Source organism: Diadema setosum, chromosome 12 (genome assembly GCF_964275005.1).
Source record: "Diadema setosum chromosome 12, eeDiaSeto1, whole genome shotgun sequence".
In the NCBI taxonomy this organism is placed as follows: domain Eukaryota; kingdom Metazoa; phylum Echinodermata; class Echinoidea; order Diadematoida; family Diadematidae; genus Diadema; species Diadema setosum.
The window spans coordinates 9,101,415-9,173,503 of NC_092696.1; the positions used below are offsets into that span (position 1 = coordinate 9,101,415).

Below are 72,089 nucleotides of genomic sequence, written 5' to 3' on the forward strand. Positions count from 1 at the left end.
ACGACTCAGAAATAAAATAGGATTATTGGAATATTTGGAATTCCTCAATGTTATTGCTTGCTTAGGCCTGGTAGTGTGGGAGAAGTTGACCCAGTTGAATTGATCCTCATTTGTTACCCATCGGCGTACATTCATAAACCATAACTAGCAAAGGCCTGCTGGAACAGAATAATTGCCAGTCAACAATGTGCACTCAAGTGTGTGCTCATAGCGTACAAAGCTTATCTATAACACAATTCATTTGGGGGATTTTCAGATTTATTCAAGCCTTGCCACTGCATATCCCTGCGTCACTGGGTCTTTAACTCTTTATGTGCCACGTTCGCACGTCCGACTCAATCAACGGCGTGCCAACTTTGCATATTCTGCTCAAACCCACAAACCCGCCCAAACTGATCAATAAATCGACAAAATGCCCCAGTACAATGAAAGCTTTTCTTGCACTTCCATTGGTATCTCATATACAGTTTAGCATGCATTTTATGTGGTGATTGACGATCTCTAATAGATTTGCGTGTAAATTCTAAGTTTCTGCCACTGTTTTGTGTGCAAAAGTCATGCCTTCACAGTAATGTAGCTCCGGTAATTCTGGTGATTACACAGAATATGAATACTACATTGTATTCCCGTTACCATATTGTTTCTAGAGTGGCCTTGAAGCTCTGTGTGCATCAAGTACGTGTAAGTTCTTCTCCAAAGAAATTTGAAGAAAGACACCAATTTAAAAGTACAGTGTAGTATAAAAACACAAACAAACATCTAAACAGTATACATTGTACATGTTTCTTATTGAACTCTTATTATACAATATTCTCTTTCAACGGCAGATTTAGAGCTTATTAGTCATGCCCACTGTGTTTCACTTCTCATGCTATTAAGCAATTGCAGAACTAGCTTCAACATTTTCCAATATTTTCATTTTATAAAAAATAATACATTGTATAATATATAAAACACACCCATGCACACACACACACACACGAGGACAATATACATTATAATTATGGCAGAGGCATTATTACACCAGACAGGGGAGTGATTGCGGAAAGTGAACTGGACCATTTTGCTCTATTGAAGTGCTTTTCAAACTTAAATTACAAACAGCTCCAACTTCATAGTGAACTTGTGATCAAATTCCTGCAATCAAGCCACGAAAACCCATGTGGCACTGCATTTCAAACTTAACTTGCCACTATCTATAGTCTCCTACGCCCACCATCAATCCACAGACATCAAAAGTTTATAATGGGGTAGAGATTTTATAGCAGGTGTGCTTCAAGAGAACTGAGTGTTGGTACAATTTTCATTAATTTTATCTTGCCAGATTTCTTTGAAGACATAGATGAACAACTGCAGTTGACTCTAGCAATTCAATGGAATTCTAATACGCATAGGAATGAAACTGGGATGCTTCTCTACCAAATGAAACTCGGCCATGTGTGCAGAGATCAAATGCAGAGACTCCAACTCTCCTGCTTTCGACGGACCTGTTCTTCTGCTTGAGATTTAATTTCTCCCACCCTGGCTCTGCGTCTCCCGCTTAAAATGATTTCTTACTTAGTGTTATCGTATGTTGACAAATAAGCCTTATATAGCACGAGAGAGCATCTACAACCATAGAGCTTCCAGGGCCCGCTACAGGCCCTGGACCCCAGCCGCAAGGAACTTCGCGCTCGTGATGTGCGCTTCGCGCGGAGTCTCCCGTTTGCTAGTGGTTTCAGGCGGGAGAATCTCCAGATCAGAAGGTGCTTGGGGTTGGAGTCTCTGCAAAAGGCTTCAACAGAAAATTAGTGCAAGCCCACTGTGACTATCTGCATATATGACTGTGACCAGAAAAGAAGTTTTGAAGAATTCTACACAGAATGATGAAAGAGTCGTCCTCCTGCATAAAGACACTTTGGACTGACCAGGAATATCAAAGGACTAATAACAGTGAATATTCTGCGAGGTTGTTTAATATATTTGCGAATTTTGCGAGTCAGGAGCTATTCGTGAATTTAAAGACACACAAAATTATTGACTCTGATCTCAAAATGAATGGGACGTGCTGGCATACACATCTCCATTCTGTACTGTACTCCATGATTGTGAATTTAACCACTCATAAATCTGATAGGAAGTCCTGATTCACAAAATACTAAACTCGCTAAATATATATGGCATATTATACAGTATTCTCAACATGATTTCATCATCCCACAAAAAAATCAATATTGCATCAGATCCACCACCTTCTGGTTCAGTAGACTACGGGTCAGTTTTACTTTACGAGTACTTTCAGCACATCCGATTGTAGATCTGATATGAAGTGCATCAACTCAACCATGTCATCAGCATACTTGCCAATTAGTAAGATTTTATCAGATTCAGTAAGATTTTTTACGTTAAAAATAGCAAAATCAGATTTTCTGTCAGAGAAATCAGATTTTTAAAAAAAGATTTAGATATACCTTTCATGTGTATTTTCTGAAGATTTGACCAAAAGTAAGATTTTTAACTTCAGTTTGCATAGAAAATAAGATTTTTGCAATCCATGAGTAAGATATTTCATCTTGAAATGTTGGCAGGTATGCATCAGTCAAGAATGCAAACGAATGGGTTCTACGTAGGCTGATAAATAATATGGGAAACTATTCCAACACTCCACTAGCACCAGCTAAATTAAGCCAAAATACTTTAAATTCACACTTTACTGTCTGTAAGTTTTGATTTCATATTCATACTTCACGACAACCATTGCAAATTCCTACAAGCAGCATTCAATTCATGAGCTTTCCTCACTCTTTTTTTCCAATTATTTATTTGTTTGTTTGTTTGTTTGTTTTTTGTTTTACAAAGTTTTCACCTATCATTGATACAATCTCTGGTAACCTACATTGTTGGTTTGAGAGAACAGATGGGCCAATATATGAATGCAAATTCACATCTATTACTAGAAAAACATTCAGAGAGTGCAGACCTCTGCCCAGCAGCTCATTTCTACCCATTCACTCATGCTGAAAATTGCCCAATTTCCCAACATAGAAGCCTAGTGTTTTCGTCATCAGCTTCCTGCATGCTGCACGGTGCCTCAAGCAGAACACACACTTTAGTACGCATTTATAAGCAAACCTTAAATACATGTAGCTTGAACTCCAAAGTTCATTGACCCTGTCTGCCAAAATATCAAAAATCCTTCAAAAACTCACAAAAATTTCTGAATCATTACCAAAATGTAATCATTTGTTCTTTGTGTCATTATCATTTTTTCCTATACGTTTCATCTGAATCCGTTCAAAACTTTTAAAATTATTTTGCAAACAGTCAAACCAATGTCGACAAAAACATAACATCCTTCCTTGGCAGAGGTAACAAGGTTGTTGTGAGTGGCGTCAATGATGATGATGATAATAATAATATGATGATGAACAGGGTGATATTACCGTGATGGCAGTATAAACAAAACAAATTTTCACAGATATAATATATTTAATCATATATAAAATATGCTCTTGGACACAATTTTTCAAACTCTCTACATTTTGCAAGCTGCTCTGGACTATATGACAAAACTGGCACATCAAACAGTGACTCCCCACACCACAGCCAACCTATGTAAAACCGGGGAACAGAATGATGCTGCACAAAATGAAATGCAAGTGTAGTGCAGCAGCATCACGGCAGGTTAGTTTGATACAGGGGTTGTGTTACCACAGATATGAGGCTGTATGTAAGGCAAGTGGTTAAAGGGATGGTACAGTTTTGATTGAGATGGGGCCTTATGTTTCCAACTCTTTTGTGAGACGATGAAAACCTCTTTAATATGAAATATGAAAGAGCATATGCAAGAGAGGAATTCAAAGTTTATTTGTGACCCTGCATCACAAAACCAACAAAAAGTTGCGAGACATGAATTTTTAGCCAAGGGCAGATTCTGAAAGAGTAGACCCTAAACTTTAAGATGATGTATAACTCACTTGAAATGGACTCTCCTAACCTATCTAAATATCAGAAAGAAAGCACACACTCTGGAAAAGTGTGAACCGAGAAAAGGGGCTCTGAGGTACACGGTGTATCTGTCTATAATAAGCGCTTAATCTTTACCAAACCGTGCTAGCTCTGCTGAGGATGAATGGGACAAAAAACAGGAAGTCAACCACTGGAGCAACAACAATAAACGGATTATCAGATTAAGTTGAAATTGAGCATGCATTATCAACACATTCTGCCCATGATTAATGCAAACTTTCAAAGCAGTGGTGTTATCCCTTCAAAAGTTATCAGACTTGAAAGTGAAGAGTGTGCAAAGGGTTATCAAGAAGTGAAAAGGGGCCTCTGAGACATACCTGATCTCATTACTCTACAAAAAAAAAATATTGTAGAAAAACTGCTGAAAATGCACTTTCCCATTAATTTTATGATCCCAAACTTACGAATAATGTAGTAGAATGGTAACTCTTTCAGAAAATATGAAAAAAATTAACTTGTTTGAGCCGTTTCACCTTTTTTGAGTCTTCACATAAAATCGGGGGGGGGGGGGGCGACTTTTTGTTCGTTTTGTGATGCACGGTCACATTTGATGAAAATCTCTTTTGAAATGTCCAAAAACAAAGAGGTCCTGATAAAAGGTTGGACCCACCTTTCATCAGGACCACTTTGTTTCACTTTGTTTCGGGATATCTCAGGATTTCAAAATGGAATTTCATCAAATAAACTTTGAATGACTCTTAGAAGTGTATGCTCTTTCATATGTCATAATATGTGGTTTTTTATTATCTAGCAAAAAGTTAGATTTTGAATGCCAAATCTCAACGAAAAAGTTATCCCTTTAACCCTAAAGGGGCCGGGCTTTTTTGGCTATGCTCAGACCGGGGGCCCGGGGGAGGGGAGGGGGGGGGATGGATTCCCTCCCCCCCCCATTGAGAGTCTAATTTTTGATCTGTCAATCTGTTTTAGCATATTCAACAATTGTACATCACAAAAACTTCCAAAACTCATTTCAATTCCTATGCATTTTATTGTTTTCAGAATTTCTTATGTATTTCCTTGTTTTTCAACTTTTGTTTTTTCTTTGTTTTTTCATTGGAAATTGTCACTGACCACTTTTCTACCATAATTAGCACAAAATTAATCAATAAAAGTGATTAATTGTACAAATAATCAGGTTCTTATGACTTTCATGACAGAGCACTGTTTTCCATAGGAAATGTACACAAAATCACAAAATTTTGCCCGTTTTGGGGCAACATTCCGTTACAAAAATGGGCGTGGCTTCGCAAAAGTATGTGCGGACATTGCAAATTTGGTCTCAAAAGTTGCGCGAGACTTGAACGAAGAAAGTCAAGAAGCCTCGCGATGAGGCCTTCTCACGTTACAGAATTATAGCGCGAAACGTCGAGGGGGGAGGGGCGGATTCCGCCCCCCCCCCCCCGGCCCTTTTAGGGTTAACCTGCATGAGACCTATGTTGGTACATCTATCATTCTATAAGTTTGCCTAAATGGCCGATGGACTCGATGTAGAAGTCGGGCACCATCCTCCTCTCCTCTGGACTCTCGCTACCTTGGCAACGGAGGATCTCCTCCTCGTTGGTGATACCGGTCAGTACGGCCAGTGTCTGCAGGCTACAGTTCTTGCCGAGGAGAATGTCCGTGCTCAGACGGTCGCCCACCATGACGGTCCGCGTGGGGTCAACCTTGAACCTGGAACAAGGACAGCAAGGTGTGAAACAGATGTCCAACTGGAGTTAAAAGAGTTTCTAAGTTGAGACTGAGCAGGGTGAACTTCATTTGAATGACGCTTTCTTTGGAAAGATAGTCCCAAAATATTCAGCAATGTACCTCAGCAAATAATCTCCTATACATAACAAGCTGCTGAGTGGCTTGTGACAGACATTTTTATCATTTCTCGAAGATGGTTTGTTTGGATTATAGCTTAGTCTTTCCATGCAGCTACTTCATTTTTTTTTAATAAAAAGCTCTGCCTGAGTACATTGGAATGGCACCATTTCAAATTACTGAAATTGTGTTATAAACCTCATAATTGAGATTCTTATTACTGATTGGTCAAAAGTATATCATGTGACAAGATGCACTTCCGTCTATCATTGCCTCAGGGTTTTCAGGTCAAGTGATAGAAAGCCAAACCCCTTGTAATAGTAAGGCAAAACCCTGGTGATAGAATCTGTAAACCCTCCTCGACTTTTGCACACTTAACAAGTACACATAGACTTCGCGCGCGGTGTCCGCACCCCCTCCAACGATGTCCACTGTAATACGCGCATCCTACATATTTTAACACATGCGCAAATCATCACACACACTAGCTATTAGCGCACAGGCACATTTCGACATGGCATGGTGAGTGCTCCTCAGTGATTTGAAGTGAGTTGAATGCGGAGCCGGAGGATTTGGAGCAGTTATACTCTAGGATTTGTATGAAGCAAAGACATATCTCAACAGACAATGTTGGAAATATCGAATTAAAACACAATCGACAGGAAGTTGGATACTGTAATCTTCAGTCAAGATTTTACGCAGGAGCTCGCAGAAGGCCACGTGAGTAATCCTGGCTAGTCTACGAAATGTACGAAAACGATGCAAGCAAGTGCTGTGGCCTGTTTAGCTCTACGGTAGAACTACCACTAGGCATAGGGCTAGACCAAGAATCTACTTCGTATGTGACTAGCCCAAGATCTTGACATAGCTACATGTATTAACTAGTTAGACCTGCACTGTGTAGTCTTAAACGATGAGGTATATATTTTAAAGACAAATATTAATTGCTCTGTATTGGGATGGTGGTGGATGGTGGCTAACGCCTCAGGGTGATAGAAGGTTCGGTATGAAAAGCACCTTGGGAATGATTATTTCCACCATCGTCCTCATGAGCAGTCAATATTTGTATTCTTGACTAGCTAATGGCAGACTGCAGCACTGAACGATCATTGCTACCTAGGGATGGGATTTGCTCAAGATGAAAGACCAAAGATCTGAGAGACATTCATGACAGTGATGGGCCAGAAATAACACATCACTGCTACATGTAGGTTTCACTGCCTGACAATCTGGTTGAACACTCGAGGAAAACTGAACATTTTATCTTCAGCATGATAGCTTCATTTACTCATAAAAGAAATAATTTGTTCAGTCTAATGCACTGGACTGTTGTTTCTCTCTGTGTTATTCTCCTGTTAGTCCAGTTGGCCAGATTGAATAACTTGTCAAACTATTAAACTCAAACAAGATTTAGCAAAAACAAACATCCCCATTTTTTGTCAATGTTTGAAAGGTATACCATGAGGCAGGCAATTTTTCTTTCATTAAACATCGCTAGCTTTTTACATCTGTCTATATACACAAATCACACTTACTTTTCTTGAATGCATTCAAACATGAACCTCTGTGGCTTTCCCATGACAGTTGCTCTCCGCTTTGATGCAGTTTCAACTGGCACCACTAGTGAGCCTGTTCCTGGTTTTTGGATAAAACACACACATGCAAACAAATTAAGAGAAAAGAAAAGAGAACAAAACATTGTTTCCCTTGCAAAGGCAACTTTCTGTCTGTGAAAAACTCTGACATTGGCTTGTTTGACCTCAAAGATTCAACTTATTCTCTGAATTTAATGTTTATAAAAAAAGGGGGATTCTGCAAGTCATTTTTTGTGACCAAAATCCCTCTTTTTATGTATTGTATATTAAAAAGCACTTCTTGAAACAGATTTTGTTTTCAAATGATAAACCTGGAAATCAAAGGAGTAATTTGAAATAAAGAAAAAAAAAAGACACTTACTAGTTTGACTTTTTACTGAATACAAATAAAAAACAAGAGTAAGCATCACTAATGTTTCAAAAACACTTCTAGCAATATGCATCCTACACTTTTCAGGTGCTTTTTGTTAAAGTCAAAGATTTTTGTTGTTGTTATTATTCTCTTCTTTTTCTAAATGCTATTCATAGTTCTTTGTATGGTGTACATACCGGTATAATGAGAAAATGTCGCTAATGTCACTGGACTAATATTATGCCAGTAAAAATTGTGTTAATTCAAGTCTCATTTGAATATTACAAAACTAGTTTCACGAGGCTTAGGGTTCCCTAGTGCTCATAAACCAATTACACATTGCACAACAACATCATGACTTATTGCTGTAAGAATATGTGTATCTGATTGGTATTCATGGACTTTTTAATGTTACTAAACCTGACTTATTCATTAACAAAGTGCAAAAGCACACTAACATTAGGAAGTACAAAGTCTATGACGTTATACCTGGGTACCAACACATAAATTGAAGCAATCGATTGCTTGAATATGCGTGTGGATGCAACCCTGATGAAAATAACGTTTGGAACTGTTTTTACTCTCACAATGCACATAATGAAAACCAAGCAAACGAAAAATGTCCCCAAATGAGATAGCACCCCTGGGATACACAAGGAACATGAACTACAGAGTAGCTGCATTCATATGCATGTCATTATGAAAGTCTGGTCTTTATAAACTCACTGACACCCACATACATGTATTGCAATTTTCATACAAAGGGTTACTGGATAACATCCCTGTGTCCAGTAAAGCAATTAGTTAAATGGACACTGCTCCCTGTTTTATCCTTGACTATCTTCCCATTACAACTGTGGTGCATGACCTTTAAAGTGCGTTAACCCATTGGAGACTAGTGCAGAGTATACTCACGCAGGTGTCTATGGGAAAATGCATGTTGTAGCAAAATCTGTCCGTCCTCAACTGATTATTACAGCGTTCATGTGGTCAGGCACTCAGCTGCATTTGCCATGATATTTCAATAGCATTCAGTATTGAAAACTCATCCAACTGAAAGTAAAGCCAGTGCACTGAAGTGTAACAATGAGCCTCTGTCTAGTCTATACAGGAATGTCATTGAGACAGGATGGGGATTACCTTGATTCTGGATTAGATGATCTCTACTCATTGGCCATTCGTTTCCACACATCAACAAAGGGTGCACTTCAGCTGATGTGCCAATCAGCTGACAAAGCACAGTATTGTAAAGATTTAAAACCCTTTCAGCAACTACATGTACCTGAGCCCCACCCCTAGTACACCACTCCCCTCACCCTCCCCCCTCCCCCCCCCCCCCCTGCCACCACAACAAAAGAGAACCAATGGTCTTCAAGAACTACCTGGTACAACGACATCTGAGCCTTTGACAGGGAACTGCGGGTCTTCGTTCGTCGCAATGAAGAAGCTGCCAGGCCTGTTGAGGTACGATGCCGCCCTCATGATCTTCATGTAGCTGAAGTGGTGGTCGAAGCCCAGAACGACACCCTTAACCTACTCAGTGGGGGAAAATGATACCGGTAATCATCATTGCAATGGAAGTACCAAGATGCACTTTACTCTCAGACATACCAAAACATCAGTTGGTGCAACTTTCTGTGTTGATGTTTACCAGTAGTCATGGTTACAAAATATTACCTACACACAACATAAAAAAAAAGGATTGTTTATTTGTACAGCCATATAACTGGTGGGACAATTTAAACAAAGGAAACAAATGGTTGTTATGAAATCGTGATAAACTGACTGACGATCAACAAGCAATGAAAACAGCTGACGCACAACAGTAGCAATAAAGGCAAAACAGTGCTTAGTGTGCAGAAAGTGTCTGTGCATGTGTGTGTGTGTTTTTTTTAATCCAGTCAGATATACATTCTTGCAAATGTATATTTAGTTAATTTAACCCTAAAAGGGCTGGGGATTCCGCCCCCCCCCCCCTCGATGTTTCGCGCTATAATTCTGTAACGCGAGAAGGCCTCATCGCGAGGCTTCTTGACTTTGTTTATTCAAGTCTTGCACATTTAACCTTTTGAGACCAAATTTGCAACGTCCACGCATACTTTTGCGAAGCCACGCCCATTTTTGTAGCGGAATGTCACCCCAAAATGGGCATAATTTTGTGATTTTGTGTACATTTCCTATGGGAAACAGTGCTCTGTCATGAAAGTCATAAAAACCTGATTATTTTTACAATTAATCACTTTCATTGATTGATTTTGTGCTAATTATGGTAGAAAAGTAGTCAGAGACAATTTCCCATGAAAAAACAAAGAAAAAACAAAAGTTGAAAAACAGAGAAATACATAAGAAATTCTGAAAACAATAAAATACATAAGAATTGAAATGAGTTTTGGAAGTTTTTGTGATGTACAATTGTTGAATATGCTAAAACAGATTTACAGATCGAAAATTAGACTCTCGATGCTTTTAATTAGACTAAAATATGATCTTGAGCTTAACTTGCATAATTAATTAATTAAAATTAGAAATTGATTGTTTCAAAAAATCTTATGACATAATCTTGTAGATTATGACGCGTGTCTCACGCATGCAAAATTTCATCGCGATCGCACCACCGATGGCCGAGATCTCAGAGGGGGGAGGAATCCATCCCCCCCCCCCACCGTTAACCTACCGTTAGCTGCACATACCAACTCACCTCTGGATCAAGTGTTACTTCCCCTGTGTGCTCCAATACATTGTCTGGTGAATGGTCAGGCTGTTCAAGAAAATTTTAGAGCAGGAAAGGACAGAAAGGAAGCCAAAAATTAATTTGATCCATGGGCTGAATTTTCACACCCTAGAAAATTCATGGAAAGAGTGCATACTCTCAGAAATGTAAAATTTATTGCTTTTGCAGTCTAGAAAATTGGAAAAAATTGCATTCTCAGGGAGAAAGTATGTTCAATTTCTAATTTTGGAGGAAAATATCAGTCAACATGAGACTTGTAGTTCTGTGTATGGGATAAGAGTTTGCCTTCCATAATTCACTGAAAAAAATCACTTCAAAAATTTTGCATGTCACTATGTAATATCAATGTACAAACTGTATGAAGAAACAGACACCACATGGGATGAAGAAATGTTGAAAAATAATCAAAAGTCGTAACAATATGTACATAGATAGATAAATCAAGACATCTAGATGGACATACAAACTATCAAAAAGGAGTGACAACATGACACATGCTATCTTCGGTATTGAACAATAACTAGGAGGCAGGGTCAAAGGTTACCTACTCCTGTGCCTGTGAAATCGATGCCGTGAAGTTTCATCTCCTCTTCCATGCCCTTTGACCCCATCAGGTAGACCTTGCCGGAGAAGTTCATCTTGTACTTGAGGTAGAGGGCTGCAATGTACGCTGTGCCAAATATCTCGTCCTGGTCATCAACCACAGAGAGAGAGAGAGAAATCACTGATTTTGGCAATAAAAAACAGAGTGCTACATGTTTTGCAACAAACAATATGTGGTATGTCATCAGATTTACTCATACAAACTTGAAGATTACTGAAGGAAGAAAAATGCGTCTAAAGTTGACGTTGGAAATAATCTTACAATATACTTCTTTTCTAAGATATTTTTCTTGCAAAAAAGTAGGGCAAATTGTGTATCTATTTAAAGCTGCTTGATAACTGAAGTGTAATAATACAAGTATAATTGATTGAATTCTGAGAACTTTCTTGCAAGAATTTTCTGATTGATTACCTATCATTATCACTTGTAATTGATTAAGTTATGAATATGCGTCATATTACTACTGTAATAGTGACAGAATGATGAGTGATGATATCATGATAATGATCATAATTTGCTGGATCATAGTACTACATCCATTCAATATGTGCAGAAAGAGTTGAAAATCACCTAGTTTCATCATCACGTTATGACAAATAAAAATATTCGAGATAGTCTTTGTTAATTTTTTTTTTTTTTTTTCAGACATAACAGTGAAAATGAGTAATTTTCCAAAATTTCAATGGCATATGCAATATATCAAAGGAACCTATCAAAACAAATGGTTTTATCTTAATTTCATTTTTCAAGAGTACATAATAAGACTAAAAGAGTATTAACAGATCAATGTTGTAGTCATGCACTTGCCCTGATTTAAGTTGTACTCATGATTTATGGGCACACCTTGTATGTAGCTTGGAAAAATGACAATGTTATCAACAATTATTAAACAAACATGATATTATTGTATCCTGCACTAAAGCAGGCACTGGGGCTGACTGGGCACCACAATCACTTTCTGTACTAGAGTATAACAATTAGAAAACTAAACTGTACAATGTTCCAGGAGATCACTACTAAAGTGATATGAGCTTGCAGTTGCTGGCAGATGAGATCATACCTTGGAAACCACAAATCCCATCTTGTTGAACTTCTCCAGGTATTGTGTTCTTGACTTTGTGCTGTTATTGGTGACAAACAGAGGTTGCTTTCCCTGAAGGATAAAAATGAAAACAAACAGAGCAATCAAAGTTAATCAGATCTTTCATAGAAAGTACTGTGCATTGTCTGAAGGATGGTATGCATAGACAGTGCACATAATTTAACCAGGTATTCCTGGAAGAATTTCCGTTAATAGTACTAGTAATATATTATGATGCCTCACCCCATCCCCCCCCCCCAAAAAAAACCCACACAAAACAAAACAAAAACACCAACAACATCAACAATGAACTATTTTCTTCTAGTTTACAGTTACATGACTTAGGTTTACAGGTACGGTAGTTTTCTTTCTTTTTTCTTTCTTTTTTTTGTGAATATGGTACAAGTTAACTTTTTGATATGAAGAATGTATCATGTATATACAAGATAACCTGTTGAATTACTCCTTTCATTCTTGTCAACAGTACACAAATTCTAAAGACTAAATTAGGATTTGAAGAAAAAAAAAAGGAGAAAGCAACAGCATGTTATCTTACTGAACCAATATTACAGTAGCCCCATATAAAATGATATTACCAGTAAGTTGTATTCAGCTAGAAGAGTTGTGTCAACCCTCAAAATGTTTACCACAAGGTCTAAAGAGATTGAGAAATAGAATCCTGACACATGACATACAATGTAGCAATGCAAATATACCGGTATGTCAGTTGTGGGTGAATACACTGGAGTTCAAGGATTTTTAGATACTTCAGGTAAGAGCTTTACAGTGGTCTAAAGCCTGGCTCTCTATATTCAATTGATCTATTTATATAGTATAAAGCAAAGTTATAGGTTTGGATATGGCCAGAGCAGGCACAAAAAACAGACACTTACCATTGATCTAAGTTTGTTAATGGTGTCCACTGCCCCAGGTATTGGTGTGGCAGAGTGCCATAAGACCCCTATGGATGCAAAGAGAGAAAAATAAAATGAATATATTGTCAAAATGCATATGAATGTCCCCAATCCAACAGCTGCTATTGCTTGCTGATGTATACACTTTGTAGACGACTTCAACCTCAAACTCTACTAGCAAGTACAGACCGATTCGGGTTCGTTGAGGCCAGCAGACAATTTGTAGCACTGGGCGCAGCCATGAGCTCAAATTGCGGTGTCTCAGCCGACCCCCCCCCCCCCCCCCCGCTCTCCCCCACCCCACGGGCAACATGTTTATAAATCGCGCACTTGTAACAAAGGTTCGCGCACTAAGCAAGCATTCGCGCACTCAGTACGAGACGCCCGTTGGCTAAAGCAACCATGCATCAGTTTTCTCATTCCGTGCGCGTGCTAATGTAGGGAGAGGGGTGAGGGAGTGGGAGGGGGGGTCGGCTGAATCACCGCAGTAATGGCGCTGCCCATGCCAAAAATACACATAGCGCGTCACAGAATCGGTCTATAGTATTTACACTCGTAGCACTGATAGAAATAGTGAGATTCCTACACGTGTAGCAAGTGTAGGTCTATTTGCTAGGCTAGTGCAAATGACTTTGTACAATACAGGGACTCTATTTTTTAGAGTATTACAGTGGGGGATAGACTTACACTTATTCATTCACTTGGGTTTCTAGTAGTAAGTAACACACAGCTGAACACGTCTTCAGTTCCATATCCAAGAGTGTGACTACGCCATGACCATATACCCAATGTACATGTACAATGGGATGGGATAACTACTGAATCTAGAGATTGATTAATGAGATAGGTATTTGTGTTTACTTTCTAATAGATTGGTGGTGTAAAATCTGTATTGTTGCACAGATTGTCTACTAATATTGTGTAACTTCGTGAATTTATAAAAATCAAGATTACTTCTACAACTTGTACAGTTGTATGTTGTATGAAATATAAGCATGGGACCATCATAGACCTACATTTTGTTGGATAGTTTAGTACATAAAACGTATCTGTAATTTACATTAAAGCCAACACGACCCGAGGAATAAGAGAAATTTAACGTTACATGTTTGTGATAAGAAAATCAAGGACACGACCTACAAGACTCTCAAAATACCAATACTTGACTACTTCTCAAAAGTTTGGGAGCCCCACTCAGGGCACACTCGTAATCAGATATTAGACTTATACAGTAAAAGAGATAGACTGGAAGCTGTAAAAAACAGAGCACCATGATTTATTAAGCGGGACTATAAAGATTCAGTACAAAAGTATCACCACCATGAAATGTGAGCTGGGCTGCGGGAGTGGGAAATGCTGCAGTGACGCATGGAGATTGGTAGGTAGGACTAGGACTAGTAGGAGAGGACTCATCATTACATTCCGTGGAGGTGCTTGCGGCCATGCGGGTTGTCGGCCTATCCATCGGCCATCAGCCATTGGCCATCAGCCAATCTGAAAGGTCCTTCAGAAGTCACCCTCTAGAGACTACAGTCTCAAGTAGTACAGTGTACAAGCTAGTGTCACTAAACTCTCAGATTCTACTTAAAGTAGGTACTAGTCTAGTCTAAATTGCCACAAATACAAACTGCTACTAAGTCAAGTACAAGACTAGTAGAACTAGAATCTACTAGTAGTAGTTGTAGTACTAGTAGTACGAGAATAGATCATATAACCGGACGCTTTTTTTTCGTGGCTCTGAATTCTGTACTCAGAGGATGAAATTTCGGCTAAAAATAACACCACTTATTTACAGACTCCTGGAAATTACAAATTCAGCCAACTTATGTCAATTGTTCGCTCCAGTTTTTAGAAAATATGCTTCAAACATACCCCTGTAAAAAAAGTTGTCTTTTTGCGCGGTGCAAAATCGCATTGTAATTCCGGACACGATTTTCGCAATGGAATAATCAACGTCTTTCGCACCTTGTCCTTGCACCAGAATCACAATTTATCCCACAAATCACTGTACACATTCTCACCAAACGGACGATAAAAAAAAAAAATCTGCAAATGAGGCTCAAATTTTGTATTTTACAGTTAAATGTCTATCTTGAACATTTCGAACAGTTCACACGATAAAACCTTCTGAAAAAAAAACCACCAATCAAATTTTATTACGTGCTCTGTCTATGGGAGCGCGGGTGTTGAGTTGCGGCCTTGCTTTTTGCATCGTTCGTATTTGAGGACGATATCTTCAAATTTTTGGTATCGATCAGGGAACTTGTGGTTCTATTGGAATCTTCAGCATTTTTCCTCTATGTGAGTAGGATTTCATAGAATTCGGCGACGAAATGTGATTTTAACATGCATTAGTGGATATAGTAGCGTTCATCATTCAGCACTAGATGGCGCTCTCGCGCAAGTACATCGTTTTCTACACACGGTGATCACTAGCTGTAGCAGCTATGACAGGGGTGCATTTATATCATTCTTTTCAAAAGCAATACGGCCCTAGATGTCAAACGACATGTTCGAATCACAAACCTGAACTACTTTTGCCTTCCTTGTACATTGGTTTGAGTCTGCTACGAACCGCTAAGGTAGCCCGAGGAGGACGATCTGTGAGCATGCTAAGTCGAAATTTCGCATTTATTTGTTGTGACCTTGGTGTATTTTGTACTTAATCCACATTGCGCAAAATATGGCAGTGTCGAAACTTCACTTTTTTCAAAATTGAAGTGTTTTCTGATTTTTTGAAAGGAAGATTTATCGACCCCAAGTAAGCCCATACAATGTGGTAACGATGGTACACGAAATGGATCTTGCAATGCCTGTTTCAGTGAAATTGGCTGCCCAATCGCGCAGCCCGTGGAGAGCTTCGCGGTTGCTCCCACGGGAGTCGCTATAGGTGTTGTGTGATTTACGACTGCCCGCCGCCGCCGCGCGGCGGCCGCGCGCTGGCTCGGCGCTAGCGAGCTCTCTACTTATTAATAACTTATGAATATGACGATGGGCGAATCAAAGCCAAGGCTACGTGTACGCCAAAAGTTATTAAAATGCGAGATTTTTTCAAAAAAATGAAAAAATCGACTGATTTAAACACTGTTTATGTTTTCTTAGGATGAACGCTACATACCAGTGGTCTATAGTATAATACTATATTAACTATGACGAGGTGCGGGTCATTCAACTAATGAACTATCTCAAAATCTGAGGTAAAATGTAAATTTCTTCGCATTTTTTGCGATTTCAGTCCACACAACGTTCTCTGACTTTGTCTGAGCCAGAGCCTAACGAAATCTCGCGCGATCGCGCATACTGTCATCAATAATACGCAAAAATGTGCGTGTCTGGAATAAATACAATACCAACACCAATTACCATACCTATTACCATGCTGTCCGGTGATACCATAATTTACCTGCGCTGTGCCCTACAGCTGTAGATTTCTAATCTGGACTGTTGTAGTACTCTACTACTAGTCTAGAACTAGGGTTCTAGTAAATTTACCAGTGTAAAAAGTTAGAGTTCTGAGGAGTAGATTCTACCTAAAGTAAATTTATTCTGCTATTCACACAAATTCTAACAAGGATCATTATAATCGTTGATCACTGGCATTAATTAGAGTCAGAGTTAGATGTAGAGGGCGCTTCGTGTGGATGGACTTTTACTGCCTTGTCGCAGGATTTTAACTTTCAAATCTGTTAAAATTTAGTTTTTAGAATTGTCATCGCAGATTTCCATCAAGTGATTTCTGCTTTTTAAAGCTTTTTTAGCATTACTGCGTATTTATTTTCGTTGTTCAACGTGTGATCTGGCTGAATTTTTATCCTCAATTTTTGCTCTGGCCCGCCTGGTCAGTAACACAAATCCCATACGGAGCATCGTGTTGCGCCACCGCTGAGTCGCCGATACTTGCCCATCAAATTTAGCCCAGATTGATGCTCTGTATATACTTTGCCCACGAAGCCAGAAGATCTTCTCAGCGTGAATTATAGCTCTTGCCTTCACTCCATGCCACTTTGTGTGTATTTTTAGCTTATTCACCAGATACCTGTGTCTTTTGCGTTCTACTTTTGATGTATTTTAATGTTCTGGCCCATCATCATCACCATTTTGGATCGTTTTGATTTGTGCTCCGCCATTTTGGATCGCCATTTTGTTAGCGTGTATTTTCCGCCATCTTTGACCACCATTTTGTCAACGTTGGGGTCACACTAACTCCTGTTTCCATTGCGGTACTCCTCAAGCTCATATCGACTCTCCGGGTTATCACCTTGAACCCACCTTTAATGTGTTTTGGCCACTGATTTCCTTATCTCTAACATGGGAAACATGCACAAGTCTGAGTTCCAACAGCACACCAACTTCAACGCAGCTGTCACACTTTTTGTACTTGCCAGAATACTAGGGAGACTGCTGAATACCCATCCTGGGAATGAGGGATTGCAAACTGTAAGTACATGTATCCATTCCTCATACAGGCCTCGAAATAGGATTTTGGAGGGGCAAGGCCATTTAGAAAAGGGCACTTTTTCCAAGAGGCCAGGGCACTTAGTCAGTCAGAGGGGCACCAAGGCCACATTGGAAAGGGCATGTTTGGTGTTTATGAAAAAGAAAGAAGAAAAACAAACCGAGAAAAACAAACAAACACACACACACACACACACACACACACAAAGTGCAACACACAACAAAAACCTCTTCCCTACAGCTGTAACACATTCCCGATCTCCGCGTTTCTATCAGGTGAAACGACATTTTTTAAAACAGGAATAAAACAACAGTAGGTATTGATTGAAACTCGACACCCTTTCAGGCCAGCCAGGCCAGGCTGCCATGAAACTTCAAAGCACATTCCGACAGCTGGCTGGCAAAACCACAAGGCAAAGGAATTTGCGCGCGCATGTAGAATGCATGCTATGATTAGTCTGTGACAGACAGTTCATGACCTCCAAGAATGCGCCAGTACGCGCGGTTTCTTCTGTTGATTGGTCTCTCTCTCTGAGCTCTCTCCACCCCTCCCCATTCCCCAGTCTGGCACACCTTGGCATCGTGGGATTTTTCTTTTTTCTTGGTGAACTTGGAGTTCACTCTTTACTACTCTATCTGACCCGGCGTTCAGACGATCCCCCTCTTCGCGGGGAGCGCGTAGAGCGATTGTATCTTTTTTACGATCGACCGTCCACACGTGTCTTGATATCCCCCGGTGAACGGGGGACAAATCACTGCTAGGCACCGTATGCGCGTACAAAATGGCATTTTGAGCATGCGCACTTAGGAGAAAAACAGCTGCATGAGCTGCGCGCACTGTCCCCCACCAGAATTTGTTGCCGGGCTCGACAAGCTTGCCGGGGGACAGGGGAATGTCCCACCGAGCGTCCACACGATGGGATTGCCGGGGGATGTCCTGGCAAACGGGACATTCCCCTCGCAGCGGGGGATCGTCTGAACGCAGGGTCTATATGCGCTGCCGATGCCTAGCTACTAGTAGTACATACTCGCGGCCGCTGCGCTGCGGAGGCAGTCGGGACGGTAAAAGCCGGTCGGGCGTACATGTACGTACGTACACGTCGTCTCGTATCTCGGAAAGATACTTTGAGATTGAATCAGATATATCGGGACGCGAGCGCGAGTGAACTGAAGGTATGATATTTGAGATCAGGAAAGTTGTTCAAGCTTATTAAAGAGACTTTGAGAAAGGGCATATTATACATCATAAATAATAACTTTCATTCTAAAAGGGCACCACGGCCCCAATAAAAAGGGCACATTTTTTTTGGCCGTAACTTTGATCAAAAAACAAAAGGCATTGCGGCCAACGAGAGGGGCACCGACGGCCATGGCCGTCGGTGGCCGTCGGTTAATTCGAGGCCTGCTCATACTTCCTTTTTGAGAGACAAATCATCGTGCCTGAATGGCTCTGTTGCTGTTGGAGCATACTGCGATCCTACTGATCAATTTCCCAGTACCGGTTCTGTTTTCGTAAACTATGCCCTGTATATACCCAGAGTCGATACAAGCTCTTTGTTTGCAAGGTACATGTATGACCCAATCTGGAATTCGAGGTTGTCTAACAGAAACAAAATCCTGGACAACATTGTAACACTATATCATTCACCCGCAAGAGAGAAAGGACGTACAGGTATCCTACATCACCTCCAACCAAATCGAACCGTTGTAATGGGCCTGATCATGTGTTCAGGTGATGTTGAAATGAATCCTGGCCCTGTTCACAAACCCAGGCGCACTGAACCATGTCCCCTATGTAGCAAATTAGTGTTCAGCAAAAATAAACTCAAATGTGAAGATTGTCAAGGATCTTTTCACCTCAGCTGTGCCGGAAAAACCCTCAAACAGGTCCAAACCTTAGCTGCAAATTCTACACCATGGTATTGTTCTAGCTGCTGTGCACCTTGCAGTGTGTGTGATGGTGACGTCTTGAGAGATCATCATGCAGTTCAATGCGACAGCTGTGATAAGTGGCTACACACAGCATGCTGTAACATTGACTCCGATACGTATTTTTCACTTATGAATAGCTCTTGCAACTGGATTTGTCCTCAATGTGAAAATCTGTCCTTTTCTGGCTCATTTTTCAGCGTAGATCTAAACATCTCGTCTGAAAATCCCTTTGATGTTTTGAACTCCATAGACACTTCTCAGCCGACTTCGCCAAAAGATGTCTCATCTAAAATGCCAAATCGAAATTTCACTAATTCTAAGCGCCCAATAAAAAAGAAGGACGACTTCAAGATACTTCTTACAAATTGCCAAAGTGTCAGATCTAAAGCCGGAGACATTGAGGTGCTCGTAGACTCTGTCAAACCTGATATCCTGTGTGGAACCGAGTCATGGTTAAACCCCAGCATCAACAGTAGTGAGATTTTTCCTGATCATTTCGATGTACACAGGAAAGACAGGACCCCACCAAAAATTGGAGGGGGGGGGGGGGGGGTTTCCAGGCTGTCAAACTGGACCTGGCTACTTCTCATTGCAATGAATATAACTCAGATTGTGAGATTCTCTGGACTGAAACCAAAATTAAAGGCTGTAGGCCACTGCTCGTTGGAGTTTTCTACCGTCCACCCAATGATAAAGGTGAAGCAATTGAGCACCTTGTGGAATCACTCACCAGAATAGGGCATAAAATTAACTCACATAATGTTATACTCACTGGGGACTTCAACTTGCCAAATATCTCATGGTCTGATCACAGTGTTGAGAGTGGCAGTAACACTGGAGTTGCCAGTAAACTGATCTCCCTAGCTGAGGAATTTGGATTGTATCAACATGTTTCAATAGTTCTGCCACGAGAAGATATGGAAAAACTGAGAGTATCAATACTTGATTTGGTCTTCACAAATAATCCTGAAATTGTACAGAAGGTCACATGTAGAGAAGGAATTTCCGACCACGATGCTGTTGTAATCGATGTCAGAATCACTCCCTTCAGAAAACGTCCAACCAAAAGGAAAATATTTCTACGAAACAAGGCTGATGTAGAGAGTATTAAGCAATCACTCCATGAATTTGCTGAGTATTATCGTAACAACTGTCTTGATTATGATGTGAACAGAAAATGGGAAGAGATTAAATCAAACATTCTCTCAACAATGGAACGCCATGTGCCACATAAATTGTCTTCATCCCGCTTCAACCTACCTTGGTTCGACAGAACCCTGCGTCGTATGGTTAAGAAAAAACAACGTTTGTACAATAAAGCTAGAAAATCGGATAAACCAGCCGATTGGGAAATTTTCAGATCTTTTAGGAAATCCACCCACAAACTCATTAGGAAATCGCGGTCTTCCTACATCAGGAACACCTTAGGGTCTGCCCTGCTTGAAGAACCCACACGTTTTTGGTCTTTTATCAAACGCCTTAATCAAGAAAGCTTTGGGGTCGCTGATCTTGATTTTGAGGGAAAGATAGTCAGCGAAGATCACCTAAAAGCCAATATACTTGTAGTGATCAATTTCAAAGTGTTTTCACGGTTGAACCTGACGGTAACGTCCCCTTGCTTGGCGACAGTCCACACAAACAGATTGATCATCTTACTATTACTGAAGATGGAGTACTTAAATTACTCAAAGGTCTGAACTCTAACAAATCTCCTGGCCCAGACGGCATATCGTACCTTCATGGTTCCTGAAAATTGGCGCCCAACAGTTAGCTATGCCACTACAAGACCTCTTCCAGTCATCGATCAACTCCGGCATTGTCCCACAGGGATGGAAGGAGGCCAATATCGCTGCTGTCTTTAAAAAGGGCAACAGAAGATGTCCCGCTAATTACCGTCTCATCTCACTTACATCGGTAGTGTGCAAAGTTATGGAACACATTATCCATAGCCACGTGATGAAACACCTTGAATCCCATAATATCCTCTCGGACGACCAACATGGCTTCAGGGCTAAGAGATCAACTGAAACCCAACTCATCTTAACCATACATGATATCAGCCATGAATTGAATAAAAACAACTTGGTTGATGCGGCACTGTTAGACTTCACCAAAGCCTTTGATAAGGTTCCACACCGCCGACTCATCTCTAAATTGAAATATTATGGACTTGACGGTGAGATATCCACGTGGGTCCGGAATTTTCTCACCAGTCGCACCCAACGAGTTGTCCTGAACGGTCATTCCTCTTCATCTGCGAGCGTCACCTCAGGTGTACCTCAAGGCACAGTCACTGGTCCTCTATGGTTCCTGTATATAAACGACTTACATTTGTACCAAATGCTGTCTCTTCTAAAGCCAGACTATTTGCTGACGATTGTCTGCTTTATTCACCCACCTCAACTTCCCAAGATGTCGGTATTCTTCAGGATGACCTAAAATCACTGGAAAACTGGCAGGACACCTGGCTAATGAACTTCAACCCATCTAAATGCAGGCCTCGAAATAGGATTTTGGAGGGGCAAGGCCATTTTAGAAAAGGGCACTTTTTCCAAGAGGCCAGGGCACTTAAGTCAGTCAGAGGGGCACCAAGGCCACATTGGAAAGGGCATGTTTGGTGTTTATGAAAAAAGAAAAGAAAAACAAACCGAGAAAAACAAACAAACACACAAAGTGCAACACACAACAAAAACCTCTTCCCTACAGCTGTAACACATTCCCGATCTCCGCGTTTCTATCAGGTGAAACGACATTTTTTAAAACAGGAATAAAACAAGAGTAGGTATTGATTGAAACTCGACACCCTTTCAGGCCAGCCAGGCCAGGCTGCCATGAAACTTCAAAGGACATTCCGACAGCTGGCTGGCAAAACCACAAGGCAAAGGAATTTGCGTGCGCGTGTAGATTGCTATGATTAGTCTGTGACAGACAGTTCATGACCTCCAAGAATGCACCAGTATGCGCGGTTTCTTCTGTTGATTGGTCTCTCTCTCTCCACCCCTCCCCATTCCCTAGTCTGGCACACCTTGGCATTGTGGGATTTTTCTTTTTTCTTGGTGAACTTGGTGTTCACTCTTTACTACTCTATCTGAATATGCGCTGCCTAGCTAGTACATACTCGCGGCCGCTGTGCTGCGGAGGCAGTCGGGACGGTAAAAGCCGGTCGGGCGTACATGTACGTACACGTCGTCTCGTACCTCGGAAAGATACTTTGTGTTTGAATCAGATATATCAGGACGCGAGTGAACTGAAGGTATGATATCTGAGATCAGGAAAGTTGTTCAAGCTTATTAAAGAGACTTTGAGAAAGGGCATATCATACATCATAAATAGTAACTTTCATTCTAAAAGGGCACCACGGCCCCAAGAAAAAGGGCACATTTTTTTTGGCCGTAACTTTGATCATTTAAAACAAAAGGCATTGCGGCCAACGAGAGGGGCACGGCCATGGCCGTTGGTGGCCGTCGCTTAATTCGAGGCCTGTAAATGTTGTACTATTACTTTTGGCAAGAGAAATCCTCCCCACAACACATGTGACCCTGCACCTCAAAACAAACAAAAAGTCGCCAGACATGAATTTTTAGTTAAGACCATATTCTGAAAGAGCAGACTTTAAGCTTTAAAATGATGTATAACTCAAATCAAAATGGACTCTCCTAACCTATCTAAATATTGGAAAGAAAGCACCAACTCAGGAAAAGTGTGAACTGAGAAAAGAGGCTCTGAAGTACAGTCTCTATTCAAGCGCTTAATCTTTACCAAACCGTGCTGGCTGTGCGATGAATGGGACAAAAAACAGGAAATAAACCACCAGACTAACAACAATGGAGGGATTATCAGATTAAACTGAAATTAAACTTGCCTCATTAACACATTCTGTCCATAATTAATGCCAACTTTCAAAGCAGTAGCACTATCCTTTCAAAAGTTATTAGAGTTGAAAATGAAGAGTGTGGACAAGGTTTTTCAGAAATGAAAATGGGATTCTAAAGACACACCTAATCACAGTATTCTACCAAAAATGTCTGAGATAAACTGCTAAAAAACACACTTTCCTGCCCGTTTTGTGATACCAAATTTTAGCATAACGTAAAAGAAGACCCGCTCTTTCAGAAAATATGAAAAAGTCAAGTTCGGCTAAGTTGACCCATTTCACTTATTTTCAGTCCTCACGCAAAATCAGTGTGTGCGACTTTATGTTCATTTTGAGGTGCACGGTCACACATATCAATTTTGTAATTCCGAATTGAAGAGTGTTTCGTCCCACCCCTATCTGGGCATCACCTTATCCAACACCTTAAACTGGAACCCCCATGTTCAGCAAGTTCTTAAGAAAGCCCAAAATGTGCAGAATGTCATCCGCAGAAACCTATGGAACTGTGATACGAAAGTGAAATCTGCTACATATCTGGCCCTAGTGAGACCCATACTCGAATACGCATCATCCGTCTGGGACCCTACCACTAAACACTCCATTAATTCTCTCGAGCGAATCCAACGGCAGGCAGCCAGATTCTGCACGAACACCTATACCAGGGAAGAGGGATCTGTTACAAGGGCATTATCCGAGTTGGGCTGGGAATCGCTCCAGATAAGGAGAAAGCATCAGAGGCTTTGCATGTTGTACAAAATGAAAAACGGTTTAGTCAACGTCCCCCTGTTCTTTACGTTCAACCCAACGCACGTGACACCATGCACCAGAGCAAGAGGCAATAATCAAAAATTTATTCAACAACGACACAGAGCTACACTAGTTTTCCGGGATTCCTTCTTCATAACGACTGTTAAAGACTGGAACCAACTCCCCAACGCAGTGGTCCAATGCCCATCATCATGATCATTGTCCCTGTTCAAGCAAAATTTGATGCAATTTCAATGGTTGCGCTCTATCCACACATAAAGTTTAGTGCTTCTCTACAAGTTAGCGTGGATGTGTCTTCCTGGACATTTTGCTGACTAAACCATACAGATACAGATACAGATACAGAGAGTGATTGGCAGTCACACACAGATTTGGAGGTTGTACTTTCAAAATAGCAGCCATTCCTCACTAAATTTACATCATTCAGGCTGTGCCTGCGGGGGCTTTACCTCGCCAACACACGCCTTTTTGAATAAGTGGGACTGTGTGTGACTATTCGTTGGACGAGCGCGAGACCCAGTCAAAACACTTTGAATATCATAATCTATGTTCACTACAATATTCATACTTACCATCGCAGTCAAGTAATATTGTGTCGATGGAATCCAGAAATTCTTTTACTAGTTGCTTCGTTAATTTGCGACAAGTTGCCATAATATTGTAACATGTAAGCGTCAGTTCAGCTCAGTCACAGTACTTAGTCAATCCACACGCGAGAGCCTAGCCACGAGCGTTTGCGCCGCGCGCTTGACGTGAAACGTTATAGTACGAGCGTCGTCGCATGATCGGCCGTATCTTTCCCGAGGAGATCCAGAGAAAGCCGCCGCGGCGAGCTAGCTATCCTACCTAGCTAGCACTCAGTCAGCACGCGTGAGACACGTCATACATTTCACACAGGCGGAACCTGAACAAGCTTTGCCTGGAGCGATCGAAAATAGCTACATGTGGCTGTGCAGCCATAACCAAGATCTACATAGAGCCATTTTTACTGGTGAATATATTTGCATTGACCCGATATACGTGAGGAGAAGACATAACTCTAGATATTATAGGTTTATTTGTAGTGAGATTGTTGTAGAAACTCTATGTCGATCTAGCTAGTGTTGTCAAATATGATCGGTCCCATATATTGATATTTGTGTTATGTGATCCATTATGTTTATGGGTTATTAAACGGATATGTTATAGAAGTAGGCATTCGCTTCAGTTCAAAGTTCTATTAAAGGTAAAGACTATTCTCATGATTTTTTTTTTTTAATAGAGGATCTAGGAGTCAAGAATAAAGTTTTTACATTATGAATTGACATGACGATCAGCTGATGCCTAGTAGGCCAAGGCCAAGGCCAGGGCGCTAACGTTCGTCGTTAGACCTCATCAAAGTTAATTTCGTTTTGCTAGAGGCAGCTAGCGAGGCCAGTTTTGGTTTAGTGTGAATGTGATTAGACCGTCTAAATCAAGTTAAATGTTATTGTTTAATAGTTTGCTAAAAATGTAAAATGAAAGAAACTGTGGTTAAGTAAGCCCACCAACACTTTTACTCATTAGCTTTTTTGAATAGACGCAATGCCATGCAAAGTAGTAAAGGTCTACCGTGACAGGGCTGTGTATACCACTTCTAACTGTTACTACTAGTATTACTCTAGTTAACCTGCACTCTTAGCAGATTTTCCACATGAGACAGAATCTTAAGTGGGTCTGGCGTGTTATGGGGATCGGTCGAGATCGAGGAAGGGACAAACAAACGCTGTACTCCTCAAGTTAGCTGGACTTCAGAAAAATTAAGAGTCAGACTGGATATTGCGCCCGTTGTACAATGTAGGCCAGCAAGCAATTGTTACCATAGTCTACGTACCTATTATGAATTTTATGATCGTGTGCATGGCGCAAGATTTGTTCGTAAATCTTTCTGTAAATCTTTATAACCAGTTTCCCTGTGGAGCTTGGTGTGCTTAGTTGTCTGTGCCATCTTCAAACTTCACATCTACGGCAGACAGGTTTGAGAGGAGAGGGTACAGCACTGTCCAGACATCAGCTTGAACTGATGTACGATGTATGTATTTTTCTTTATCCAGAGATGGTGGAAGCAGAGTGTAGATGCCTGGGTCGGCCCATTTCCCACAAGATTCCGAAATCCCTGGTTCTGTAACAGCAAGCTCCGTACAACAGGATCCTACTCTGCGCTAATTCTCTCGTAGGGTTGCTTTTGACTCTGCAGACTGAAGATGAGGAGGCTGAACAGGAAGCAGACCCTGAAGGTGGTGAAGGAGCTGGATGCATTCCCGAAGGTTCCAGAAGACTATGTCGAGACGACGTCAACGGGCGGGACAGGTGAGTGTGGGAGGATGAGATGGCAGACAAAAATACAACAAAGTACCAATATTTTATGATAATTAGTTCAGTGACACGAAGGTGGATGAAAGGAGACTCCAGATGGGATACTCGGTCTTTACATTTTCTAATTAGAATGGAACAACCAGCATACATTGAGTCATGAATTTTTGTTTTTCTTCATCATGTAAAGAACTTGCAGACAAGTCACAGAAATGCCAGAAGTTCCAGAAATGCCCTAAATGCCAAAAAGGCCTTGTGTAGGTCTAGCCTCCCGATCACTTGACTCACAACTACATAATTGTCTACCCTAGCTTTGAAATTTGTCACCACTGTCATAAGATACTGCATAAAGTTCAATGTCTTAGACACGCATACATTTGTGGACGGATGTTGTCATCATCACCATCATCATCATCTTTCTCTCTCTCTCTCCCTCTGTTGCCCCCACCCTCCCCACCCTCCCCTTAGTGTCCATTCTGACCTCTGTCCTGATTCTGGGACTGGTCATCTCGGAATTTCAGTACTACCTGGACACCAAGATGAGGTATGAGTATGACGTGGACACAGACTTTGACAGCAAGTTGCAGATCAACATTGACATCACAGTTGCCATGAAATGTGACTGTAAGTATTCTTTCAAGCATTCAATATTCATCCTGCACAACTGTGTATCCCCACATGAATATCTGAGCACTGCAGAATTGTAGGTCTTTTTTCGTCACAAAATTATATTCTTGTTATTGGCTCATAATGTCTTAATTTCACTGCATGATATTTGGAAAAAGGTTACAGCTGTACATCAACTCTGTAAATTCATTATTAGTCTGCATGAAATCAGAGATGAATGTAAAAAAAAAATAAATAAATAAATGAATTAACAAATTTGTGAGAGAATGTGGAGCTTTTATTTTCAGAATTTGTTGTAATCAGGTTTGGAAATTTCTACAATCAAAACAAATAATCAGTAATGTGAGCAACAAAACACTTTTTGCCACTGTGTAATTTGAAACACCAGGGAAAATTATGAAAATTGCAATAAAGATACCTGTCTACAATACAAGACCACAGATATGTGGTTTCTGAGACTTCATGGTATACATACCATGTTAGCAAATTGATGCATGAAAATACTATGAAGGAAATGTTCTAACCATACAGCATAGAGCATACCTGAAGATAAATTACTAAAATATTTGTTGTTAAAAGTATCAACTTGTATTTTGTTTTGTATACCATGTCTGCAGTCTTTCTACTATTCTTCATCATTTGCACATTACGTGTGAAGGATGTATTACATAATGTACTATATTTGTTTATGAAATGTTGAAATTGTCTATAGTGGTTGCTATAGTTTTTGATCTCCTTTTCGTTGCGTACAACAAATGGAGGATCAATGTTGTGAAAGCATCTTTTCTCTAAACTAGCTTTCACATGTAGGTATTTTTTCATCTTTTATTATGATGGGGTAACAACATCTACTCTTGATGAGTTATATAACATTTTAAGGCTGAGAATCTTGTCCTGAGCTGTCAGCATTCTATCTTGATTAAAATGTCATGTCAGGCCACTTTTCTTGTGAGTTTTGTGATACTGGATCACATGCAGATAACTATTTCCTTCTCTCCCTTTCCGTCAGACATAGGAGCAGATGTCTTAGATTCGGCTGGGGACTCCGCAATGTTCAAATTCAGTGGCAGACTCAATGAGGAACCGACAGTTTTTGACATGACACCAGAAGAAGAGAGGTGGCACAAGTAAGTAGATTAGGAGTCCATGAATACAATTTGCTGGTTTAGCTCTTTTTTCTCTACACACGTCTTGTACTCCTGTGTGACGAGAAAGACCTAAGTTTCCAAGAACTGAATCCCTGATATTTTGTTGGTGTTTTTGTTGTGTTTGGGTATTGGGTTTAAGTTGATTTGGCACTGGACTTTTTGAAGGTGTTTAAGTCATCATACTTTGGTAGTAATAGTCTATTTTTGAAAACTGTATGACATCCTGCTAGATAACTTGTTCCTTTATGTATATATTCAATTTTTTATCTTTCAAAAAAAGGTCTGTTTTCACATTTATCTTTTCAAGATTCTCTAATAAGACTTTTTTTCTGACAGAAGTGTTTGAAGTTCTTAGAAAGGGAAAAAAATCAATAACTGGAGCTGAGATTGTGTATTGACCAAGTCATATATCCTAATGTCACTTTGTAGAACTCTGCAGACAGTGCGTAGAGCGTTGAGCGAGGAACACGCTATACAAGATCTCCTCTTCCAGTCTGGCTTTGATAGTAGACCAGCAGCACATCCCAAGAGATCAGCCAAGGCAGGCGAGCCTGATGCCTGCCGTTTGCATGGCTCCCTCATAACAAACAAGGTACCATACGTGACCCTGCATCACAAAATGAACACAAAGTCGCCAGACATGAAATTTATTTAAAAGTATTTTCTGAAAGAGCAGACTTTAAGCTTTAAAGTGAATGTATAACTCAAATCAAATGGACTCTCCTAACCTATTTAAATATTGGAAAGAAAGCACACACTCGAAAAAAGTGTGAACTGAGAAAAGAGGCTCTGAAGTACAGTGTCTATTCAACCGCTAGATGTTTACTGTACCAAGCCGTGCTGGCTGTGCAATGAATGGGACAAAAAACAGGATGTAAACCACCAGAGTAACAACAATGAAGGGATTATCAGATTAAACTGAAATTTAGCAGGCCTAATTAACACATTTTGTTTATAATCAATGCCAACTTTCAGAGCAGTAGCAACATCCTTTCAAAAGTTATTAGAATTGACAGTTAAGAGTGTGTACAAGGTTTTTAACCCTAACTAGGCCGGGGGGGGGGGGGGGGGGGGGGGCCTCCGAGGCCCCCCCTCGACGTTCCGCGCGATGTATCGCAATCGCAAAAAGCTATCGCTGCGACGTTTCATGACTTTTTTCTTTCGAGTCTCCCGCATCTTTTGACACCAAATTTGTGACGCCCGGGCGCGCGGGTCCGAAATTACGCATAAATATGTACATGCATGTCAGACCAAAAATTGCTCAAAAACGTTAATTCGTGTACAATTTCAATGCAAACTGTGCTTGCTGGCAAATTTCATAAAAGCATGATTATTTTGGTGTTTTATTGATTAAAATCAATGAATAACATATTTTCTTGTTCCGAGCGATATCGCGGACAAATTTCATCGAAAAAACAATGAAAAACATAAAGTCGAAAAAACAACGAAATACATAAGGAGTTCAAAAAAACAATAAAATACTGAAGAATTTTTTCTGATATCACAATTCTTTTTTATTACATTTGCTAAGGACACTAAAAAGAATATTTACACAAAAAATGTGCCTGTTTTGAGCTTTATTTTGTGATTTATACCAAATAGTCTGATTTTATGCATCATCATGCATAAATTAGCATAATTTAGCATAAATGATGATTTCTTGAAAAATTAACTTCATGGTATATTAGATGACATCATAGGCAATGTGTGTGCCAAGTTTCGTCGCGATCGCGCGGTCGACGGCCGAGATCTGGAGGGGGGGCCTGGGAGCCCCCCCCCCCGGCTCTATCAACTACCTAAATAGCCCGGCCTAGTTAGGGTTAAGGAATGGTAAGGGGACTCTAAAGAAACATCACACTTTTCAACCAAAAAACTGTACAAGATAAACTGCTAAAAACCACACTTTCCTGCTCGTTTTATTATCCCAAATTTTAACGTAATGCAGAAGACTTGCTCTTTCAGAAAATATGAAAAAGTCAAGATCGGCTAGGTTGACCCATTTCACCTATTTTCAGTCCTCACACAAAATCAGTATGTGCGACTTTTTGTTCGTTTTGTGATGCACGGTCACATATGATATGTCAACATATAAAGTGCACCCCTAGATTAACTGCACTTCCATATTGTGGCATGTTTATGCAAAAAAACAAAAAACAAACAAACAATCTTAGCTTAAGCTTAGCCCGTTGAGGACAGACTGATTTTGCTACAACTTACATTTCCCGTAGACCCTTTCTCGAGTATACTCTGGACTCATCTTTTATGTGCCACGTTCTCTTTATGTGCCACGTTCGCACGTCTGACTCAGTCGACGGCGTGCCAACTTCGCATATTCTGCTCAGACGCACAAATCCACCCAAACCAATCAATAACTCCCAAATGCCGTAGTACAATGAAAGCGTTTCTCACGCCTTCGTTCCTTTCACATATAACTTGCATTTTATGTAGTGATTGTTTATCAATCGGTGTTCCTTTCCGGATTTGCGCTTAAATTCTAAGTTCCTGTCACTGTCTTGTGTACAAAAGTCATGATTTTACAGTTATGTAGCTACTGGTCATTTGAAATTGTGAAATCATGCAATTTACATCAAAGCAAAGCGTGACATTTTCTCTACAACGTAACTCACTATTTGTCCAGCTTAACAGAAATCTATAGGGGTAACATAGCTTTGAAAAACAACATGTTTTCTCAAAGCATGACTAAGTTTGTGTCTCTGAATAATGAGGCACACAGGAGGTTTCCGCCATGGCACATAAAGAGCCAAGAGGTTAAGTTCAGTGGTACTTGTGACAGCTATGAGGAAATGTGCCACATGGTGCTCAGGACTTCCCAATCCAATCTGCTGAAACTGAGATAATATCACGTGATATATTGCCTACGACGCTTGAGATTACCTCATTTTGCACTTTCTGCATTTCTGTAAATTAGGATGGACCCTGTTTTGGGGGACAAGTTTTACTGCACTTACATTGTTTTAAAGGTCTCTACAATCTGCTATTAAAAAAACTGCAGTAAACACTTTATACCAGGTATGGTTGAAAGACAATGAAAAGTATTCTATGTAGGAGAGCATGAAGGGATGGCATAGTTTTGGTTGAGATCTAACTTCAATTTCTAATTTTTTTGTGTGAGATAACGAGAAACCTCTTACGAAATATGAAAGAGTATGTAATTCCAAGAGGAATACAATGTTTATTTGATGAAAATTGGTTTTTAAATGGCTGAAATATCCAAAACAGAGCAATCCTAATTAAAGATGGACCCACTTTTTATTAGGATCATTTTCTTTTATTTTATTTTTGGATGTCTCAGCCATTCCAATACCGATTTTCATCTAAGTAAACTTTTGAATTCCTCTTTTAATGGTATGCTCTCTATTACTTCATAATTCACTTCATCATCTCCACCAATGCTATAACTTCCCTTTAAGACAGGGATGAAATGCTGAGACTAATTACATTGTACAATAAGTACAGAAAGAAAGAAAGAAAAAAACTTCACAGTTTGACTGTACTAGAGCAAAGATGAAATAATTGATGGAGAAATTGAAAAACGTACTTGTTGTCATAGTAACACTCATCTTCTTATACACTGTGCAATGTGTGATATCCTCTTTGTAGTTGACATCCGTTTCTTCCACTCTCTCTCAAATAGGTTGCTGGTAATTTCCACGTAACCATTGGCAAGAGTATACCCCACCCCAGGGGACATGCACATCTAGCACTAATGATAGATCCAGCAAGTAAGTGAAAATTATGTGAATGTAAATGTTTTATTGATAAATTAGTAAAACCTTGGCCTTACTGTATGTGAAAGTTTATATGAAATAAAATTTTGGCACTCCCAATAGGAAAAGAGCATATTTTGCTTGTTTGTTGATTTATAATTCACAGGTTAGAGGAGAAAATATTATCTATTCTACCTCCTTCCTCCACCCCAAACAACCCCCTAGTCTTTTTCTCAGAGAAGTACAGGGAACATTGGAATAAAATGTCATTGCTTTGTTGTGTTGCTTAATTGTTTTGTTTTTTTTTTGTCCAACAAGTACATCTCAGACATCATATTTCATTACCATGGTAGTGTGAATTTTTAATGTATTTGCAAAAAGATGGCTACAGTGTATATAAAGATTTAATGGGTTATAATGTATATTCTCTACATATAAATACTTAGTAATGATGGAGTTGCTATGGTTCACAAATTGCATACAGGCGCATAGAATGATAAAATATGAAGAAAAAAAATGCATCAGAAAATATGAATATTCATTCATGCTTGCCATCTTTCCTCAGAATATAACTTTTCTCACCGGATCAATCATTTCTCATTCGGGACTCCCGTGAAGGGAATTGTGAATCTGCTGGACGGAGATGTGAAGATAACAAATGAAAGTAAGTGTCACAAAAAGGTTTGACTCTCTCCTAGCCAAGATCGATTGCACAACATTGATGCACAGAGTAGTAGTCTCGATTGGGTTAAATTTCATCAGTGGCAGCCATTATGACCATTTTGAAGACGTGTTTTTGAGCATTGACTGTACTGTCAGCTGTTGGAGACATTGTCACATTTTACAAAAATTAATCCAGATGTGACGTTTGGAACAGGGACTGCATGAAAAACGTTATTAGATTTTTCAATCAAGTGATATGTTTATCTGATTGATATATGAATGGAAAAAGTGTGTATAGATAAATGTTCAAATAATTTCTTTTACACACAATAACAAAATTATTCTTCTTGTTGGTGCTTCATATTAATTTGTGCAGTGTTTTGTCATATTTGCATTAATTAATCTTTTTTTAATAAATTCACCACAGGAATAAAGAGTACTTTAGCTGAATAAGAATACCAATATCCTGTCAATCTTGGTGTCTCCTCCAGGTCTTCAACTGTATCAATATTTCATCCAAATCGTGCCGACCAAAGTAAACACGAGGGCGGCCCGTGCAAACACACACCAGTTTGCAGTCACAGAACAAGTAAGTGTGCCATTTAAATCTTGTACTTGGCTTAGAAATATTTACAAGAACGGATTCAGATATGTTTCATTGTGATGAAAAAGCTATGAATCGCATTTTACATGACAGTGTACGCTCTCCATACCTACATATTTTGCCCCATAAGTATATTTCATTTATACTTACTTCTATACCATTACAACTGACTGAAGTTCTGTATCTTCGTAATGAGCTGACTGCTGTCAGCTGACTGTATATACAATTTTGTGCAGTGAGTGTCACACGGTGAATACTTGGTATTAGTTGTTTGATAAGATTGTTGTCTTTATAGCACTGGCAATCTCTCCACCTCCCACCCATTTGCACTCTCTCTCTCTCTAAGGAACGTGCCATCAACCACCATAAGGGCAGCCATGGCGTATCGGGGATCTTCTTCAAGTACGAGCTGACATCGTTAGTGATATCCGTCAAAGAGACATATGACCCAATCTGGAAGCTTCTCGTTCGGCTGTGCGGCATAGTTGGAGGGGTCTTTGCCACATCAGGTGAGAAATGTTGCCACATCATTATACCCAAGTGGCACCAAGCATATTAGTCTTGCTGAGTTTTTTGTTTGTTTGTTTGTTTGTTTGTTTTGTTTGTTTGTTTTTTATGCCTCCGCCAACGAAGTGGCCGGAGGCATTATGTTTTCGGGTCGTCCGTACGTCCGTACGTCCGTCCGTCCCGTTTTGTTTTTGTCGATATCTCAAGAACCGTGTGGTGGTTTTGCATCAAACTTGGTATGAGGGTATATCCTTGGGGGATGATACTTTGTGTGGATTTTAGGGTCACAGGGTCAAAGGTCAAAGGTCACAGGTTATTTTGTGAAAAAAAAATTGAAATTTCATGTTTTTCTCCATATCTCGCAAATGGTTCAAGGTATCTTCATGGAACTTAGTATATATGCTTGTACCGATGGGCAGTGATTATCTAGGGAAGTTGGGGGTCATGGGTCAAAAGTCAGGGGTCAAAGGTCAAGGTCAACTCCTCAAAATATATCTACTTTCCTTATATTTATGCAGTGCCTGAAGGATTTTTTTAAAACTTGATGTATGCATGTATAACCCAATATATATTCTGTGGGAAGTTTCTTGCCAAAAGATTCAAAGGTCAAAAGGTCAAAGGTCAAGTGAAAGTGCTAAATTGCACTTTTTCCTCCATATCTCAAAAATAACTCGAGGTATTGTCATGAAACTTACATATTTATGCATGTTCTACCTAACAGTGATTCTCTTTGGAACTGTGGGGTAAAAGGTCAAAGGGCAGGTTTCGATAATACTATTTTACCATTTAATACTGAAATTATACTTTTTCTCAATACCTTGAAAATTACTCAATGCATAAACTTGTAAAAGGGTCAAAAGTCAAGTGAAAATCATCAGTTCCCCCAAATACCTGCACTCTGACGTTTTAATCATTCATCCAATTGAACCTAGTTCTAGGAAAGTGAACATTCAGCACATTTGTGGCAAACCTGTCATTTTAATATTTTGCCAATTGTGTGAAACTGTCATCACACATTGTCAAGACATTGTACTATAGACCTTTTAGGAGAACCATGTATTATGGCGGAGGCATACACCAGTCGCCGTAGCGACATTTCTAGTTTTTTTTCTGGAAAAAGGAGGAAGACTTTTATTCAATGAAAAGAATGTATTGTGTTTTTCATCATAATTTTGCAATGTCGTTAGCATGTGTATTTCCACTTTAGGTACTGTACAGTCAAGTTTGGAGAAAATAGGCTTTTATGTGAACACTGAAAGGACATTTCAAATTGCCACATTATGTCTGTTGAAAATGAGAAGGGCTTTGAGTTATCTATCTCAAACACTATGGGTTAAGTGGCAACTTAACACCCTCATTCTCAACCGACGAATAAGTATTGATCTTCCCACAATTACAAATTTTCATGGTATCTTGAAATATCCGTAGAATCTGAGCAGCAGAAATTGTGTAATGAAGTTACAAGTTGTATCAATCATTCAAGTTTTTAATATTGTTGAATAGCTTCTTCAAAACAAGCAAATAAACAAATCTGTAGTTTCTCAGCTTTGATGAGCTTGGGCTGTGTGAAGGTTTGGTGGAGGTATGTCACATGTCATGGGATGTAACTCTGACCTGAAAGAGGTGATGGTACCATGGAAACCATGTTTCCTGTTGGATGCATTCACACGAGAAATGACTCTTGGCTGTGGCTGATGATTAGCGGAATTGTCATGAAAATGCCAACAGTAAATTAATGATTGTAAGTTATGAATATCATGCTCTATGAGAGTTTGAATACAAAAGTCTTGGTTCTATTGATGAGAGCTGTTGGAATTATATTCACTGTTTTTATTGGATGAAAGTTTATGTGGTGTTTTTTCTCATGTTTAATTCTTTTAAATCCAGGTATCATCAATAATTTGATGGGATTTTTCATGGATGTGATATGCTGCAGATTCGACAGATTGAAAGCCAGAAATGCAGATAAAAAGGTGGGTTCTGCACAGTAGCACAAAATCAAGGGATTCTACATGTAGGGACATGACATTTGAAATCTAAACAATTTCTATATTTACAGTATTACCAAACATAACCTGTTAAAAAATATAAGTGATTATGCACAGTATTGCAGAGGATTATTATTTTTATCTTTTTACGCATATGTCTAGTGCACGACTAGCTTGATATAGCAAGCCAATGTAAAAAAGAACAAGACTTCAAAGGTATGGCCAGATTTATCTTTCATTATAAAAGCAGTCATTATGTGCCTAACGTGCTTGATTCTGTATGATGAAATTGAAAGAATAGGGGATTATGCTTGACTTCTCAATACGTACATAGTGCAAGGAATCAAAACCAGGACCAACATGGTTTACCCATTACACGCACACAAAGGCAAATGTCGCACCTCATTCCACAGTCAGTGAGCATGTACGCACTCCATTCTTTTGGGAGCATTTCAGCCAGGCCATCAAGAAACACATATTTATACCCCCGCCCAACGAAGTTTGAAGGTGGTATATAGGAATCAGCGGACGGTCGGGCGGTCGGTCGGGCGGTCAGTCCGTTGCAAATCTTGCGTCGCGAACTACTTCCTCAGTTTTCAACCGATTCCCATAAAACTTGGCACAGATGTGTGCCTTGGGTTGTAGATGTGCAAGACGTATTTTTAGACAGTACCCAAAAGTACGTTGCCATGGTAACGGCATATTATGGGCAAAAATGGGTACAAATCTTGCGTCGCGAACTCCTCCCACAGTTTTTGATCAATTTTTATGAAATTAGGCACAGATGTTCATCTGAATATGTTAATGTGCAAGACACATATTTCCGCAGTGGCAAAAAGTGCATGACACATTTCTTGACACTGACAAAAAGTATGTTGCCATGGTAACAGCTCACATATTATGAGCCAAAATGATGGAAAATTTTGTGTTGCAAACTACTTCCTCAGTTTTTGCCCAATTTCCATGAAACTTGGTACAGATGTGTGCCTTTGGTTGTAGATGTGCAAGACGCATTTTTCGACAGTACCCGAAAGTACGTTGCCATGGTAACGGCATATTAATGGCAGAAGATCAAGGAAAGATCTTGCGGATTTAACTACTTCCTCAGTTTTTTGACCAAAGCTTATGAAATGTTGTTTTGACCAAAGCTTATGAAATGTTGTTTGGCGGGGGTATAACCAGTCGCTGTAGCGACATTTCTAGTTTTAATTCTTTCTTTTTCTAGGGACTTAAAAGACAGTGTGCACAATTAATGCAGCTTTGGGGGTTTTCTCAAAGCACACAACGAACTTGATAATGTGACCATACATGTATTAGCATTCATCTTCCCGCAGAGTGCCCATTTAATTCACCAGTGAAGGGAGGAGTTATGTAGAATAAAATGTCTTCTGAAGAAGGCGCATGCCATACTGTAAGACCAGACTTTTTTGCATGCATCAGACTTTCGTGAATTTTGTGAGAAGCCAAGATTAGCAAAAGTAAAACGCGCAAGTGCGTTTTTTATGTACACAAGGCATTAAATGCCAGTACATTGCTCTGTACAATGTACAAGGAAGTTGAGGTGTTGAAACAGTTGGAGGTAGCACACAATCAAATATGATTAATGTTTGTTTTCTTCTCTATCTTAACTACACATATTTAGTAGTGAGCATTCAGTTTTGTTGTGTGCTTTATGTCGACCAGCATTTTATGTTCAACGAATGCCTGTTTTACTAGTCAGCATTACATGTAATATACTCATATCCTTTTCTTTTTTTTTGTAATGGCCAGGAGTTCCCGAAAGTTTCATGCCACGAAAGAAAGGCCTTCAGCCCCAATCTGCCAAAGCTTCATTACAGCAAATGTTTCTGATTTTACAGCGTTAGGGCTTGAACTATTTACACTCTGAATGACATCACAATGCAAAATTCTGGAGACTCGTAACACCTGTGCATCAGAGTCACATGGATTTTTACTTACCATCAAAAAGTAATTTCAACATCAATCAAATCAATGAGAAGTTTACATGAGGAATAATAATTCCCCCTCCCCCTCCCCATTGTCTTCTGACAGGAGCCACTCCCAGGCCACCAACTAGAGATTTCACAGCCTCCACCATCCCCTACCCTGTTGTCATCTCCTGGTTCCTGAGTTGGCCTGAAACCCAACCTGGATCATCAGGCCCTCTGTTAGTCAGAGTTCTCCATCATCTGGATGTATTCACACCATGAAGATGGAAAAAAAAGAAGTGCTTTGAAAATCGAGGATTATCTCCTACAAACTCGCAAGATTTACGTATAATATTCCAACAGAAACATGTTCTATCTTTTATATTCAAAGGTTTCAATTTATGTAATAAGAAAAGACTATGATTTCAAGTAAGCTAGCAGAGACTGCACAATAACTGTGCATGCTACCTATTGATAACTACCACTGGATCGGCAGCTACATGTACATGTACATCAACATTGCATCTCCCATTCTCCGGCTAAATCGCTTTTCTGAATGGAGCCAGTCTTAAGATAGCTGGATAACAGAGGTCGGACTGTACATGTTTCCCCTGCTTCACAGTCACACAGTGTTACATCTAAGAGCCTCAATCATGGCACCATGATGGTATCAATTCTTACTTTTTTTCTCTCTTTTTTTTTTTTTTTCATTCCATCCAAACACGAATACTGAGGAACCTTTATTAGAAAGAGAGGAGATATTCAAGTTTAAAAAGAAAAGAAAAGAAAAAACCTTTAGTATCAAGGTGACTTTGCAGGTCCCAAGTCATTATACTTCTTTGTTTTTGTATCCCAGTAATGTGAGAAGCCTGACTAATATAATAAAGCAATTGTCCTGGTTTCTAGGTCTTGTTAAAACGAGGTTTGCAGTGAAGATGTACAGCTGCACCAGCTTAATGATGTTCAATTTATTCTTCTTTCACTTTCAACAGGCATCTCATTATTGTGGTTTTGTTGTTTTTGATAATTTGACCCTGCATTTTCTTCTCTCGCTGTTCAAGCAATCAAGTACTATGTTGCAGATATTCACGGAAGTGGAGTTACCTAGTACATAATGATATAGGGAAGCCTGAAAACCATTGCATGTTGCCTTGGTAGGACCATATTGGGTTTCTCACCATATCAGCATACAAAAACATAGAATTATAGAAAGTTTGGCCCTGCAAAATGACTTTGCTGTATTTAAGAGGGTTTTGTTGTACACGTACTGTACATCCATCCTCTTTTAACAACAAGATTCCCCTGTAAAAGCATTGATTGGTCGTTGAAAAACTCTGTTATACTGTGAGCATCTGCCGATTACAGAGGCAGAATAGAGCTTGTGTCTACTTTCTGACCTTACTATCCAGAAATTGGTATTTTTCAATCACGTGAAAGGAGAATGCAAATGTGGAAAATATGAATGAATTTAGAAATGGAAATTAGAACGTAAGTCAAAGAATCGTATGTCAGTTAATGAAACGGAAGCTGTGAATCATGAATACAACTGAAATAGCAGGAATGCTTATAAAGGTAACAGGGTTAATTGTACTAACAATACAAATGTGATCATGAAGATGATGATAATATGTGTAATGGTGACAAGAAGTTAGTGTAAAATAAATATACATTGTTGTATGAACAATGATAACATTGATGACAATAACAAGGATGAATAGTTTTGCTATTTTTTTTTCATAATTATAAGATTTGTAAACACGTGGCCTGTGTTTTATAATGTTTGTGTAACTCCTACCTGGAATAAAGCTAATGGAGTACAATGAATTGATTGTAGTTCTTTGGAAGCATAACTTGAATTGGCTCTGTGATGTTGGTTCTTGCACTGACATTTCAAAGTAGCCTTATCTTCTAATGGCCCCCACGGTGACAAATTTATATTTGAGTTTAACCCTAATCCCACCGGGTTTTTTGAGACTTGAAAGCATTGGGGGGGGGTTCCCTTTCAGATCTCGGTCGTGGATCGCGTGATCCTCGCGAAAATTTGCACTAAGGTAGAGGCTAATGTAATGTACAAGACTGTGTAGTTAGATTTTTCAAATTTTAATCTATGTATTTTATATTAATTAATTTATGCTAATTTATGCAAAAATATTGGGTTTTTTTTTTGCATATAGATAAAAAATATAAAGCTCCAAGACTTTTAAGTTTTGGTGAACATATTGTTTTCAATATCCTTAACAGTAATATTGAAGCAAAAATTGGGCTTCGTAATTATTTCTTATGTATTTTATTCTTTATTGAATTTCTTGTGTATTTCAGTGTTTTTGTACTTTGTGTTTTTATTGAGTTTTTTTTGGTCAAAATTTGTCGCAGAAACTTTTTAAAGCATATTCATGCTAAAATAAATCATTATCAGCCATTGAAAGTAAAAACATTTATTTTTATATGAATTAATTGCAAAAACACAATTTACACTGGATTTGTAAACAAAAACATGCTTTTGAGCAATTTTTAGGTCGATGAATTTTTTCAAAGGGGCGTGGCTTCAAAACGGTATGCCCGGTAGCGACAAATTTGGTCTAAAAAGTTGGGCGATACTTAAAAGAAAAAAGTCATAAAATGTCGCAGCGAGAGCATCACGCATAGCGGAATAATCACGCAAAACGTCGATGGGGGGGGGCATTTTGCTCCCCCCCCCCCCCCCCGTGGGAATAGGGTTAATCCTTTCAAGTTCTCTTGAAGGAAGCAGGGGCCCATTCCACTTCACGACTTGCAATTATTGTAATCAAGAGCAAAGTCAGTTACCATGGAAACAACTGAATCACGTGTGAATAGTCGATACCCAGTTTGTACCTCAGTGGCTTCCGGAGTAAACTCACAAGTACATACATATATTGTAATCGTACATTGCAAGTGTTGTGAACTGCTTCATATAATGGAACATGTTATTTAACTGTAGGAGTTACCAGGTTCAAAGAACAATATCGACTACAGCAACAACAATAACAGAGTGTCAACACGTTAGACGATGGACTTTAAAAGAATAGATCATTTGTAGAGCAGTAGCGACAAAGCGTTTAGCATGGAACTCTTACGGCAAAGCTTGTTAGGTTCTGAATTTGATATTGTAGTCATGCTAATTGGTTCTACACCGTATTCCTTGCGTGAGAGATAAGCATTTGGCATTTTTTGCACTTTCTGTCTTTTAATGATAGTGTAGAAATCTGATTAGAGTGGTAAAATGAAATAGAAATTATATGATATATAAAAGCTGGAAGAATGCCAAAATAATTTGGTTGCCTGGTTATAAATAACAGACATCAATGTCCTGTTGCGAAGAATATAATTGGTTGTTATGGTGTATTGTGCTCTTTGTTGGCTTGTCTTGTATAGTGCGATGTGGCAGTGTTTTTGTACATTTTTGTAGCACACCAGCTGTGCAGTTCCGTGTGTCTTGTCTTTTCAATGGCAATAGTTTTTATATATATATTTTCAGAAAATATATCTGTTAATATTCTGTGGCATATCATTACCATGTATTGCTGAGGACTGCGGCTCTGATACTCATGTTTTACTGTACATACAAGGGCCTACCAGTCATGCTCACTCAACTCATGTTATGGAGCATTTTGTTGTTGTTGTTGTTGTTGTTGTTGTTGTTGTTGCTGTTGTTGTTGCTGTTGTTTATTTTAATGATGTAATAAAACCATGTTTAATCGAAATATATATTTTTTTCTGCTGTTGTATGAGGAGGTACCTTCTTGGTTGGTGTGAATCGCATTCATTGTATTGGACCTGTCAATTCATGTAGGTAATTTTGTCAATAGTGTTAGGTCTATTTTGTGTCACGGGTTGTGAAAGTGTTACGCCAGAACTTGCAGCCCCATACAATCGGCTCCATTTTCAATGTTGTTAATTCGTCTTCTCTGCCTGATGTGTATCGACGCCGGCAGTTGCCAAATTGTCACGGAAAGATTCTAAAATTTGACAAGCAACTCAATGCAGAGGGAGAGAGAGGGAGAGAGAGGGAGAGAGAGAGCTTATTATATACACTGTATATCCGTTTTTCTATATTTCTCAGATAAACGAAGACCATCAAAAGTAGAAAATAATGAAGCATCTATCGTGAAAACTATTTGACCTCCTTCTGCAATTATTCATGTACTCTAACTCTACTACTGAATCCTCCGATAGTGATCTCGTAGGCAGGGTTAACATTCTGGTTTCATGTTAGTGCTCTTCAAACGCGATTTGTTGACTCGGTAAAAATTGGAAATAATATTATATGAGTAAAAAAAAAAAATCTTCGAAATTCCCACATTTCAAAATTCAGATGAAGGTATGTAGGCCTACATCTATATCGAATGTAACGATATAGAGAAAGAAACTTCGGCATTTTTTTCCGGTCGAGACATAATGTTGATGCACGGGTCATGTTGCGATTAGTCCGGGAGCCAGCGGGGGTCAGCCTAGCTGAAAAGGTTACCAATTTGTATGTGTATAGCAATTTAGTACATATGCCCCTGAGTATGGAAATGCACGTCTGGCTGGTCATCGGTGGTGGGTGTGGCCAGGAGGGCCACAAAAAGGACCCCTCAAAATTAGGCTAGCCTAGCTGGAAAAGTAACCCCATGAAAACAACTGGAACTTGTTCGTTACACTTACAGGATAAATGAATGACCATTGCCAGACGTTTTAAGTGGTGGGGGGTAGCCGCCAGACGCTCTTAAAGGCCCAACTCCAGCTAGGCTAGCCTAGCTGAAAAAGTAACCTCATGAAAACCACTGGAACTTGTTCGTTACACTTACAGGATAAATGAATGACCATTGCCAGACGTTTTAAGTGGTGGGGGTAGCCGCCAGACGCCCTTAAAGACCCAAATTTTTCCAGCTAGGCTAGCCTAGCTGAAAAAGTAACCTCATGAAACCCACTGGAACTTGTTCGTTACACTTACAGGATAAATGAATGACCATTGCCAGACGTTTTAAGTGGTGGGGGGTAGCCGCCAGACGCCCTTAAAGACCCAAATTTTTCCAGCTAGGCTAGCCTAGCTACATAGCTACCTACATAGCAATTTAGTACATATGCCCCTAAGTATGGAAATGCACGTCTGGCTGGTCATCGGTGGTGGGTGTAGCCAGGAGGGCCAAAAAAAGGACCCCTCAAAATTAGGCTAGCCTAGCTGAAAAAGTAACCTAATGTAACCCATTGGAACTTGTTCGTTACACTTACAGGATAAATGAATGACCATTGCCAGACGTTTTAAGTGGTGGGGGGTAGCCGCCAGACGCCCTTAAAGACCAAACTTTTTCCACGCTAGGCTTGCCTAGCTGAACAAGTAACCTTGTGAATCCCACTGGAACTTGTTCTTTACACTTACAGGATATATGCATGACCGTTGCCAGACCTTTTAAATGGTGGTGTGGGGGGGGGGGGGGGGGTGGTAGCCGCCAGACGCCCTCAAAGACCCAATTTTACCAGCTAGACTAGCCTATATATAGCTGGAAAAATAACCTCCTGAAACCCACTGGAACTTGTTCTTGTGATACACTCAAAGGATAATTGAATGATTGTTGCCAGACAATAGCCGCCAGACGCCCCAAAGACCAAACTCTTACTGTCTTTCCAGCTAGGCTAGCCTAGCTGAAAATTAGGAAAGTAACCCCATGAAACCCACTGGAACTTGTTCTTACACTTACAGAATAAATGCATGACCGTTGCCAGACGCTGTAGCCCCCAGACGCTCTCAAAGACCCAATTTTACCAGCTATAAGGTTCACATATTATTTCAGAAATGATAGCAGTGTAATTCCATAACAATACCGCTTGCTTGCGAGTTCACCTGTCTATAATCTATGCATGCCTTATTCTTTTGTTCTGCTTCCTTGAGCCCCAACTCATGCATTCTTATGGTGACTCTCCCATGTCGTCATCCTTGTTCATTGCAATTTGTTCTATTTTTTGAAAATATTCTTATTCTTCATCCCACTTATCACAAATTCTGAAACTCTGTCCTCAGTATAACTAATTCATAGTTGTACAATGTAAAAATCTGAGAATCACCCGGAGGTCTCCTTTAATGGGGGAGTTTCTTGAGCGCACAGGGAAACATGCTTTGAAATATCAATAGGGCAAGTGTTGAGACGAAAATACTGTAGAAATATGAGAATATACAGTGCTGTGGTTTTGGTAGAAGAAATAGGGTATCTGTATTTGTCCTCAGTGATAACCAAAAAACTTATTTGGAAAGAATAATAGACATCAAAAAAGAATTGCCCAATCAACCATGTCGGGATTTTTCTCAAACATCAGTGTTCTCATTTTCTTTGCAGTGTAAAACAACAACAACAACAACAACAACAAAACCAGGGCCGGGTACAGTATCCGGATGGAAATTGGTGGGATGGGCGTAAACCCGCGGGTATTATAACATACTGACGTGAAAAAAAAAAAAATAAGACCAAAAACTACTTTCTTTCTGTGCCCTGGGGAGAAATATTCATCAATTGCATTTTGGAAATGTTGAAAATCACAACTTTTGATGAAATTGTCAGTATCTCTTCTTATATGAAGGCTTTTTTTATAATTAAGTTTCTTTCCTCTATGACCATGATAAAACAAACCCCTGATAATTAAACTTGGCAAATATACTCTTTGGACATTAGCAAAAGGGAATACATTAACAGTTTTTGCAAACACTTTATACAATTGTCTAATAATCCATCAAGCTCATAAGAAATACAATTCTACTGCAACAAGAAATCCATTCAGTAAAACTCGTCCTCGGTGTACATAGCTTAAAATCCCAACTTTTTAAAAATAATTCCCCAGCTCTTAAATTTACTTTTAAAAGGGGAAGTAAAGCTCAACACCTTTGGCCTATGACTTTTTAGGTACCGTATCACCTTACGGTTGAGGAGATGGGTAAAGAAAAATTATTAACGAAATAAAACTTATAGGAACATGTTTCACATGACCTCACCGTTTTCTTCTCTTAAGAAAGAAACGAAATCTGAAAATTGTTCACGAGTGTTTTTGAACATAGTACTTTGCAAAAGCAGAAAAAATCAGTGTTTTTAAGAAACATAACTCACAACAACAAGGAATTCCTGTCGTGTCTAGTATTGCACGTTTTTGGTTTGGAGGGTTTTGGATGCTACTGATTTCAAGACAAGTTTATGCTCCGGCACTTCGCATGAACTTAAATGTAAAGTAATGATCAACCTCTCTTGCCAATAAACTCAACATTTGCTGTTCTTCAGTAAAGCATATGACAGAAACATATGAGAAACATGTCTAAAATTCATATGAATAAGCTCACAGCAACAACAAAAATATTATATTATCTATAAACTAATACTGCATGTACTTAGTTTCGAGGGATTAAAGGGGCCCTGAAATCCAAATGCATGTTAATCTGTGTTGATTTATAATACTCTCAACATCACTTTTGCGGTGAAAAGAATATCTAGAAACATTTCATATATTTTTAATGATTTTTTCTTTTATTTTTCTTCAGATTACTTGGGAACGCCCACAAAAAATCCTTCCAAACCAATCACCCTCGACTCAGCATAACTTGCATGTTTCCGTCATATTAATGTGACTAACAAAAGACATGGCGAGGGAACATGCAATGTTATGCTGAGTCGAGGATAAGGTGCATTCCAATGTCTTTTGTTAAACACTTCAGCACTTCAGCAATGATTTAAATCATTAAAAATATATGAAATGTTTCTAGATATTCGTTTCACCGCAAAAGTGATGTTGAGGGTATTATAAATCAACACAGATCAACATGCATTTGGATTTCAGGGCCCCCTTAAGATGCAAAATATTATGACAAAAGCCCCTACATGGCTACCAGCAATTAAACATCCTTCAACTTCTTTAGCAAATGAGCTCACGTGTATCATCATCTTGTTGAGAAGACGAAGATGAGTAATGATAAAATAACCAAACTATCAACTTTCCTTAACATGTTTTACATGAAATCATTATTGCCTTCTCGTAACGAAATTGAAAAAAAAAAAACAGAACATCTGAAATTGTTAAAAATCGCTTCTTGATAACGATGAAAGCAAAGGAAACTTAGTGTTTGTAACCACTATGACACGTGTCTACAGATCTGTCATGCTCATAAGAAACGTAACTCACAGGAATATAATTTTATACAGTAAGTACTTGGTTTGGAGGACATTTAGATGCCAACTTTTCAAGAATAATACACCAGCACTGACATTAACTGATGAAAAAAAAAAAGGAATGCTCAGCTTCTTTATCCAATTAGCTCATATGTAATTCCTTGAAGTTGAAAAAAAAAAGAGTACACATAAAAATATAGACTTCCCTTAACATGTATCACAGGTCATGATCTCCACATTTGCTCCTCTTAACTTAAAAGAAACAATAAATTTGTTTTAAATGACCTTTAAACAATATGAAGAAAAAAATGTGTCTGCAAAGGCTTGACACGCGTCTAATAATGGGTCACACTCATATTAAACGTAGCTCACAGGAACAAGAAATTCACGTGTGTATAAAATAATACTGCAGAGAGGGTGCAAAGTTGAACCCTTTATTGAGGGTGCGAAAATGTTCCCTTGGGTACATCTTCCCACCCACACTAAGTGGTGCTAGATTGCACCTCTTCTTGAGGGTGCATCTTTCCACCCACACTAAGTGGTGCTAAGTTGCACCTTTCTTGAGGGTGCGATCTTACACCCTTTACCTTTCGGCGAACCTTTGCACCCCGTGTAGCCTTTACATCTTGTGCAACTTTACATCCTTTCATGAGGGTGCAAAGAAACACCCAAAGTTCCAAGATTGTGCCTTGTTTTGAGGGTGCAATCTTGGAACTTTGGGTGCTACTTTGTACCCGCAAGAAAGGGTGAAAGTTACACCCTCGGGAGCAACTTTGCCCCCTTGAAAAAGGTGCAACCTCGTACCTTTAGGTGGAACTTTATGCCCGAAGGATGCAAGAATGTACCCTCTCTTGAGGGTGCATTCTTGTGCCTTAATATTGGTATGATGTTGCACCTATGTGGTGCTTATTTGCTCCATGACTGCTGCAAAATTGCTCCTTTAAAGGAGCAAGTCTGTGTCACTGCCTGCTCCTTTATAGGGACAATATTGCCCATCATCTCAAGGTGCAACTTAGCATCACATAATCGGGTACGATTTAGTTCCTTAACTACTCTAAACCTTGAATAGTGCGAACTGATGTAAGCCTATTTGCTCAGTATATAACTTATGTTGTTGTTGCACTCTGCGAAGTAAACAGGATTAGTGTAACTTGGATCTTGTGAATCATGAAATGTGTGTGCGTGTGGAATTTGTGAGTTGTGAAAATGTTAATGTAAAAGTTAACTTAGTTGTGTTTGAATAATATACTGAAACCAAAAATTTACCCAATTACCTTTTCAATAAGGTGAGCATTATATCTATCAAACAGTTAACCTTCTCGGCAAGAGTATACATCTGCATGAAGGAAGAGGTGAAAATACGATATGCAGTTGTCTGGATACGTTTTATTCAAAACGTTCTTGAATGCGTACTTATTCACATAATCTATAAGAATAACATATGCTTCTTACCAGTACTCAAAGCCTCTAAAACAGGAGCATGCTTCTTACACTTCTAAAGTATACACCATATCTTAAAATGTAAAGAAATGTAAGAGGATTTAAGAAGCTGTTTGTATGCATTCAAACGAATCCATATTTCTATCTAAAATCTAAAATGTGTCTTGTAAAATGGGAATTCGTTTTTATAGTGACGATGCCAATTGTCTTAAAGTCTTTATCACGACATGTCTTGGAGTTCACGCTTATTGAAAACATGAGATTCTTGGCACGTAGATTACAACTATGGTTTAAAGAGTTAACTGAGATACGCATACCGTATACGGGCATTTCGATGAAAACATTTAAATACAAGGTACTGTAAATAATATGAAAATCAAACTTGATACCAGCCCATATCGGCAACAAATACCGACTATGGAGGACTGCAGTTATAATTGTGTTCAGATATTGTTTTGGGTGATACACGCATGCCGACTGATTTGGGATCAATTCGAGTCCCTCGAGCTGAGATTCCGGAACTGCAATGAGCAAACCATCATTATGCATAACAAAGTGACTGAGAATAATGCGAGCACCAGTTTCTGTTTCGTTGTTCTATACACAGAAAGTTGTTTCGTTTTCCAATCCTGTGCAGGCACACAGAGATTTACAGAATTCACTCATCTTTGGCTATAACGCCATGGTCGCGTGCAAAATGAATGCAGCTTATCTAACTTAACCTGTAGTTACTGAATAGGGGACTACTGTATATTCAATTTATACATTATTAATCGGATGATAGAACCTGTCAAAGAGTAAATTGCGGATATCATATACCATTGTCAAATTCACTTTAGTATCAATGGAATGTTATGAACCACTTCAGCATTACCAATCATTATTTCCCTGAAACGGCTGCATTTGTATGAGCGGGAAGAGTTTGGCATCATACAATAATAGCAAGAGTCGTGACTACAAAACTAAATAGGGCCTACAGGTCGTTGTCCTCCTACCACGTTTGTTTAGCAAAATAAAGGCACAGAATTTAATTTTGCAATTGTTGCCAAAGACTCTAATCTTCTTTACCGCTATTCTCAGACATGTTAGCTGGTGCTGTATGAATTAGAAACGGAAGCTTATATTCATCATCTAACAAGGCAAAAGCGAAGTGATGTCTCGTCCACGTATCGACTTTGTGATTACAGAGATTTTCAAATGGCATAGGCCTAGTTCATTGACTTTTTGACTGTTGACGTAGTCGGACTTCACCAATATTAACACTTGACAGCAATCATTAGATGATCTGAGGAGTGAATTTGGTGGTCATATAGCTCAAAAGTGTGGAAAGTTATTGAAAGAACACCAGAATACTATGTCGACAGTGTTTATCAGGTGAGATACAAACATAGAACAAGTTCCAGTGGGTTTCAGGAGGTTACTTTTCCAGCCAGGTCTATAGTCTAGCTGGTAAACTTGGGTCTTTGAGGGCATCTGACGGCTACCCCCCCCCCCCCCACTTCTTAAAACGTCTGGCAACGGCCATGTATATATCCTGTAAGTGTAAATAACAAGTTCCAGTGGGTTTCATTAGGTTATATTTTCAGCTAGGCTAGCCTAGCTGGAAAAATTTGGGTCTTTAAGGGCGTCTGGCGGCTACCCCCACCACTTAAAACGTCTGGCAATGGTCATTCATTTATCCTGTAAGTGTAACGAACAAGTTCCAGTTGGTTTCATGAGGTTACTTTTTCAGCTAGGCTAGCCTAGCTGGAAAATTTTGGGTCTTTAAGGGCGTCTGGCGGCTACCCCCCACCACTTAAAACGTCTGGCAATGGTCATTCATTTATCCTGTAAGTGTAACGAACAAGTTCCAGTTGGTTTCATGAGGTTACTTTTTCAGCTAGGATAGCCTAGCTGGAAAATTTTGGGTCTTTAAGGGCGTCTGGCGGCTACCCCCCACCACTTAAAACGTCTGGCAATGGTCATTCATTTATCCTGTAAGTGTAACGAACAAGTTCCAGTGGTTTTCATGAGGTTACTTTTTCAGCTAGGCTAGCCTAGCTGGAGTTGGGCCTTTAAGAGCGTCTGGCGGCTACCCCCCACCACTTAAAACGTCTGGCAATGGTCATTCATTTATCCTGTAAGTGTACCGAACAAGTTCCAGTTGTTTTCATGGGGTTACTTTTCCAGCTAGGCTAGCCTAATTTTGAGGGGTCCTTTTTTTGGCCCTCCTGGCTACACCCACCACCGATGACCAGCCAGACGTGCATTTCCATACTTAGGGGCATATGTACTAAATTGCTATGTACATAAAAATTGGTAACCTTTTCAGCTAGGCTGACCCCCGCTGGCTCCCGGACTAGATGTGTACTTCTTTTGTTACTATTGATAGGGAGTTTTCGCGACACGACGGGAAGACCGAGAATACGCGGAAGCAATCAGCAGCTGCTGTGCAGTCCCCGTACTCGGACTCCCTTCCCTTTCCTGTCCAGTTTCGCTTTCCTGTCCAGGACGCGTGTTTTTTTAGACGGCACAGATTAGGGACCCTAAAAATCTATTGGGGACCCTATCCCTAAACCTAACCCTAATCCTAATCCTAACCCTAACCATCAAACCCTAACCCTAACCCCAACCCTAACCCTAACTCTAACCCTAACCATAAACCCTAACCCAACGTTTTTCCCATAGGTGTAACACGCGCCATGCCCCAATCTGTGCCGTCTTAAAAAAAAAAAAAAAAAAAAAAAAAAAAAACGCGTCCAGGACGGAGGCGTCGGGACAAGATCCCCGATAGGATGGCTGGCTGGCTGGCTCACTCCTGCCCAGCATCGGAACTGAACGCTATTCCATATTCGTTTTCCCGAGGACGGGACGTTTCTCGGATTTGATCATGCGCAGAAGCAAATTTTGTACACTACATACGCTCAATAGTCCATGGGCCAAGAGGCGAAAAATTGGTTATTGGTACCATCTCAGGTGGCAATACCTTTTTGGTGTCATTTTGTTTGTTGGGCATAGATATGCTTATCAAGCTATGATAACATTTCCAAATGAGTAGCTTAGTCCTAATAAATGAATTTTTAACCAATTTGGTCTCGTTTTTATATCCCTATACTTCTGAATCGAGGCTAACCGCTATAGAAACAAGAGCACGATCTTCTGTATGTCCATGGAGCTCATGGTATGTCCACAGGTGTTTTGTTGTAAACGCGGTGCGCTTAGTATTTATTCAAGGCGGCGAAGGGAATATTCAAAGGGTGATGCTGTCCAGAGCTAAACGCGGTGCGTTTAGTCTTTATTCAAGACGGCGAAGGGAATATCCAAAGCCTATGATACAGTGTATATCCCTTTATCTAAAAAAAAAACAAACAAACAAAAAAGCAATTCCTCGTGGATGTTATCATATCTAAAGTTCCTAATTAAAGGGATTATCTATACTGTTTTTACACTACCCTTTCAACAAATACATCAGTTTTAAACAAAAATCACTCTGCTCATGTACAATACATGTGTATTATTTATTATAATGTTTTGTAGTGTACCGGTACATTGTTTCTGCATTATCTTTCATTGTTGGATGGAAATAAAGCGACAGTGGCGTGGCATTAGCGTTTTCACCGTAGCGTTTTCACCGGAAAATGATGAATAATTGAAGAGTTTGTTTGCAAAAACCGATAAGTCCATATTTGCCAAATGGAGATACATGTATTTGCAATTAAAGTTCAAGAAAAATAAAGAAAATAATAGGATTTTTTTTGCTTCTTTCGACCATAACTTAAAAAAATATACCTTTATATGTAGTGACCAATATATCATTTAAAAGGTATTATTTTGTACTTTGTGACAGATATCGTACTTCAAAATCTTCAAAAATGGACTTATCGGTTTTTGCAAACAAACCCTTCAATTGAAAAATACCGCAAAATCCACTATGAATTGATTTGTTTTGTTTGTTTTGTTTTTGTTTTGTTTTGTTTTGTTTTCTTTTTAGATAAAGGGATATACACTGTATCATTAGCTTTGGATATTCCCTTCGTCGTCTTGATAAGGACTAAGCGCTGTGGACATCATAACCCTTGGATATTCCCTTCGCTGCCTTGAATGAAGACTAAGCGCACCTCGTTTACAAATGAACACATGCGGACATACAGAAGACAGTGCTCTTCTTTCTATAGCGGTTAGTTTCGATACAGAAGTAAAGTGATATAACTGCGAAGCCAAACGGGTTAAAAATTCATTTATTAGGACTAAGCTACTCATTTGGAAATGCTATCATAGCTTGATAAGCATATCTATGCCCGACAAACAAAATGACACCAAAAGGTTTTGCCACCTCAGATGGTACCAATATCTGGCCTGGCCCATAGACTACAACTTCCAGCCGCGTCGTGCTTGCGAAAACTCCCTATTATGTTGATCAACGAGGAACTGCGTACACATTGGGTATATCACATTAGCTTTTGTGTGTATGTGTGTGTGTGTGTGTGTGTGTGTGTGTGTGTGTGTGTGTATGTGTGTGTGTGGCACACATACACACATAGCTTCTTACCACACGAGCAAAGAGAATTAAGGGTTATGGGACGAACACCGAACTAGGGCTTTCTATAGTTCAGTTGGTAGAGCACCCCTTTCTAGTAATCCTGAGGTCTCAGGTTCGAATCCCGATGAAGACCAACTTTCCTTGCTCAAAGTTTTCAATACATACAGTATATATATATATATATATATATATATATATATATATATATATGTATGGGTCAAAATTTTGAACGATGTACAATTGAGTCAAAACAGCACCAAATTTAAAAAGTAGAAATTACTTAAAATCGTTTATCTTACCTGAAAGAGTATAAATCAAGCTTTAGTATAAACCCAATTATACCAGGACCTTCCCAGAGGAACAAGTTTTTATTCACCGCGGAAGCTTAGCATGTACAGAGCAGTGAACGTCCGTGAGGAATACTATACTGCACATACATTTGAATACCCGGTATGACCATTTAACATAGTTTGTAACGATCTGACTCAGTTCAGAATGGTAATGAAATATCTTAAGGGATATGTGTTAAGTATGTGTTGGTAGAACATTGAGCTTGTCCTCTCAACCTATACGTAATGGTAGACGACTGAAGATTTGACCAAATGTGTTATTTCTGTTGAAATAATTATTACTCTTTCGCTATTCACTTTCTCCAAATTACGCGCTTTTTTCAGAAACTCAATATTTCGACCCCTTATTTCACTATCCCACACTTTAATTGTTACTCCCAAGTAATAAGATGTTTTTTAAAGATGTATCTGATCTATGCAGTCTCTATAATCAAACAAACATAGCATAGTTTTCATCACGGAGGTTCGCATGTAGCTCACGGACGTTCGGAACAAACAAGATATTGAACAATGCAGTTCTGTGAAGTTGGAAATACATTCTATTCACAACAAACAGTGATTTCATGTCGAGAAAAAAAAAAACTCCTCTGCAAAATCTTTACTAACTGTTACCAATTCTCAGTAAATTGCAAAAGCTTGTTTCTCTTTTCATGCTGAGGAATTAAAGAAAACACTTTTTCCGTCTCTCGTATAGAAGGACGTCCATCTGATAAAACATAACGCCACGTCGCCATAGTACGTTCCATCAAGCACATCAGTTACAGTAACTCGGCAATAACGACTACCATTTGTAAATGTACACATCAAGTTAAAAGAATCAAATGAAATGTCATGTCTTGTCGGTTGTAGGCAGGCCATCGGTAACCTCCGAAAATGGGGGAAAAACTATTTTCCACACACATTGCTTTCAGTACCATCACACAAATGAATTGGACGATGTTTTCACAACATGTTCTATCATAAGTCTAGATGTCTTCACTGAAGATCAGCTATTAACCCAAGTCCGTATTAAAAGACACATAAAACAAGATCGCATTGAGAGTTGACTAATTTCAAAAATGTAACGCTGACATGTAGTCTAGCAGCCAGAAAGGGTCCCCGTGCACCCCCCCCCCCCCCAAAACAAAATTCTACGATATGTTCAAAGATCGTCAGAACCTGTATTTTCCGAATCCGGTTGTCGCCAGCGGAAAAAAAAAGTTGCGCGCGCGTCTTATTTGCATATTTCTAAGATGGCCGCTGCCGGTTGCTAGGAGACGGATTATTTTTGAATAACTTTAGTTAGGAATAACAAATTACCATACCATAAAAATGGTATCATTTTGAAGAGAATTAAATTTCCTACAAGCTGATACTCCATTTGATGGGATAAATAGATGTTGTCATGAAATATTAAGGAAGGAATTATGTTTTTTAGCATTTTTCTAAAAAGATCCGGAATTTGGTTATAATGTTCTTTTCCATACATTTAATATGCATTTACAAATAACATTTGAATTTTCCTATAATTATCCCCCAAACATAGCTATTATCATGTGAAAACGGCTTTCCAATACATCAATTCCTTTAAAAGTTACACGACATTAAAGGGGATATGGTTCAATAGGTTTTACAGCAATATCTAAGGGTTATAATGTCTCCGCGCGCAATTGCGTAGGTTCTGTATGTGGGGTTTGTTGTAGATCACTGCTATCTATTGATCAAATCTCATCGAAATCGGCGAAGAAAGAAAGAAAAATTACACTTTCTATTCCTTATAGGAAATAAAATTGTTTTTTTCTATTCTGTGTTACCAAACTCAATCCATTCAGCTTCCCATATGAACAGTTTCTTGTCTTTTTGGATTCCCTCCAAGAACGTGAAATTAATCACAACTTATCTGATATTAAAAAGTTAAAGAAAAAACATTTACGTGACAGTTTCCTCTTATTGGAAGATTAAAGTGAAAAAAAAAAAGAAGAATCTTATGCTAAAATCCCTAAGAAATAAAAAACTTGTTAAATGGCTTTTCAGAGTTTAAAATGAAACATGGCTATCTTATTTTTTCATAACAAAATGAAGGGAAGTATCTGTGTAGTTCATGTCGGCCCATACTGGGTTACATCATAAATTCTTCAGAAATGGTCCCCGTGCACCCCCCCCCCAAAAAAAAATCTACGATAGGTCAAAGGTCAAAGATCAAGTGAAATACATGCTCTCCTATTTATCCAATTAAACCTAGGTCAAGGAGGGTGACCATTCAACACATTTGTGACAAACATGCCATTATAATATTTTGCCAATTTTGTGAAAATGTAATCACACATTGTCCACATGTACTATACACCTATTAGGAGAATCATGCATTATGGCGGAGGCATACCAGTCGTCATAGCGACATTTCTAGTTTAATGTTACAACGGAGATTACGACTATTATTAGCAGTTGGTAATTAAGTGGTGTACGAAGACTAACTCAAACAATACATCATTACATGAGTGGCTATAATGTACAATTGATAAAAACCCAATAAATCTGTTTTTTTTTTTTCAGGTTATACAGTGCGTATCAAAAAAAGGTAATCCAACTTTGACGGGCTACTACTTTACAATTGTCAGCTATGGAGAGCTCAATGGTTTAATTCTAATGATATCACAAACCATCGAAAGCTATGCTGCCGGCTGAAAGCAATAACAAATTTACTTCTTGTATATTATAGAAAGAATGGCCACGCGAAAGTAACAAGATTAATGCTCTGTTACTGGGAATTTGAAAACGATAATGACATTGTTTCCATTCCTGTTGTGTCGTTGGTTGTTGGCGTGTTTCCTTTCAAAGAGTGAAAGTAGTAGTAGGTTAATAGATGTCGGCGTTAAAGCTTGTACAATATAACAATATTGGTAACAGTTTATTATTCCGAAGGTTCATTTTTTTCCCCCAAAGGTTCGTTATTCCGGAGGTTCGTCATGATATAGATAAACGGGCCCAAATTAGTTATTGCTGAAAGCAATAACAAATTTACTTCTTGTATAGTATAGAAAGAAAGGCCACGCGAAAGTAACAAGATTAAATGCCCTGTTACTGGGAATTTGAAAACGATAATGACATTGTTTCCATTCCTGTTGTGTCGTTGGTTGTTGGCGTGTTTCCTTTCAAAGAGTGAAAGTAGTAATATAGTAGGTTAATAGATGTCGGCGTTAAAGCTTGTACAATATAACAATATTGGTCACAGTTTATTATTCCGAAGGTTCATTTTTTTTCCCAAAGGTTCGTTATTCCGGAGGTTCGTCATGATATAGATAAACGGGCCCAAATTTGTTATTGCTGAAAGCAACAGCAAATTTACTTCTTGTATATTATAGAAAGAAAGGCCACGCGAAAGCAACAAGATTAAATGCCCTGTTACTGGGAATTTGAAAACGATTATGACATTGTTTCCATTCAAAGTTCAAAATGGTCACCTTCCTTGACCTAGGTCTAATTGGATGAATAGGAGAGCATGTATTTGGGGATTTTAGGACTTTAACTTGACTTTGGCCCTTTCATAAGTTTATGCATTAAGTAATTTTCAAGGTATGGAGAAAAAGTGCAATTTTTGTATTGTGTAGAAAATTGTTACCATTTTCATCTGGCCTTTGACCCTAAAATTCATAAGAGAATCACTGTCAGGCAGAACATGCATAAATATGTACTAAGTTTCAAGATGCCATGAGCCACTTCCGAGACATGGAGGAAGAAGCAAGTTCAGCACTTTCTCTTGATCTTTGACCTTTTTGGCAAAAAAAAAAAAAAAGAAAAAGAAATTGCCAGAGAACCTCTATTTTGGGTTATACATGCGTACACCAAGTTTTAAAAAAAGTCCTGCTGGCATTGCATAAATATGAGGGAAATAGTAAAATTTTGAAGTGTTGCCCTTGACCTTTGACCCCAAGAACCCCAAATTCCCTAGATAATCACTTCCAGTCAGTACATGCATAATATATACTATGTTCCATGAAGATACCTTGAACAATATCCAAGATACAGAGAAAAAAGTAAAATTTTAACATTTTCACTTGACCTTTTCACATTTGACCTTAACCTTATCACCCCAAACTTTTACCAGTGAATTTTAATTGGGTAATACCTGTATACACTAAATTTCAAGAAAATATCTTTAGGCATTGCAGAGATATGAGGGAAATAGTGAAATTTTAAGCATTTGACCTTGACCTTTTGACTTTTGACCTTGAGCATGTGCACCCAAAAGTTGATAGGCAGAATTTCACCCCCAATACACATACATGCTAATTTTTTTTTTTTTTTTTTTTTTTTTTTTGTTACGCTGTCCGCAAAATTCATTACGGACGGAGTGAAGGACGGACGGAAGGACGGACAACCCGAAAACATAATGCCTCCGGCACCACTTCTTAGCGGAGGCATAAAAAAGAATCTAGATTACATAGGTGAAGTAATCTTTGAAGATATGTAAATATTGATATGTACGGTATTGAAACTGTCGTGTTGATTATTCTTATGGTACGTTACCACTCTCGTGGAATTCACTAAGCTCGGTCCACTTTCTCGATTCGCCCGAAATCGTGGTCTTACTCGGGGACTAATCGTGCTGATCATCAGATAATCAAATCTTGATGTCAGTCAAAGACATTGTGTTGATCGTAGTAATTTTTCGAACAGTCCAATAATTCTTCTACGATCAACACGATTACCACCATAGACCTCAAGATGTGATAAGCCATGATAAGATCACCACGGTCACTCGTAGACTAAGAATCGATTTGTGGTAGATAGTATACATGTATTAGCATATCGAGACTCGCGACAATGGCAACCTAGTGAAAGTGTTTAACGTGCAATATCAATAATCTTTTGGGTATCGATAATGCACATTTATAGTTACTCTATCTAAAAAGGACCGGCGGACGAGTAGGACATGGATATCTGAAAACATTGGATGGTGTATTTAATTCATGCATGAGTTAAAAATGTTATTCTTACATGCGCTCTAAAAGTGGATTGCACGTCAGATGCGCCTATAGCAGATACACTTCAAATCATATTAGCAACTAATTTCTGTGGAAAACATGAAAATATTGTATTCGTTGTGGTTAAACATTTACACTCTGAATATGTCTAATGTTTAACACATTAGTCATACACATACATCCTTGAAACAAACACACACAACACAAAAGTATACAAACCTGCATAAATATAAACGTGATATATATATATATATATATATATATATATATATATATATATATTGTAACGAAATTCGGTGGAACCGATTCGATTTAACCGTTTCGATTATAATTTGTTATGATCGATTGTGCCTATAGCATAGAAAGGGGGCACTATCGGAACGTTGGGCAAACATTTTAATTTGGTAGTGCATTATTATGAGTTTTAACATGTATTATTAAATATGTGGTTACTTGTTTATCATAGGCAAGTTTGGATTATTTTAATACCAACTCCGGTTTAGACCGATGATACATGCCGAATTATAGTAACCATGTACAAGAGATATTGTTAAAACGTATAATCATTGTACGAATTTCGTAACCACGTCAACATTGTAAATAATTTGAACGACTACTGTGGGTATTCTCCGCCTGCCTCATGGCCGTGCGGGAATGCCTCCTCATTGCGCGATAGGAGGGGAGACATATAAAGTGGTCGTTGTGTGACATAGTCCACAACAAGTAGCCCGTGTATGATACAATTCCAATGTGTTGTTCATGTTCACTTCTGTGGGTATCAAACTGTACATGTGTTCCTGAAGTGATGACTCCACTGTGTCTTCTTGACAGTTCTATCACCAAGCAGCAGTGTGCAGAATGGTGGTACATTTTCCTGAGCCGCGAAGTTCCAGTCGTCGCCGTTGGATTTCGGGTATATTGGTAATGTGACTTGTCGCATAGTCCGTGCCCAATCCAAGTTCCAGTCGTCGTCATTGGATATCGGGTATAATGGTAATGTGACTTGTCGCATAGTCCGTGCCCAATCCAAGTTCTAGTCGTCGCCTGAGGAAGTTGGTAACGGTGCGATACCAGCACTTTACCCCGTGCCATCAACGATACCTGTGCCACCATATGGTTGTGAAAGGTGTTCCACGTTAGCGTGATTGAGTTGGTAGCAAAAGTTGGTAACAAAACTTGGTAACAAAACTTGGTAACAAAACTTGGTAGCAGAACTTGGTAGCAGAACTTGGTAGCAGAGTTGGTAGCAAAAGTTGGTAACAAAATAAGTATACCACTTTAACATCCTCTACAAGTGACGCTTGGGAGTGACATACTCTAAGTGATGCTGAACTTGGTATGTGTGCCGCTTGTGTTGGTGAGCTGCTTGTGACACAACATAATACATGGTAGCGTACAGACTTGTAGTTTTAGTAATTTAAAGGGATCGTTGTAAACTGCAACAAAACGAACCCCGCCTACTCTCTTACTTCACGACGAGAAGGCGAGTTCGTCACAATATATATTTATATATAGATATATTATATATACATAGTTATAGTATATACATGCACACATACATACATACACGCATGCATAGTTAATGTTCCCTCAGACATTTCCCTCATGTTTTATAGATCCATGCATGAAGGTCTACTTAACCATAACATTTTTTTTCTCTCTCTCTCTCATTTTTGTATAATATTGATTATTAGTCACTCCTAACGGATTTAACAACCAAGTTTACGTTGTATTGCATTTAAATCAACCCATGTAATAAAGTTAAGTGCATGAAATCATTTTTTATAAACAAAAAGCCCACAGAATTTGAAAGCGACTGGATTTGACTTGCAACTATTCGTTTTTATCAATGCCATTCCTTGGTATTTGTAATCTATCTATTAGTTTCTTGGCAATAATAAACGTATGAGCAATATGTTTAAAAACCATCAGGCGAACCACCAAAGAATGAGAACACGTATGTGCGATCTTATCTTAAAAAAAAAATAAATTGATTTCATGCTAGAGCATGGTGAGAAATATTTCGCTTGTGCGGTATACATGTAACTCTTATTTCGACATCTAAATAAAGCATTCGAGTTTGATGTTCCATGAATGCATTAATGGCGTATTAAATAAATTCACGAAATTATTTTCTGAGAGGCGCAGCCCAGAAGAAAATAGTGCTACTGAAGTTACCGAAGGCACATGGTTTAACCAGAACCTCGAAAAATTGCCTGGTATATTGCTTTATATCGATCCCAATGAATTTTCAGAGCAACTCCAAAGTAAAGTAAGTGGTTTACTGATCTAAAGTCATCTTTTTTTTTTTTTCACGCACTGTGACGTGGTGTCTCATGCAGGTTACGCTCTTGTGACAACAGTGGTGCGCGTGAGCTTAGTATCTCCAAGTATCTCCATGGCAGCATGGTATAGATTTTGTACTTTTTCCCAAGGGAGAACAGTAAGGAGGAAACGGGACAAGGATTTGTATGGTAGAAATATGTTTTGCCGTTTTCAGTGCTCTCAACCAAATGAATCAGAGGACAAGAAGTAATTTGTGAGGGTATAATGCACAGTAACTGCTCTTTTGATAAAGATTGTGCCTTGGTATGATGTGGAAATTTCTTTGTTTTTAAACAGTTATATTTTGCTACGTTTTATTTCTTATATTCTTAACACTTGCAATCACATATTTTGTTTGCTTATTTGATTGTTTGTTTTTTTTTTTCAACTGGAGGCAATATGCGTTGAACCCGAAGGACAATAGACATACGTACACAGATTTTATTTGCGGTGGAAACTATGTTGCGAAGAGTGTTTTCATTATATATATATATATATATATATATATATATATATATATATGTAATTATACATGTGAATGTATATTCATGGACCTATATAGTCTACACATACCATGTATACATGTGTGATATTATACGCGTATACGTCGACATAACGTATAGTAATGATTTGCACATCAATTATGTTCATTCATAACAGTTAAGTTCTAATGTTGCAACAAGATTTGCCTAGGTTAACAAAAACAAAAAGCAAAATAAAACAAAACAAAAAGAGGATAAATTCTTGCAAATAGTTCAAGCCCTCTCTACCAGGATTTCAATCACGGCTAGTTCAATCACATAATCGTTGACAATAAAGTTGTTTCAATTTCTTTAACGTACACGAGAGCGAAGTACGTATGGCTAGGTGCGACGTAGCCTAACTATTTGAGGCATTATTGCCTTTCGTTTTCAGTCCTTATGGCTCCATGTTAACACTAATTGAACAAAACTTTGAGTGTATTGATGCATGAATATGTGTGTCGGTAAAGTTCGTGTCCTACCTTTATATACTTTGTGTACACATTGACTCCGATTGTTTTGTTTGTTTTTGTTTTTTTTTTTAATTTGGAAACAAAACATTACATATTGCAAAAGTAAAGAATAATGAAATTACCATAATCATTTGTTTGTGGCCATCGTCTTGCAAAAAAAAAAAAAAAAAGAAAAGAAAAGAAAAAAAAAAATCATTTTCTGCTCCGGCAGTGGCGACAATGCCAGACAAAATGCAATATCTTCACCCTGAACGGCCCCATTTGACGTGTAATACCGAAATTTTTCCATGCTTTTCAAATAATTTCTCCCCATACCAGATCAAACATCAATATCATGTCAGATTATTCATTCGTCCCTTTTATCTCTAGGCAGAATATGTCTTTGAACAATGTAAATGGATTTTTATAATGCATACAAAGTATATACAGGAAAGAGGCATATATTGTACCTTGGTTCTTCTGAAATAGGATCCAGAGGGGGGCGCTCCCTCTGTATTTAAAAAAACAAGAAAAAGAAAAGAAAAAGAAAAAATGGGAGGGGGGGGGAATGCGTCCCCCTTTAATTTTGTAAAGGCGCCTCCCCTTTACGAAATTCCTTGATCCGCCCCTACCTGCTATAATCCTTGAGAAATCGGTGGGAAATTGTTTCGTCTATTTGTTAAATTCATTGTCTCACTGCAGGTACATGTATGTAATGTAGTATAACTCATGGTCATTTGGCAGACGCATTTAGAGATGCGTCCAACATGCGTCCGAGATGCGTCCGAGATACGTCCGAGTTCAGTTGCACAAGAGATGACGCTATCACCAAAGACCAAGGTCAAATGATAGAACTCAACGTCCACATTATCCTGTACTGTGAGTCTGAGTTATAGACTGTGTATGGACACACACAATGTAGTGTACATACCTCTGTGTGCACCTTACCTATATACATATATCAAAGTAGTGTGATCCTCAGACTCAAGGAGATATTTCAGTTGTGACAAAATAGATCATTTTAAGGCTTCTCAAAACAAATCAAATTAATGAAATGAATATCAAATCAGCTTTCATTACACCTATGGTGTTTGTTTTCACTCTATTCAATTCTGACTTGAAGGAAGTTGTGGGAGGAGGGAAGTGAAGCATTCTGATATGAATCAGGGGCATAAGGAATGAAGCCGCACACACACAAACACACGCACGTATACTATATATATATGTATATTGGACGCCTATACTCCAGAGGAAACTCGATATAACGAGAAGGTCGGGACCGAGTTGTTTTCCTCGTTACAGCCGATATCTCGTTATATAATGATATGTGGAATAAGATAGAATGCAAATAATAGATTGAGCGTGATTTTAACATAACCGGTTCGGAACCTATTTAGCGATTGCAAAACAAGACAAAAAAATATATAGTATGATAAAAAGTATACATGCATTTAGTCTAGTGGTGACAAAGAGCTATCATGTTTGAATGGTGTTCACTTCATGATATTACTTTTGCACGATGTATAAAATTCGGTGCTCGTCACAGGTAATGTATATGTTCGACTTGTAATGAGGGAAACCGAAAGTTACAGAAACAGTGATTGCTCATTATTGGTGTTGAATGTAGGGAATGTAAAAAACAACACAATAAGAAATGAAAACAAAAACGAAGAAACAAACATACAAAAAGATAAAGACAACAATAATAAGTACTGAAGCAATGACTGTAATAACGATGATAACGATAATGTTAATGATAATGTCAATAGTGATAATGATGATTATGGAAATACAATAATATTAATAAATAATAATAATAATAATAATAATAATAATAATAATAATAATAATAATAATAATAATAATAACAATGAGCTCGTGTGATACACGTTTTAAGACATTTTGGGCTCCGAAAACAAAGAAAATGGAAAGAAAGAACCACGGTTCTTTTTTTTACATGTGTAAGTTCTGACCTTATAATGAAATGAACATACTCTCGTTCTGTTTTGCCGCAATCATGACGTCAGTAATGATAAAGTATGTAGTCGTTAATATATATGGTGCTGTTGGCGCATTATCTAGAACCTACCATTATCTGATTATATTCTACCATAGGTCATATTCACACAAGATGGCACCTGACTCATTTTGTTACCACTGATTTCGGTTTGTAATATTGCAGCCTCCATTTCAGCTGGTCACTGGTGGAATTTGTATTCCAAACAGATAAACAACAGATGAGCCTCATTGCTCTAATAGTACTCGGTAAGGTAATAAGTGGATGATCCTTAACCTTAACTTCTTCCACTTCCGCGTCTTCCAATCGTCACTCCCTCCCAATGATTCAAAATTACGTCATAAGAAAAGAGAAACGTGCACGCACGGTCCTGGAAGCGGCAACGTTGGAGCACATGGCTATAAAAGAGAAGCGGTGATGATTCTCTCCGTACAGTCCCAATCATCACCTTCCAGCGCTTGTGTCGTTTCTTTTTCTGCTTCCACCGTCTCGAGAATCAGGTGAGTTTGTCTTGATTATTTATTCTCTCGTACTCTCATTATACCCTACATAGTATCCATTGCTCCACATCTGCTGCTGTTGCAGAGGAGGAATATGTGAAGAAAATTATTGAATTGAAATGTGAATATTCAAAAGCAACTTGAATTACTTCTAACGGCAGAATTGAGGGATGCCAAGAACGATGTCCCGATATCCTTTTCAATATTTTTTTTCTTCATCTTCTCTTATAGGCATCTTTATGTCTTAATGTTGATTTCTTGGCTTTGCAAGTTTATCTCATACCTCACAGTAGCAATTTGCGCCACTGAACTCTAAACGTGTGTGAGATTTTGAGCATCGCTTTGTGAAGGCAATTTTATTTTGAAATAATCATTGGCACTGCCTGAAAAAGAAAAAGAAAAACAACCGCCAAATGTACGTGAAGATGTGTCTAATTTGAAGGGATCGGAGAGAGTGCTGAGCATGCAACATCATGATGAAAATTGTAGCTTGACAAAGTTAGCCCTTTTTTTTTGTAAGATAAAAAAAAAACAGTTTGTTTGATGATTTATATTTTTACCTCTTCCACAGGGTGTTTTATTTATACACATATTCAGAAAGTGACATTTACAAATAATTTTTTGAATACAAAACAGAATAATAATTCATTTATATTTTGATACCTGTATAATACAGTTAAACTTGCCATTGATTATTGATTCTCATCAGCAATCCGCTGGGGTACACTGACGGGAACATTATGATTTCATGTTTTCACTTTTCAATACATGTAATCCTTTCTGTAATAGTGATAGTAATTTTCACAATGCTGTGTACAGTGCAAATCTTTTAGAAATAAATAATTCCCTCCAGACATGGCAACTATTATACTGCTCAGTGTATTTGTGATTACCGGTGCCCGTGCTGTGTTTAAAGACCCCCCAAAAAATAATAATTATAATAAAAGAAGAAGAAAACAATGCGTTTAGCGTCAGCTCTGCCACGGGTTATACATTAACGTTACATGACATGTCATGAGCTAACAATAAACACCACGATTGCTCCTATGTGAAATGAGTTATGGCGCTCTGGTTTTACGGCAGTAAATTTGAAAGTGATTTGATAGTAATCGAGTATGACAACTTTCTATATACATTTAAAGATGGGCCTTCCCTTTTGCATTCCCTCCCAAATAGCACAGAACATGATATATTCCACCAGAATGACAATATTTGAAGGTTGTTAGCCGTTAAAATTCAAATAATGCACCAAACGCTCACCGTAACGTATTCTGTATACTATGCACAGCTGCATACATTAATTCTCCTGTGGTTGTAATATGATACTTATACTTCGAACAAAAGATACGTGTGTTAAAGCTGTCAGAAAAGAGGAATTCACTAGCTTCTCTTACTTTGTTATCGAAGGCAAATAACAACACACCACTTACATGAACTACATGTACAACTAAGTGCGACACACAGGTCTGTAAAACTAGACTAGTATAGCTTGGATTTGCATTTTTTTTTTTCGTATTACGAAAAATGATTATCATCAATTTTTCAAAAATTTGCATGCAAAAGGGATTGACTGTCTTTAAAGGCTGGTGTAGCGTTGGTTGAGATGAGGATTCAGGTTTTAACTTTCTGCGAGAGGGCCTAATTACAAACCACTTATACAAAATATGATAGAACATACAATTTATTAATAGGAATTTAAAGTTTGAAGAAATCAGGTTTGAAATGGCTGGGATATCCAAAAACAAAGTAAAACAAACGGGTCCTAAAAACATGGTGGTACTCTACATGTGTTTTTGAATATCTCAGCCAAATCAAAACCGATTTTCATCAAATAAACTTTTAATTCCTCTTAAAATTGCATGCTTTTCGATTAACGATGTCCTGAGTAGTTTCCAATCATCTCGCAAAAAGTTAAAACCTGAATCACCATCTCAACCAAAACAATGCAAGCCCTTTAAGATACGCAAAACCTTATATTCTTCGCAAATAGAACTGGAGCACTTGCCTTGGTATTATTCCTGCTTTGCATGGTTTGATTGTCTGTAATGAAAATAATAATAATGATAACTAGACTCGAAATTTGTCAACACTGACAAATTAGGTGATCCGATCTATTGGGAAATCAATGATTTGAGCCCTGATCCCAATAGGCATGACCATACAGGTTTCATCTGTGTTGAGGGGACATTGGCCATGTGATGTTTGGAGTCTCATTTAGAAAAGGGAGTCAGACCTGCCATCTTTGGTACCGAATTCCGTATACACTAACGGAAATACAGAATGAAGTATATTTGACCTTTGACCTCATTTTGCACACCCAAAATGGCGTCTAAGCAAAAAGTGATTATTTTATGAAATGATTCTTGTAACATGGTCTTTGCGTGTGCAAAATATGGGAAAGATAGGACATGTATTCACCAAGATACAGGATGAAACATTTATGACCTTTGACCCTAATTTACATACCCAAGATGGTGTCCGATCAAGTAGTTGTTATTTTATGACATGATGTACGTGACATGTACTAAACATGTGCAAAATATGGGATTGATAGCCATTGTTGTTGTTCATCTATTGCACAGAAAGTAGAAAGAAAGAAAAATAAAGAAAAAATTATGTTATTTTATAGAAATTTGAAGGAGAAGCATAAAAAATCAGAAAAAGATAACGTAAGGAAAGGGAGATTAAGATTAACTAAAGAAAAAGAAGAAAAAAGTGCTTAAAAAAATTTAAAAAAATATTGGCAGGGGTGAGCCTCGAACCAGGGACCTTAGGATGCGCTACGCAATGACCTATTTCATTCTCCATAGGCCCTGTGTATTAAGCAAAATGACGCTGCATCGAAGCCTCGTGCCATTTTCAACCAAGTTTTTCGACGTGATGCCGACATCGTATGAAAAAATGGAGGGCACATTAACGATAGCCCAAAGTCTCAGCTACAACATACTAAAATCTGGGAGAAATTCACCGAAGCATAAGTGAGCTAGTGCTCGAAAAAGAGAGTCATGTCAATTTTCACTGCCAGAAAAACTGCTCTCCCATAGAGATAACACGTAAACTGGTCAAATTTGACAATATTACTTTCAATCCATTTTTACGAGGTGATGCCGTCATCCAATCAAAATGTTGTAATTATATTAATGAAAGATCATATAATAAGCTACAACATACTGAAATCTGGGTGTAAATTGGCAAAGGATAAGTGAGATACGCTTGCGTGAACTTGAAATTTGATGACGTCATTTTGAAAATTTACGTTTTTTACTTTATTAAGATATTTGATATCTTTTAATCATTTTTCCAGCATTGCCAACCCATGAAATAAAATATTCAACTCATCAGCTTTCAGAATATGTAAAGAAAATGCGGGGTCACCGTCCATCCTGACGAGTAAAATTGGATTTAAAATTGGCGTTTTTTTTGGCATCGTTGCACTGTATATCGCCATTGACGCGCGCGCGGAATTTCAACTTTGACGGGCCCGTATGACGTCATATTAAGTCGGATTGACTTGAAACTTGGTAGAAATATTCCTTGACATTTCAGGCATCCGATAAATGTAAAAAACGGGAAATTTCCATTGCATATGAGCTGTGTGTGCGAATATGTGCGCGCGCGTACGCGTCCGTCCAATTTTTTCAATTTTTCAAAAAAATGCTCCAAATGGTCTGAAACGTGTGCAAAAAAAAAATTGAGCTCGATTTGAGCATACAAATATTTCAACGCGCGCGTACGCGCACGTTTTAAGAGAAAATATGAATTTTGAGAACATGAGTAGAATGCGCATAACTTGAATTATATGTGACGTAAATTTCATTGCAAAATTCCATTCCATTAATGAGATATGAATGAAAATGTGTTTTCATATAATGACGTCATAGTGACGTCACGGTCGACTGATCACTATGATTTTACTTGATCTGCCGTCTTTGGGACATGATACATATATGGTATAAGTTTGACATTGAAAGGCAATGCACTTTCTGAGCTAACCGCTGCACAAATTTTGGTTAGAAATAAAGGAAAATAAAAAAAGAAGAACAAAGAATCAGTACAGATACAGAACTTTGGTGATCCGAGAAGATACTCGGATCACCTAATAAAGCAGTGAAATTTGATGCTGTTTCCAAATTCCCCCGGACTGACAAGAACATCAAACAGAAAAAGAATTTGAACTCTGACAGTATAACCGGACAAGGACTTTGAAAGTAATTGAACATCGAATTGCACGCGTTTTCCGGAAAAATGGTAAGCAATGACTTTGATCCAACTTGCACGCGCAAATCAGATGATAAGACACAATCACTAGGCAAGTCTCCAAGTTGCTCTTCCTTACACTGAATTTCTGTCTTTCCCTCCTTTTTATGTACATTTTTCTTTTTTTTATATATATATGAAGTCAAGTACAGGGATAAACGTGACAGGATGTTTTCTACAGCGATGATAGTTTTACTATAAAAGTGGATGATGAAATGAAGTTTTACCTGCTGTGATCATGAATACATGCAAACTTAAAGGGATCGTATAATTTTGGTTGAGACCTAATTTAAGGTTTCTAACATTTTTGGGTGAGATAATGAGAAACCTCTTAAGAAACATGAAAGAGCATGTAATTCTATGAGGAATTCAACGGTTGTTTGATGAAAACTGGTTTTGGAATGGCTGAGATATAAAAAAAAAGAGCAATACTGATACGTGTGGGACCCACACTTTATTACATTCGCTTTGTTTTACTTTGTTCTTGGATGTTTCAGTCATTCCAAACCCGATTTTCATCAAATAAACTTTGAATTCCTCTTAAATGGTATGCTCTGTACTATATCATAAATGTTTTCTTGATATCTCGCAACAAGTTAAAAGCCAAATTCTCATCTCCACCAATACTGTACCATCCCTTTAAACGAGAATTAGTGAAGGTTGCTGCTATTGATATCGCTATTTTGCAGAAACACAAGACAGTATACCATTTTGACGTCTTGTCTTTTTCTTTCATTCATTCATCCATTCATTCATTAAAGATAAGATGCTAGATGAATTAGAACACTTCGTTAGCCTACACTATCTATCCATCGGTTGCAGATCTATTCAATAAAGTAGAACAAACACATATTTATAGCAAGAATATCCCCTTAGGTTCGATATAACAGCTGCTTTCATATTCATACAAAATTACAATTTTATTCCTGTCATGAATGTATATAGGCCTGTGCAGATATTTATGTGTTGTATGTATGCATATGGGGAGTTTTTGAAAAGGAGGTGTACCCATAATGAGGGCGTCTGTAGATTTTTGTACCCTCTATCAAAGTTGATATGATTACTGGAATATGCATTTGCGTTTCCGTTCCCTACAGGACTAGTTTTGCTTTCCGATCGTGAAGACAAAGGAAACAGTCATGAGAGTCTCTCTTCTTGTAACAGCCATCATATGCCTAGGTGAGTTCCTAGTGGTTTCTGCTATATCATTCAAACATGATTCCAGTGCGCAAGGAAAACGACATTCCTGCGTTCCCACTCGCTAAACATTAAAACTGGCTATTGCGTGGTAATGTCCATGAATGTGTATGGCAGCATAACATGTGTGCGCAGGAGCACTTATATATGTATGTATATATATATATATATATATATATATATATATATATATATATATATTATTCGTGGTCAACATATTATTGGCCAAACAATATCGAAAGCAGGAGAACAGAAAAATTACTCCGGAAACTAATCATGCTGTATACCTAATTCTGTCAAATGTACATGTGGTCTCCATGGAGAATTTAAGCGGGCTAACTGAGACTAAGATCTTATTCAATATTCGAGTTTTACCAGTTTTCTAATATTGAAATCCAGTAGTGCAGCTGCAGTATCGGGTTTTGATTGCTACAGTTCTCTTCATAATACACTACAGTTATTAAGTGTACGCTCCTGTAGAGGAATTTACAATTCATCCACACGATCTCGGTACGCCTTATGGATGTTGAATTCATTTTTCAGTTCTCTAATTTTTTTTATTTTTGCCCTCTGTTCTCCCTCTCTCCCTTTCTTTCTTTCTTTCTCTGTCTCTCTCTGTCTCTCTCTCCCTCTCAAATTATTTTTTTTTTTATTTTTTTTTTTAGGGGGGTGGGGGGAGGGTCACAGGTTCAAAGGATACCAATTTACACCAAACAAAACCTAATATTTTGAGGGGGAAAATGAGCCATCGGCTGATGGTGCACCCGTGACCTTAAACAGAAAGAAAATGAAAGCGGAAATACATGATCACGTTCATAAACATGTTTGTTTTGTTGCTAAAATTAATCCTCCGCTGGTTGCACTAGGTGTTGATCTTTTTTCAGCTTTATATTTGTTTTAGCTTTCGACGTACGCTTTGTCCCAGATCAAGTATTATGGCGAAGGTTTGCAGGGTAATAAACAACTATCTTTTACATGATTCTTTAATACCAAAATAGGCACGGATATGCATTCATAAAAAAATAAGATAAAAACTTGCATAGTAATACCTGATTATAAGAAGAGACCAAGTCCAAAGTCGGCTTTTATTTTTGAAGACCTGTCTGAATTGGTCGATCCACGGTATCTGTATAGCTCCATATATATGTTGTAGAAACATAGAATTCAAAGGCGCAGACTCTGCCAAGAGAGTTAGCAATTGAATGCCTGGTGAAAAGTGTGAGTCTTGAGTGAGGCTTTGTATTAATGCAATTCAACTACAGATGATCATTCAAAATGTCTGTTTTACATTCCACTTTGACAACATTGCATTATTCAAACTAGAAAATTAGAAATATAGGTCTTCCCGGCCAATTTCGCACTTTTTTCAGTCCAATTCCTAATTGCTGCATTCAATTTAGCACAATTTAGCCTAGACGGCATGTTCGGTATTTCAATTTTATAATATTTTCATTCAAATTCATTTTGGAGCATTCAAATTACCTTTTACATCATTCGAATCAGCACTTTTTCAGTTCAAATTCGTAAGACAAGCACCATTTCGCAAATCGTTCATTCAATTTAGCACAATATAGTCACGTGACCACGTATACGCTGCGCTCGTTCATTCGAATTCATTCTTGGGCATCCAATTTCGCATTTACTGCAGTCAATTTAGCAGACACGTTTATGCTTTTCGTATCACCTTTGCAACAGTACTTTCAAAATATGTGTAAGTGTTTACAATGTTCGATAGAATTATTTCATTCACAGATACATTGATCTTAAGTTTGTTTTGTCAATAATTGGGAGAAGGAGGTTTCAATTTACATCTTGATTATTTCTTTCATCTGCATGTTTCATTATTTTCATTTGGTTGGTGCTAGATTACGTTAATTATCATTAGGAATAAATACAAGTTCTTGGATCAGCTCTAGCCATGAATTTGTCAGGTTATTACCCTTTAAATGCTTCTATGATTCTTTCCCTGTCTTCTTGAGAGATACGCCTGTATCTAACTCGTGCTGCCATGACTGGACATAAGAAAGTAAAGTGAATCTATGGTATGGCATGTATAGTTCTGATAACATCTATGAAAGAACAACAAACAGAACAACAAACTTGAGTGATTTAGGGTCAAAGATACCTTTACTATATACTTAACAGTGTGTGGATGAAACAAAAATTCACATTTGAATACGTATAAACCACGGTTCTCACCTTTTCAAAATAGAAATAGCATTACGCCAATTTGAATGAACATGTTTGGAATTTGACTGCCCATACGCGGAATTGAATGCCTGAAATACCATTTTCCGCCAGTGCTGGCGAATTTGAATGACTGAAGAGCACGTGCCAATTTGAATGCCCGTTTTACGAATTCGAAAGGCAAATATGCGAATTTCATTGACCGAAATGCTAAATTGAACGAACAAGTTGCAATTTTGAATGACAGAATGTGCAGTGACGAGGATTTTCGCTATTTGAAATTGAAAGAACCTTTTATCAAATGGACTGACAAAAGTGCGAAATTGGCCGGGAAAACCTATATTACGATGTTATCTGCTTTGCACGATTTTTTTTTTCTTACTAATTTTCTATGGTTCTTGGGTGTTTTTATATCAAGTATGAATTTGTTTCCAATCGCTAATAGCGTTTTCCAAAATAACCAACGAATTGTTAATGTCTCCTTTACCCATTTTATTATATTTTAGTGCACTTTGTATGGCAATAATCTCAAGTATTGCACAATAAACATATAAATTTGTTTTGATTAAGATATTGGATAAAATCTGAATTGTCCTGAATCATCATGAACAATATGAATAATTCAAGAGCAATTATGAATGCTAGGCCCGCACAATAAACCTTGTATACCTTGCCGAAGGAAAAAAAAAAAAAAACGAGAGCAAAGTGTGTGCACTAATGATATAATTTATGAGTCTGCGTTCATTTTCAGCGTAGTAGACATGGTAGAAGCGAAGTTGTAGACTTATTATAATATGACAGAGTTTATTGATCCACAACTCTCGACCTGGTGTTATGCTCTATTTAACACGACAAGGAAAATAACATGTGGCTGGTTTGAAACTCTATGAAAGCTTGATTTATTTCATTAAATTACCATTCATAAATCATCATTCTTATTCAAGCGTAATTTTTACCTAGTTTTGCGCGCTTTTCTTATATTTTTTTGACCATAGAGTTTATCATTATATATATATATATATATATATATATATATATATATGAAGAGCTTGTTTGCAAAAACCGATAAGTCCATATTGTCAAATGGAGATATTTGCGATTAAAGGTCAAGAAAAACAAAGAGAATAATAAGAAAAATTTTGCTTCTTTTGACCATAACTTCAAAAATAGACCTTTATATGTAGTGATCAATATATCATTTAACAGGTATTATTTTGTACTTTATGACAAAGACCGTATTTCAAAATCTTCAAAAATGGACTTATCGGTTTTTGCAAACAAACTCTTCATATATATATGTATATATAAAGCCTATCCTTACATATGTGACTGTGCACCTCAAAACGAACATAAAGTTTTTGCATGAGGACTGAAAATAAGTGAAATGGATCAACCTAGCCGAACTTGACTTTTTCATATTTTCTGAAAGAGCGGGTCTTCTTTTACATTAAGCTACAATTTGGTATCATAGAACGGGCAGGAAAGTGTGTTTTTTTAGCAGTTTATCTCGAACATTTTTGGTAGAATAGTGTGATTAGGTGTGTCTTTAGAATCCCTTTTTTAGTTCTGAAA

General features: G+C 38.4%; 2 protein-coding genes across 2 annotated transcripts; one reads left to right on the forward strand and one right to left on the reverse strand.

The window, feature by feature from the left end:
* Window positions 1–5,421: 5,421 nt before the first annotated feature.
* Window positions 5,422–24,818, reverse strand: LOC140235590 (glycerol-3-phosphate phosphatase-like). Its single transcript, XM_072315595.1, has 8 exons — window positions 24,693–24,818; window positions 13,071–13,138; window positions 12,157–12,249; window positions 11,041–11,181; window positions 10,460–10,519; window positions 9,144–9,294; window positions 7,350–7,449; window positions 5,422–5,679 (listed from the first exon to the last, which is right to left on the reverse strand). The coding sequence occupies exons 1-8, from the start codon at window positions 24,772–24,774 to the stop codon at window positions 5,457–5,459; spliced, it is 918 nt and encodes a 305-aa protein (XP_072171696.1). The 5' UTR covers window positions 24,775–24,818; the 3' UTR covers window positions 5,422–5,456.
* A 232-nt stretch (window positions 24,819–25,050) lies between these two features.
* On the forward strand, window positions 25,051–38,005 carry LOC140235588 (endoplasmic reticulum-Golgi intermediate compartment protein 2-like). Its single transcript, XM_072315592.1, has 11 exons — window positions 25,051–25,111; window positions 26,193–26,448; window positions 26,920–27,075; window positions 28,088–28,205; window positions 28,656–28,818; window positions 31,882–31,969; window positions 32,520–32,618; window positions 33,109–33,206; window positions 33,568–33,730; window positions 35,616–35,701; window positions 37,769–38,005. The coding sequence occupies exons 2-11, from the start codon at window positions 26,343–26,345 to the stop codon at window positions 37,844–37,846; spliced, it is 1,155 nt and encodes a 384-aa protein (XP_072171693.1). The 5' UTR covers window positions 25,051–25,111; window positions 26,193–26,342; the 3' UTR covers window positions 37,847–38,005.
* The last annotated feature ends 34,084 nt before the right edge of the window (window positions 38,006–72,089 follow it).

Excerpts from the sequence above, each read along its gene's own strand:
- LOC140235588 (XM_072315592.1), top strand. The coding sequence starts at position 26,343 with ATGAGGAGGCTGAACAGGAAGCAGACCCTGAAGGTGGTGAAGGAGCTG. Across the intron at positions 26,449-26,919 it reads GACGTCAACGGGCGGGACAG|TGTCCATTCTGACCTCTGTC; the intron begins GTGAGTGTGGGA and ends CCCTCCCCTTAG. Across the intron at positions 33,731-35,615 it reads AGGGGTCTTTGCCACATCAG|GTATCATCAATAATTTGATG; the intron begins GTGAGAAATGTT and ends TTTTAAATCCAG.
- LOC140235590 (XM_072315595.1), bottom strand. The coding sequence starts at position 24,774 with ATGGCAACTTGTCGCAAATTAACGAAGCAACTAGTAAAAGAATTTCTG. Across the intron at positions 11,182-12,156 it reads TGGGATTTGTGGTTTCCAAG|GACGAGATATTTGGCACAGC; the intron begins GTATGATCTCAT and ends GTTGATGACCAG. Across the intron at positions 9,295-10,459 it reads AAGTAACACTTGATCCAGAG|GTTAAGGGTGTCGTTCTGGG; the intron begins GTGAGTTGGTAT and ends CCCACTGAGTAG.